A 72,089-nucleotide genomic window follows, 5' to 3' on the forward strand; every position below is an offset into this window, starting at 1 on the left:
TTTTCTCTTTAATACAAATAGGCAGAGTAATAGCGTTAAGGAAGAAAACTCACCACTCTCTTTTGCACGTTTATTTTAGAGGAAGTTTGTGATTGTCTGGTAACTTCTCTTAACGTCTCTTACTTATCTCTCCTACCCGGGTCGGTTCAGTCCACATGGAGCGACCCATGACCCATAATCCAACATCTCCCACTTCTCTCATAGTGGGCTAGACCGATATCTTTGACACATAATTCATACTGGCAAATAGTTGGTGCGACCTGCGAGCACCAAGAGCTGTAACATTCCAAAGCCAATTAAGGTTGTACTAAAGCACTATATAGAAATTCAATCACATACGGAAATAATTCACTACTAGCATGTGGATATTATAACTTGCAATACCCCAAATATCATTCGCTACTCCTATAGCTTGTTATCTGATCCCTCATCCTCAAAAAGAGGTGAACTCAAGTTCATGTATAACTTTATCCACAGATACACTTGTTACCCTATGGTAAGTGTAATGATCGACCTATGAATACAAGTTATATTATTTATTTTAGTTGTCTTCCCTTTCTACTCAAAACTATCCATCCCAGATCAACTGTTTTCCTGAACATGCACTGCATTACCGAGTCACTCATAGTTATTAGTGACATGCTAAACTAGTAACATCAATTGGCACTTCAAAAAATAGTAAAACGTCAAAGGGTATTCCAATAAAAGTAAATATAACTTTTGGGGATCTCACACAATGAATAAGCGGGGATCAATTCTTCCATTATCATATTGGTCGTTAGCACACGTGGTATGAAACACGTGTTACGGTGTTCTCACTATATATTAGTGCACGTGTCTAATTGTTTTACTCATTCAACACCTTACAGATCTTGGTATAGACACCTAACTCTTCGGGGGAAACTTCAAGATCATTATCCCAAATTTTATCACTTTAATAATCTTCAATCCATCTTCTTAGAAAAACTCACATCTGGCGTACAAAAAAAATCTTAATCGAATGGTGGAATTCGTAAGTCTGACTAGTTGACAAGACCGACCTTTACAAGTGAAATATGACATCGCACTATTCAAGGTTCTATAAGGTCCATGATTCTCAATGTAAGAGGCGATTACTCGTGTGAGAGAGACAATCTTGCGACTTGTTCAACACACTTGTCAACAAAATATCATCACATGCATACTAGATATGAACATAAATTCAAGAGTCAAATATTGATGAGAATATTATCATAATTAATTCATTTTACAATACATAAATATGGGCATATCCTTCGCAAACCTATAGCCATAACGTGATTCTCAAACAGGTCTCTAGATATCGACTTTGTAAAAAGATTATCTATCATATTTTGCGTAGAAATGTACTGTAAATTTCTCTCTCAACTTGCTACCATGTCTCTCACAAAGTTATACTTGATGTCAATGTGTTTGGTTTTGTTGTGATACTTAGGATCTTTTGTGTATGCAATAGCCGTTTGACTATCACAATATAGAGTCATGGGACCCTGCAAGTTCTTTGTAATATCCAAATGCTCAAAGAATCTCTTCAACCAAACAACTTCTTGTACTGCTGTCGCACAAGCCACAAACTCAGCTTCCATTGTCGAGAGGGTTGTACAAGTTTGTTTCATACTTTTCCATGAAATAGTACTACCATTAAGTAAGAAAGCATAACTAGATGTTGATTTTCTATCATTCCGGTCACCAGCCCAATCATCATCTATATACCCTCTCAAGTATAAATCATTTCCACTATAACATAGTAAATAATCAATAGTTCTCTTCAGGTATCTGAAAATTCTCTCCACAACTTTCCAATGTCCTCTTCCAAAATTGGATTGATACCTGCTAACCAGACCTACAACATAACAAATTTCCGGACGAGTACACATTATAGCGTATATCAAGCTCCTGATAGCACTTGAATATGAAACTCGAGACATGTCTTCCTTATTATTTTCAGTCTTAGAACACATTTCAGGGCTTAGAGTTTCACCTCTAGCTATAAGAGTGTCCTTTGATTTGCAATTATTCATGTGAAATGCTCCAAAATTTTCTTTATATAAGTTTCTTGAGATAGATTCAATAACATTTTGGAACGGTCTCTTTGGATCTTAAATCCAAGGATATAGTCTTCCTCAACTATATCTTTCATGTCAAATGACTTAAAATTTCATGAATTGATAGTTTTCAAATATTTCAAATTTTTTTCTGTCAATAAAATATCATCCACGTAGAGAGAGAATTACAAACATCTCAATGGACTTCTTTACACAAATGCAATGGTCTTCATTGATCATGGTGAAATCATACGACATCACCTCCTTATGAAACCTCAAGTACCATTGCCTTGAAGATTGTTTCAGGTTATAAATAGATCTTTTCAATTTACAGACCTTCTTTTCTTGACCTTTAACGATGAAGCCTACAAGTTGTTCCATGTAGATTTTTTCGTATAGTTCTTCATTGAGAAAAGTTATCTTCACGTCCATTTGATGTAATTCCAAATTCGAATGTGCAACAATAGCAAAAAGTAAGCGAATTAGGGTAAACTTCACAAATGGTGAAAATATTTCCTCATAATCTATGCCAGCTTTTTGAGTAAAGTCTTTTGCCACCAATCGTGTCTTGTATCTTTCTGTTGACCCATCCGCTTTATGTTTAACTTTGAGAATCCATTTGTTCCCAATGGCTCTACACCTTGGAGAAAGGTTAACTAGATCCCAGACTTTGTTTGTTTTCATGGATTCTAATTCACCTTTCATTACTTTCATCCGCTCATCTTTTCCAGGCTCGATAAATCCTAAGTCACAGACTTTGGCTCATCCATTTATGTGGGAGATACCAAAAAAACGTAATCTTCAAACTCATAGGTACATTGCTACTCTTTCATAGTTGAAATTCAAGTTCGTCATATGGATTTTGGGATTGAGATTTCTCACTCTCCGCTTAGATCAAGAACAAGATCTTGATCGATTTGATTATCAACTATGTCTGAATTCAACATTTCATAAAGAGGCTCCATATTCTTTACCTCGTCCTTCTTTGGAAAATAATTTTTCAGAAATGTGACATCTCGTGATTCAATCTCAGTAACACTACCATCCTCTATTTTACCTATGAACACATACCCTTTAGAGTATTCTGAATATCTTATAAAGATATAGTTTTTGCCTTTTGAACCTAATTTACCAAACTTGCTATAAGAATCCTTTACATAAGTAGCACAACCCCAAAGTCATAAATCATTTAAGTTTGGTTTATGACCAGTCCAAAGCTCATAAGGAGTGAGAGAAACTGATTTAGAAGGCACTTTGTTCAATATGTAGGCTGTCGTCTGTCACTCCCCCTTTTACCCTCCGCGGAGAGAGGTCCAGGTTTCGACATTCATGGGGTGTGATAACTCCTTTCCTTTTTGGTAATTGGGTATTTGAAGAGTCGCCACCTAATGGATTATGGTTCATTAGGGCACCTAGAGCGATTAACTCTTGGATTGGTTTGCATTACCAGAGACTAGGGTAAGGGCTCGAAATGACCTCGAGGGGAAGGTGTTAGTCACCCCTCTTGGTCCACAATTGTGGGTCCCGACCGAACTTATAGTCATGAATTAGTCCAAATAAATACTTGAAACAAATAATTACAAATAAGGCATGTTTGTACAACTCAAATAATAATAAGATAGAAGTTTTTGGATAAGTTTTAAAAACAAAGTCTTAAACAAAAAAGAATTTCGGGAAAAGGGGGAGTCCTAGGTTGGTTAGCCTATAGGATCACCCCACACAATGTCCGGTAAACACTCCTCAATAAGGGGCTACACGTGACACTAATGCGTAGTCATCATATCCCATATCTACCCTTCCCATCCCCTTAGTGGTCATTTAAAGATAGTGTTCGGTCAACGATCTCTATTGCATGCTGTTATCCATCCCTTCTTAACGGTCCTGGAGGGATTTAGGACCTCTACCTATAGGTGGTTCTAGACAGACCCCTAAGGTTTTAAAGGTGAAAATACTAAGGCGGCCGGCAAGAACAATTAGGACTTTAGCACATAAGATAAAAGGGAGCAATTAGAGGCTCAAAGTTACCTCTTCAAACAATACACATAAACAGCACGACTCAAGCACAAATAAGGGACTTTTGTTAAACAGTATCCTAAGGCATGATGTCTAAGTGAATATACAGAAGACAAGCAGTTTATTTTATAAAATCAGAAGTGATGACCCTATAAGTTGCCTACTGATTTTAAAAGCCTGCTAAACCAGAACAACATTAAGTCACAGAAACAGTTTCAGAGTTGCAAGATTTGAAAACGTCTGATAGGCTTGCCTATACACGGAATACTGATGACTACATTTTATATAGTGAAATAAGGCAGGTTTTTAAAACAGACTCTTTAATCCCTATAGGCATGCTGTCTAATAATAGATTAAGGCAGTTTTGAAAGAACTCGTTTCAGGAAAATAAATCATTAATTGAACTGGTTTCAAAGTGAGCCAATCGTTAACCGAATTGATTTATTTAAACTAAACTAAGGTGAGATCTATAGGCAGAATTTCTGGTGTTGTTCACTATAGGCATGATATCTAATTGTTTAATACTGATTTTAGAAACTTGTAGGCATGATGACAAATGAAAAACACATGTGAACACTCATTATAACAGAATTTGGATTGAATTATATCCTATAGGCATGGCATATACTTGTGAAGCAGATTTTAAGACTTATAAACATGATTTCTATTATGGAATCACTTGAAACGTATAGGCATGATTTCTAAAATGGTGGGACAAACGTGACAAGATGTAAAAGTCTTATAGGCATGTTTTCTACTTAGTAAGGTAATCATATCAAATTGTAAAGTACTATACGCATGGTTTCTACCCGTATTACCCCACAAACATGTAGCTACCCACCCTTTTCACTAATTACCCCAATATTCGTTTACAAGTTATTACAGACCATATGAATTACATAAGTAGATAAGAAAATAAGAAGTTATTCTATAGGGAGCCTACAGATAGGCCCAGATTTCCAAAGCCTCCAATAGCCTCAAATGCCCAAATTTCATAGACAATGTCATAGTCTAGGTGCATCAAAGTTCCCTAAGGATCTCAAGGATCCCGGGCAGTGCATACACCTAGACTTAGTAACCAAAATTGAACAAGTGCAGTGTGGAATGGCCAGCCTCAGTATGCCAGAGTTCAGAGGGTTCTTAGGAGGATCCTAAGGCAATAGACATACTGGAGGGGGCAGAACCTAATGACTTAGGAGTAGAGTGAGAGTGCTTGACATAGTTTGAAAGGTTTCAGTAGGAAAACAGTATAAAAAAGAGGTTTGTTTGAAAGAGTTTGTGGATTAAAAGAGGGAGTCATGCAGTAAAAAAATTTTGAAAAAGAGAGAGTTAATCAGCAAATCAAACATGGATCCCAAAACCAACTAAGCAATACTTAAAGAACACAGAACCAAATAGAAGGAACAAACTACACACAGGGGTGCTAGGGATTGGGGATACATAAAGCACATGACTGTGAACACATAACAAGCAGAGGTCTTAGGAATTGGTACAGACATGCTCAGACACAAATGATCAGACATAATCACATAACCAGCAATGCTTAAGGGGGTTTAGTATAGGATCCACATGATTTCAGGTGAATCCTAGAACCATACAAGTTTAGGAGTGCAGACTACTTCATAAAGAGACTCATACCAGAAACCAGATAGAGCAAAATCACATGGAGACAGACTACATAGAGGGGGGTAACATGATTATACTGATACTAAGGACGAGAAGAACATGACATGCTAATCATACAATCAAATTAACTTCAAGTTTCACAGCAAAACTATAAGTAAAAGCAAACTAGAAACAGGAAGAACTGAAATAATAAGAGAACCATATTATTTTTGGAACTTGAATTGAAATTAGAACATACCAGTAAAGAAGATAGTAAACAAAAGTGAAGGAGTAGGAGAGCACAGTAGTTAGCCTTGGCTTGCAGTCGGCTAACTTAGAATAATAGCAATTAGCACAAAAGGGAGAGCAGAAAGTTTAAGTGTGAAAGAGAGAGCTTTTGAACCAAAGTGTTCATGTGTTTGTGTTAATGAGAGAGTGTGTATATATAGTAGTTCGAAAATTAGGTAAAATAAAGCAAGAATCATAGTAGCATAATAATTATGGAACTCAAAACCAATTAGAGCAAAATCATGACAAGTACTCCCTTAAGTTAAGGGAATCAATTCAAACGGTAAGAACAAGTAGCATATAAGGAAAGAAATCAGTGTATGACTAATAAGAAAAGAATCCAATTCAGTAAGTATAGGGTAAACAATTAGGGCTATGTTCAGAGAACTCTAATTAAGGAAATAGTCAGTAAGAATAAAGTACCACAACAGACAAGGTAGGTGAATCATTTAATTTGAACAGAAGAGGTAGAAATTGAGGGTTTAAAGGAAGGTCTTTCAATAAAACCATAAAATAGGGAATCCGGAATCAATCAAGAGGAAGTCAAGATTCAGTATTCAGCATATAAATAAAGTAAGATAAGAATAACCAGTCATAGCAAACATGCAGGTTAAACCGTATAGATAGAAAGAGGCAAGTCTGAACAATCAAGATAAATATAAACATACAGAGGTGATATAAGTTAGGCATAAGAAACTCAGTAGAAACACATTCGAAGTGAAATAGTCACAGAAACTCAAACAAGAACAGGCTAGCCACAAAATCAAACGAAGAAACCTAGAAAAATTAGGGCTTTCAACATAGGCAAGTCGAAGAGGTAGTAAACTCACAAAATCAGTCGAAGTATGCAAGAAAATAGAAGTTCAAACATAAAAATTAGTTTAAATAAAGTTTGAGAAGAAGTTTAGAAAACCCTAATTTTAGAAGAAGATGAAAACTCTTGAAATCATATGGTTTTTGTAAAGAGTTACAAGGATAGTGTAAAACATGAAAGAAGCAAACTCAAATCATTTTAAAATCGTACAGAACTAGGAGATGTAGAGAGTAATTAGGGTTTCAAAAGAAACTCAAATAGAGATGAAAGGACATGTCTAGAATCCCAAGGATCGTAACAAGTACAACATGATTTTGCTCGAAATGATACTGAAGTAGCCAAGAACAGACTAGTGACGAACCCTAGGTGCAAGTCGGCGTGGCCCTTGAAGACCTTAGAGAAGGCAAGCATAGCATTAGAGGAGCCATTGAAGGCTTAGGAGTTGAAGGGAGATCACCAGAGAAGACCAGAGAAGAAGGTCGGCGGCGGAAGGAGCTAGGGTTAGGTTGAGTGATTGAGAGAGGAGAGGAGATGAGAGAATACAGAGGCGGCAGTCTCTGAATAATGAGTTAGGGTTAGGGGTCATTTGGAATTAAAAATGTCAAGGGCTAATATGGGTCGTTGATCTCTTAGATCAACGGCCATGATTCAATTGATCCGAGGTCGGGTAGGCGAGTTTAGGGTTTGGGTCGGGTAGTTTAATATGAAATTGGGCTGGGTTAGGTTTAATTTGGGCTAAAATTGAAATGCAAATCTAGTTATAATTTAAATAGACAATTTTCCCCTATATAATTTATAATAAATAATATATAATTTCTGGAAAATAATTATGTATACTAAAATGATTTAAAATATATATTTAACATTTTAAAAATATAGAAGGTCGATTTTATGCATATAAACGTAATTAAATATGCAATTTAGCTTTAAAAATACATAATGTAATTATTAAAATGCATAAAAAAAATTTAATCATATTTTGGCACAAATATAGAAATTAAATGACTAAATCACCCTAAACATAATTTGAGGGATAATTATTGGGGATTTTATGAATAAAAAGGAAAGAAATAAGTCAATTAAAAATCTTTAATATTATAGAAAAATTATAAAAACCTTATGCATGCTCATATATGCATATATATGTTATTTTGAAGGTATTTATGCATATAAAGAATATAGGAAGAAATTGGGTATCAACAGATGCCTCTATTTACCCGGGAAGGATGAAAGAGTTTTCGGATAAAGAAATGATGGCCAAATTTGACAGGATGGGATGTTTTGAAAGACAAAGGCTGGGCTCTGGTCTTCGAGCTACCTACTGATCCCTAGTTTTACAGGAATCAGGTCATGTGTAGTTGTGGATTCATCTGCGGAATATGCCGATGAAATTATTACAAGAATGGACACGCGATGCGGAAGCGGCTACGGTGAGCGGTTAAAGCTCGGGACGGTTGAAGGGAACTGGAGTGAGATCTCTCCTGCTAGGATAGTTGTTGCTTGTCGGTTACCTTCAGATAAAGGATGCTACAAACATGTGTTTGCGAAAAGTTAAACATGATACAAATTCCCTTTGGACCATGAAGGTTGTCTTCAGATGGTTAAAGATGACGTCCTCAGACCATGACATCCTAGGCCATGAACTATTCGGTGAGGGATTCACAGGCCATGAAATGATATTCTCGGGCCATGAAGATGGTGCCTCCGAACCATGACGCCTTTGAATAATGATATGCAAATTTGAGAGATCCTCAGGCCATGTCATGATGTCTTCCGGCTATGAGGATGATGCCTTTAGACTATGATGCCTTTGGATATATTGGCGATATTTCAGCCCTTGATATGCAATAGTCATGATGTTATCAAGACAATGATTAGTCTTGTGAAATGGAGAGCAGAGCTTAGTGTCGCACCCCCTTTTCTTCCCTTTCATCGGAGAGGAGTCCGGGTTTTGACATTCATGGGGTGTAATGACTCATTTCCTTTTGAGAATTGGGTATTTGAAGAGTCATCACCTAACGATTTTAAGGTGCATTAGGGCACATATATGGTTCAACTACAACTATGTTTGATAACCAGAGATAGGGTAAGGGCTTGAAATTATCCTAAGGGGAAGGTGTTAGGCACCCCTCAGGATCCACTAGTGTCGTCCCGGCCAGATGGTTTCATGTGATTTTGTACAATTAACAAGTAGAAAAGTAGGGCTCAAATAAGAGGGGATTTAAGTTAAACACACAAGTGTTTGAAAACAATTATTGAAAGGCTTTGAAAAGATTATAATCTAAACATGCTTATGAATGTAAAAAAAAGGTCCTACGTTTGTTTGCAATATGGATCACATCAATGCAATACTCGGTATGACACTCCTCGGAAGAGGGGATACATGTGGTATTAGCGCACCGGTCATCATATCCATATCTACCCTTCCCACCCTGTGAAGGTATTAAAGCGAGGATTGGTCTAGACCTTTATTGCATGTTGTTACCCGTCCCTTTCTTATCAGTCCCGGAGGAATTTAGGACTTCTATTCCTATAAGAAGGAGGTTCAAGGATGACTCTTAGGTTTAAAAGTATAATGCTACGGCGAAAAACAAAAACAAGTAGGACTGCATTTAGAGGGGAAACATATAAGCAATTAGAAGGCTCATGTACACCTCCGCAAATAATGCATATAAATAGCATGACTTAAACACAGTTAAGGTCTGAATTTTAAAATCCTAAAGCAGGGTGTTTGAGTCAAAACCAAATTCATTATATAACTCAGAAAAGAAGTCCGAATCAGGCCTACCTATTGGTTGTAGCAGTTGATAATTAACGAAGGCAATTCCAGTTTTTTTATTTAGGTTATTACCTAAGGCTTGCCTAGGTGTAAGCAGTACTCAGTAGTTATTCAGAATTGATTATTATTACCTAAAACATGTTGTTCTAGGTGTTCAGCACATAGAATCATTGCCAATTAGTTGTAAAGACTAAGTAAAATTGTTTTACTCTCTTTGTACGTTCATAGTTAGCCTAAGTGTGCTTAAGAGAATATAAATGAAATCCTAAAGACATGATATCTAATGTACAAAGATGCTGAATGATGTATATGCAGAATCCTAAGCAAGATTTCTATATGCACAAATATTTCAATGCTTAAAACATGATTACCAGAATATGCAGAGATGATATGTTTATTAGTGTTGTTTAGCCTAAAACGGGATCTCTAAGTGTGCATGGCAGTAGGGTCATGATCGCAGAAACACTGGTTATTAACACATTTAGCGCATGAATTTCTAAGTGACATGACAGTGAAATGGACATGCTGAAAACAGTAAGTGTAAGTCCTAAGAAGCATGATTTCTAATGCATGAAATGAGTCCTAAGCATGGATTCCTGTTACGCAAGTAGGAATGTAAACCTAGTAACATGCTTTTTACCCCTTTTGATAGCTAAAACATGCATATTTACCCATTCCCCTTTCACTACCCAACCCCATACTTGTTTACAAATTATTACAGACCAAATGATTGAATTACAAAAGAAGTGCAAAATAAGAAACTACAACCATATGAATCCTGATCTTGACTTCCTCTCTGAGTTATGTAATGAACCACCTTAATACCAATATTATTCCAAAGCCTTTCTCATATCTGGGTATGTCAGAGCTCCCTAAGGACCTCAAGGGATCCCGGGCAGTGCTCACACCCAGATTTGCATAACCAAACAGAATGAGTGCAGTGTGGAAGGGACAACTCTTATGTGTCCAAGTTCAGAGGGAGCTCAAGGGTCCCAAGGCAAGGCTTACACAAAAGGAGCAAAACCTAGATTCTAGGATTAGGTGAGAGTGCTTGACATAGTTTGAAAAGGAGTTTGTTTAAAAACTGGACTGGCAAGTCCATTTTGAAAGTAATCAGTAACAGAGGTGAATGAAAGCAGTTGCAGTAGTAAACAAAACTCAAACTCCCAAGATGGGATTACACACATAATCAGTAGTCATAAAAAGAGGGTCAAGGGATTTTGAGTAGATATTTGTCTGTAAGCACATGACCCCAACAAGGGTCTAGTTTAGACATGCACAATAATAGCTGATACTGGCATAATCACTAACCGCCAAAAGAACACAAACACATAGAGGGAATAGGGGTTTGGGATTCATAAGATAACAAGTACACAATAAGTGACTAACAAAGTATGCCTTGAAACACACATAGGGGAGTGTATTATTCTAAAGGGGGTGGGGACATATTACAGCATGCTAGTAATGCATCTTAACAGAACTACAAGCAGAAGTAGACCAAAATAAAAGAAGCTGAAACAAATAAAGCAGCATGTTGTTGTTAGAGCTTTAAAATTAAACTAGGACATACCAGTCAAAGAAGCAAAGTGCAGAAAGGTAAAGCAAGTAGGATTCCACAGTCTAGCCTTGGCTTTCAGCAGGCTAAATAAAGTAGTAGCACAAGTAGTAGTAAAGAGAGAGAGAGAGAGAGAGAGAGAGAGAGAGTTTTGAGTGTGTGAGTGTGTGTTTCTGAACTCAGTTGTTCATGTCTTTAAGAGAAGAGAGGGTAGGGTATTTATAACTTTGAAAACGAGTAAAAAAAAGGTAACAAATAAAGTTTTAACACAAACATGGAAATAATCACAATTAGAATCAATTAATACAAGTATTTTCCTTTAATTAAGGAATTACTGATTAACGGATACTAACAGGAATACTTAAGGAAAGAAAATCAATTTGAGGAAGATTGATTTTTGACCATACAGGGGATAGTAAAATATAGAGTATATAATTAAGTCTAGGTACAGAATATACTTAATTGGGGAAAGGATTCAGCAGGGTGAAATGTCACAGAAAATAAATGAAGGAATAAATCATTTAAACAAACGAGTAAAATTAGGGTTTATGAGAAAACCTTGCAATTAAACCGTCACTTAAGGAAATTAAGATTAATCAAGAAGTTGTCATGATTCTACACTTCATCATATAAATAGAAAGGAATGAACAGGCGTATTAGACATGCAGGGTCAATCATATTGACAAAAAGGAGCAAACTAGATGAACATAAACACAGGAGTGACATGAATAGGCTAAGGACTATTCAAAGTATGGTAACCAGCAAGGTCAAACAGTCATGGCTCACACATAGAACCAAAGTGAAGAAACCAGTCTAACAGGTAAAGAAAAAAATCAGAAACAAGTAAAGAACTCACAATAATAAGTGAGGAAAACCTTTTAAGAAATTAGGGTTTTAACAATAGTCGAGTTAAAAAATGGTAAGAACTCTGAATCAATCAACAAAGAAGAGGATCCAAACATAAAGAACTTAATCGAAACAAGTATTCATACAAACAAACAAAGACAGCTTCAAAACCAAAAATATGTGGGGTTTTAACACGATGAACCAGGTAGAAGAACATCATGAACAAACCGTTTAAATATAGTGAAATCATAAAACAACATTGAAAATTGAAGGAGAGATCTTTTTTAAAAGAGTTTGAGAAACCCTATTTTGAAACGAAGAGACTTTGAAAGAAAATCGAAGAACCTTTGAGAAAACACCAAGAAGTTCATAACATGCACATATCTAAGATAGATCTGAAATAAAATTGAAAGATCTTAAAGTTAGGGCTTCAGAGAACCCAGAAAAGTGAGAAAAACTTCGAAAAGTTATCGATCTAGCCAGAAAAGTCATGGATCTGACTTGATCGGCCATGGATAGCCGGAAAAAGACCACAGATAGAAGTCGAGAAGGATATGGATTAGATATCTTTGAGATCATTCCATGGAATCACGAAAACAGGCCATAAGGGGACATAGGAGACGAGTACACATCTCAAACAGCCATGTGAGTCGATGGATTGGGTAGGGATTAAAAGGGATTTGGGTGGATTTGGGCGGCGGCGGCTAGGGTTTAGGTTAGGTTGCAGAGAGAATTGGAGAGGAAGGGGATTCAAGGGTGGTGGGTTGGTGGAAATTATTTAGGGTAAGGGGGTCGTTTGTGTTTATTTTAGGTAGGTGAAACGGTAGTCGTTGATCTGAATGATCAATGGCCTAGATTAAAAGGGGTAGGTGGGGATCCGGGTTTGGGTTGGTTTTAAAAGGGTTAGGGTCAGGTTAAAATTAAAATTGGGCTGGGGAATTGTGTTTGATTTGGGATTAGATTTGAAAGCCAATTTGGGTTAAAATTTAAATAGCCACTTCTTAACCTTTTTAATTTATAGAAATAGTAAATAGCTTCTGAAAATAAATTGAAAATACTAAAATGATTTATAACTCATAAATAACAATTTAAAAATACAAGACTCAATTTTATGAATATAAGATACAATTAAACCTTAAATGGCTAATATTGCAATTATGTGCAATTTAGCTTTAAAAATACTAAATGAAATTGTAAAAATATGTAAAAAATTATATTAGCCATATTTTGGTATAAATATAAAAATTCTATAGATGAATTACCAAAATAATAATTTTGGAAATAATTATTGGGGAATTTATGGATGAAAAGGGGAAATAAATAAATTTAAAAACCTTAAAAATTATGGGAAAAATAATAAAACACTTGGACATGCTTACATATGCTTATATATATATATATATATATATATATATATATATATATATATATATATATATATATATATATATATATATATATATATATATATATATATATATATATATATATATATATATATATATATATATATATATATATATATATATATATATATATATATATATATATATATATATATATATAAGAGCTTAGCCCGATTGGAAAGCAAATAGATAGTAAAATAGAGAAATATCTGTGCAAAAAGGAACAGTTCTTAGTCCCATGCGAATGTGGAGGCAAGAATTAGCCTCATGCAGGTATGAAGGCAAGGATTAGCCTCATGCAAGTAGGGAGACAGGGATTAGCCGCATGCAAGTATGGAGTCAAGGATTAGACTCATGCGAGTAGGGAGGCAGGGATTTGCCTCATACAAGTAGGGAGTCAGGGATTAGACTCATGCAAATATGGAGGTGTCACGACCTAAACCGAAGGGCCGCGACGGGCACCCGGTGCCTTACTCAACCGAGTACCAATGTAACATATCTTTCTTATCATGTTATCATGAGTAAATGAGCTAGAAAACTCGTCATGAGATAACAAGAATAAAACATAAGGGAATACTCAACATATGAAGACCCAACATGATATACAAACTAATATATGTGACATACGGGCCTATAAAGCCGACATGACCATTAGTAAACTTGAAACATAGGCCGACAAGGCCATACAATTATTCAAACACCTGACATCTGTCTACAAGCCTCTAAGAGTATATAAAATCATAAAGGTCGGGATAGGGCCCCACCATACCAATCGATACATATCCAAAGCATACTGACCAAATAGGCAACTCCGGAGCAAGTGGAGTGCACCAACACCTTCGCTGAGCTGATAGCCTACTAGGAGGACTGTCAACCTATCAATCGAGACCTGCGGGCATGAAATGCAGCGTCCCCAGGCAAAAGGGACGTCAGTACGAATAAAGTACCGAGTATGTTAGGCAGGAAAGCTTAAACAAGAACAGTAATGTAAAGAGAGAGATAGAGGAGATACAACCTGTAACATCTGAGTGACTTTGGGGGTTACTGATATGAAATGCATAATACATATATATATACATAAACTTTTTAAAATATTCGCCTCTGTGGGAATCATCATCATCATATTGTACCCGGCCTCAAATAGGACTCGGTAAAAGCATACCCGACCATCATAAGGTTCGGTAGAATCGTACCCGGTCACGTGGAGCTCAGTAAAACCCAACTGATCAGTGGTTGCACAATATGTGCCGTACCCGGCCGACTATAGCGCGGCTCGGTAGAGTAAAATAAATACATATACATAATGCATGCTCGACTCATGGAATCACATTCTAAACCTTTTGGAGTGACTTAAGAACATTATGGACATCCATACCCTCAATATGAACCTTAGTAGGATTCAAGGATCATACACACTTGCTTAGAATAATTTTATAAGGAAAGAACAACATGGACAACCTTAGTTGCTAGGAGTAGATCCGTTATGAAGTAGCGTATTCATTTCACTTTAGATCATGCCAAAAGAAAGAAGAAAGTGCCTTAACATACCTTAAACCCGTTGAGTCCTTAATCACTTCCAAGCAACTCTTCAAACAAGTCAACTCAATCTATCATAGTATAAGGAGATTCAAAATCAGTGTTGAGCAAAGGCTAAGTCTATAACTTAAGCTAGTAGCTCGTTTACGTAAATTTTGGCAGCATCTCCCTTGTAACAAGGGCCTCCTCCAATACCATATACAAACAACAATGACCATAGCAATCCATCAATACATAATTATCAATATCAAGACACCATATAACCACAACAAGTCACAACTACATTACGACGAGCGACAAGCTCCGATTGGAATCCATATACCCCTTATCAATCCTTATAGACTTCTTACTTCAACATAAAAGTATCATTAACATGATAATGAAGTCACTAATCAATGATTCCAGCCTTATACCATATATTTATAACAACGAAAATAATCCACAACTTCAACTATCCTCAATTAGCAACTTTATTCACTAGTTCATGTCTAGCCCATCCATTTAACTTAATCAACATCAAGATAACCTTAGGCACAAGCAAGATCACAATATACATACCTTATACAGTAACTTCAAGTCAAAATCCAAGTTATATTCAGTTTACAACAACCCTTAATAGCAATACAACACCATAGAAGTGACTTAAGCTAATCCAAGTATTATCTTGTAGTTTATCATCCTAACAACTTAACCAACATACAAGCAAGCTTAAGCACAATTATTAGGCTGTTATAATCACCTTATACAGCAGCAACAACTTGGAATTTCATCCAAATACAGCCCACAACAATCCTCAATGACAACACAACCTCAAAGAGGTGTTGTTCTTCACTAGAACTAAGTTTTGATGTTGAAATATGGTGTAATCACTTTGGAATCACTTCAAACCCTTGTGGTATATGTTTAGGAGGGTTAGGAGAAGTTTGGAGACGAATATTAGTTGAAAAATGAGCAAAAATAGGCGTCCAAATCGTTTATAAATTGAAGTAGGTCAACCACCGCCTAAGTGGGTCCCATTGGGAGCTGCTTGCGCGGTCTCGCGAAAACAAGAATGTCTCTCTACTCCGATGTAGTATTGATGAAAAGTTTAATGAGCTAGAAACTATACTCGTAGATCTTCAATTTGGTAGGTAGAACACCCCATGATTCCAAGTATATTTGGAGAAATTCTCAGATACATTTGACCTAAATTTCAGCAAATTTATGAATGTAACTTGTGATGACCTTTGCCAACTCTTGTTCCACAACTTGTTTGCCTTCAAAATGTAGAAAATGATTATCATACGACTAAAATAACTCATAGAATAACCTCCTTATCATGTTAAGAACCCTAGTCTCACCCCAAAGTACATGTTATAACATTCCAAACTTATCGACTTTTGACGAAACTTATTTTCTTCAATTGGTTTAGCTTCTAAGATTTCCAACCTTCTTGGTACTCGTTATTCATGATCTTAAATATTTGTAACCTCCAAGGTAACATAATTAACTTACTTTATTTGCTTCCAAATATAATATTATTTCCGACGCTTACATCAATGACTTACGATGTACTCTCACATATGAAAACTTGGGGTGTAACATCTTCCCCCCCTTTGAAACATTCGTCCTCGAATGTTGATTGATGCGCTTATCAGTTTCATAAACTATAGCTCTTACGAATACTTTAATGCTCATCTTTCCATCTAAGGCACTGTTTTATGAATAAATCCAAACGCTTGGGCATTCCCCCCTTTTAGGCCTCTTTGTCACACCATGACATGTGGTTTGAATTCTTCCAACTTCGTAACATTTGATACCTTATGTCATGCAGTATGTACGACTGTGTCCTTGTATGAGCGCCTAGCGACTCGTATTCTCTTTTTCCTCCATCTTTTTGCCAATCTCTAAGCCTCACTTTATGAACATATACAGAATTATGACAAGCCGTCGCTCTAGGCATCTATAGGTGTACTGATGTCTTTCGCTTGGTACTTTATCGAACTTAAGACTATTTCTATCTCTTGTTTCATAGCCTTGTATATCTATCTTTATGGATTTACTACATCTAGGTAGGTTATACTATACCATAAAACTTACTTCGGTTTATTATTACCGAGGTTTGCTACCTAACTCCAGGTTACTCTCTCGCTGCTTATCCTATATGTATAAATCTAAGTCCTTTAGTGCTTCCTCATTATTATTCATCTAAGAATAACAAACAAATCTCATCTCGAACTTTGGAACTTGTACCCATCTATTGTTTATTCACCTTAATGTTGATCTATAATCTATCACTGATAACTTGCAACCTCTTACGTAATACACTGTCACTAGGGCTCACATCTTATCGGGGAACATATGAAGTGATTTTCCTGATCCACCTAGGGATAATACTATACTTCAATAATCGTATTTCATTGCATCCCAACACGATTCATCTTATGGGGGTATTCTAATCGCGTGCAATTAATGAAATCCCTTTCTCGTTAAATCATTACTCAATCAAAGGCCTAAGAATCATCCTCTTATCTATCACAATTACACCCTTATTCTACCGCCAGGGCAGCATTCCATCTCTTCTAAATACACCTAGTCTCAGACGCCTCTGTGTTCATTCAGGCTGTACCGAGATTTTTATTACATATGGAAATCATCAGCTCCCTTGTTTTGATGGGTTTAATCCCGAGGACATACATATTCTCGTCACCTTCTCACCCACCTTTTCATATCCTTACTCCTATCTACCTAAAACCTTGTTGCTCTACAATACTTTACCTTAGGACCTACACCGATCTATTTATACTACTCCCAACCTTCCTTTAACTTGCTAGCACCATAAATTTCCTTTCGTGCCTTCTCAGTTGTCCTTAAATGTATGCAATTACTTTTGCTGGTCGTTCTATCACTTGTTGCATGAATACTTGGCTTGTCTTTTTGCCCACGAATACTATAATTTTTTGTACCTCATATGATCTCAAACATCACCTTTGATAGCTTTTTTTTTACCATTTATTAGCCATGATAGGTGCCACTTTCTTATGGAGTGTATACAATATTGTAGTGAGACTGTTGTTACAGGATCATTTACTCTTTAGCTCACTATGCTTAGGTGGAAACCTTCTTCCTTATTTCCTCAGCTAGTCTTTTATTATAGTACTTACGGAGACCTTCTGGCTCTTGTAAAGTTGCGAGCTTGATATATCATACACCCGAAGGTAATTTTTGTTATTCTTACTCGCCTATAATAATCCTTAGTTGCATAAATTTATGCCTTTGTGCTCGTAGGGTTACTTCTAAACTCAAATTTTTATTGTCTCCTTAGTGGCACTCTCTCTTATTTTTATAAACCTTAAAAATGGTACCTTTAATTGCCTCAACTCCTATCTGAATTTTTTTTCAAATGATTTCGATCTCGTATCTGCGAGACTGAATTCACTATGTTGCGATTCTCTACATTTATCTTGCATGATATATTGATTTATCTGTGACCTCTTGTCTAGCCATAACTGGGCTCTTCCTGAATCAACTACTAATTACTCGTTGGTCCATTCTCATATATATATTCTGCATAATCCCTCTTTGGATATATCCTTTGTCTTAACTTATCTCTCGCCACTAGCTCCTGAGGTATCAAGTGTTCATTCACACTTATTTATCAATAACATCCTGGCCGAAAACTTTTACTGCCTCTCTCCGGTGTCGTGCTTGTATAATATTCTGGAGTCGCAACATATCTGCAGGAACTGAATAAATGCAACATCATCCCTTTCTCCTTTTTACCACATTCTTTCTTTACCATTCCATAGTTAACTGAACCGCTTAACTCCGACTTAATATCATATCACACCATATTCCCCCCTTTTAGGGGAGTACTAAGATTTAGTACTACGACGATCTACCTATAGTTGTTTTACCTTTTCATATTTGGCGTCTTTTCACATTATCAATGAACCCTAATCACCTTATGGTAACCTTCGGTACCAGGGATAACTAAATTTCTTATGCACGAAGGTGACACCTACTGTAACTGGCACACTTAGTCCCTTAAGATTAACTCTGCTCAGAGTGCTTGCTTTAGGTAAGAGACTTCCTAAATGGCCTTTAAAGGTTATTCGTCTGTTGTCTATTCTATTATTGTTGGAGCACGATCTTTGAAATTCTCACGATGTCGACCATTATCAAATCCTCCGGTCCCTAATTCATGTTCAATTTTATCTTATTCACCAGCCCATACTGATTTTTATTACTCTGGGGTCTAACCTTTCCTCCTGGTAATCACGTTGAAGTCACCATCTCATTTCTCGAAATAAGAATATGACTTTATGGCTTATACTCTTTATTGCCTTAAGGCTTGTCACCTCTTGTATTTTCCTTCACTTTGACTATAGACTCTGTCATCGTGTCATATTTTGATTTACTGTTATCACCCCTATATCACATCTTACTCATGATGCTTTATTTATTTTCTTCTTATTCTCTGGATAATATTCTTTTTGTCTATCACTTTATTCTGAAAACTTCAACAAAAAGTTCTTTCCCTATAAGCTCCCCTAGCTTCATCTCACTGGCTCTTGGGAATGCCTAACATTCTTTTTTTTACTCGGGGCTAGAGTCATACTAAGGTAAATATTTGTCCCTTCTAGGATCCCACTGCCTATCTTCTGAATATTCCAGTATTCGTATCTGATTGTACTACTCTAGAGTTCACCATCTGGGTGTCTTAGAAGGAGATTTATTACCACATTTGCACCATCTTTCGGAAACGTTAGTTAATGATAACAACCTATCCACAATTTTTGGGTTACTCTAACTCCAACTGGATCCTGATATCCCATCTTTCTCTTAAATAATATATGTTAGCTCCCATAGAACATAACTGAGATGGGTGTGGCCAATTGTACTTACCTCTGTCATTGATGAAGGTACCAAAATGCTTATATTTCTCTGCCTGATTTGAAAATATTGATAATCTTCATTATCTGGGTACCTCGTACCCCTCTTCACCTTACTTCTTTTACTTGTTAAAACTTGTATCTAGCTTCTGAATTCCTCATAGATTTTCACCATATTTGTGAATAGATATCCATGACTTAAGGCTCCTTATTAAGAAGCATACACATCTTAGTACACACATGATCTGTTGAAGACCTTATATTTACTCATCATAAGCATGATGTGAAATCGAGTTCCTCTGACTCAACTCTTCAACATCAACATGCAATCTCTTCATAACTGTCTTTGTGGATGTAGGTATCATTGTATTACGACTAAAGTCGAATTTAGGAGTTTGAATTCTTACAACTGAGCTCTACTGCACGATCTAGAGTAAGAAGAAAGAGTGACAAACCTAAATGCCCTGTAGCCTCCTGCTTATAAGTGTGGTGCACAACACACCCATAAACAAGACTCTACTAGACACAGCTTGTACACTCCCTAGGACAGAACTGCTCTGATACCACTTCTGTCACGACTTAAACCGAAGAGCCGCGACGGGCACTCGGTGCCTTACTCAACCGAGTACCAACGTAACATATCTTTCTTATCATGTTATCATGAGTAAATGATCCAGAAAACTCATCATGAGATAACAAGAATAAAACATAAGGGAATACTCAACATATGAAGACCCATTATGATATACAAACTAATATATGTGACATACGGGCCTATAAGGCCGACATGACCATTAGTAAACTCGAAACATAGGCCGACAAGGCCATAAAATTATCCATACACCTGACATCTGTCTACAAGCCTCTAAGAGTATATAAAATTGTAAAGGTCGGGACAGGGCCCCACCATACCAATCGATACATATCCAAAGCATACAAACCAAATAGGCAACTTCGGAGCAAGTGGAGTGCACCAACACCTTCGCTGAGCTGATAGCCTACTAAGAGGACTGTCAACATATCAATCGAGACCTGCGGGCATGAAATGCAGTGTCCTCAGGCAAAAGGGACATCAGTACGAATAAATTACCGAGTATGTTAGGCAGGAAAGCTTAAACAAGAACAGTAATGTAAAGAGAGAGATAGAGGAGATACAACGTATAACATCTGAGTGCCTCTGGGGTTACTGATATGAAATGCATAATACATATATATACATAAACTTTTTAAAACATTCGCCTCTGTGGGCATCATCATCATCATATCGTACCCGGCCTCAAAGAGGACTCGGTAAAAGCGTACCCGACCATCATAAGGTTCGGTAGAATCGTACCCAGCCACATGGAGCTCAGTAAAACCCAACTGATCAGTGGTTTCACAATATGTGCGGTACCCGGCCGACTATAGCGCGGCTCGGTAGAGTAAAATAAATACATTTACATAATGCATGCTCGACTCATGGAATCACATTCTAAACCTTTTGGAGTGACTTAAGAACATTATGGACATCCCTACCATCAATATGAACCTTAGTAGGATCCAAGGATCATACACACTTGCTTAGAATAATTTTATAAGGAAAGAACAACATGGACAACCTTAGTTGCTAGGAGTAGATCCGTTATGAAGTAGCATACTCATTTCACTTTAGATCATGCCAAAAGAAAGAAGAAAGTGCCTTAACATACCTTAAACCCTTTAAGTCCTTAATCACTTCCAAGCAACTCTTCAAACAAGTCAACGCAATCTATCATAGTATAAGGAGATTCAAAATCAGTGCTGAGCAAAGGCTAAGTCTATAACTTAAGCTAGTAGCTCGTTTACGTAAATTTTGGTAGCATCTCCCTTGTAACAAGGGCCTCCTCCAACACCATATACAAACAACAATGACCAGAGCAATCCATCAATACATAATTATCAATATCAAGACACCATATAACAACAACAAGTCACAACTACATTACGACGAGCGGCAAGCTCCGATTGGAATCCGTATACCCCTTATCAATCCTTATAGACTTCTTACTTCAACATAAAAGTATCATTAACATGATAATGAAGTCATTAATCAATGATTCCAGCCTTATACCATATATTTATAACAACGAAAATAATCCACAACTTCAACTATCCTCAATTAGCAACTTTATTCACTAGTTCATGTCTAGCCCATCCATTTAACTTAATCAACATCAAGATAACCTTAGGCACAAGCAAGATCACAATATACATACCTTATACAGTAACTTCAAGTCAAAATCCAAGTTATATTCAGTTTACAACAACCCTTAATAGCAATACAACACCATAGAAGTGACTTAAGCTAATCCAAGTATTATCTTGTAGTTTATCATCCTAACAACTTAACCAACATACAAGCAAGCTTAAGCACAATTAGTAGGCTGTTATACTCACCTTAGACAGAAGCAACAACTTGGAATTTCATCCAAATACAGCCCACAACAATCCTCAATGACAACACAACCTCAAAGAGGTGTTGTTCTTCACTAGAACTAAATTTTGATGTTGAAATATGGTATAATCACTTTGAAATCACTTCAAACCCTTGTGGTATATATTTAGGAGGGTTAGGAGAAGTTTGGAGACGAACTTTAGTTGAAAAATGAGCAAAATAGGCGTTCAAATCGTTTATAAACTGAAGTAGGTCAACCACCGCCTTAGTGGGTCCCATTGGGAGCTGCTTGCGCGGTCTCGCGAAAACACGAATATCTCTCTACTCCAATGTCGTATTGATAAACGGTTTAATGCATTAGAAACTAGACTCGTAGATCTTCAATTTTTTAGGTAGAACACCCCATGATTCCAAGTATATTTGGATAAACTCTCAGATACATTTGACCTAAAATTCAGCAAATTTATGAATGTAACTTGTGATGTCCTTTGCCAACTCTTGTTCCACAACTTGTTTGCCTTCAAAATGTAGAAAATGATTATCATACGACTAAAATAACTCATAGAATAACCTCCTTATCATATTAAGAACCCTAGTATCACCCCAAAGTACATGTTATAACATTCCAAACTTGTCGACTTTTGACGAAACTTATTTTCTTCAATTGGTTTAGCTTCTAAGATTTCCAACCCTCTTGGTACTCGTTATTGATGATCTTAAATATTTGTAACCTACAAGGTAACATGATTAACTTACTTTATTTGCTTCCAAATATAATCTCATTTCCGAGCTTACATCAATGACTTACGACGTACTCTCACGTGTGAAAACTTGGGGTGTAACAGGAGGCAAGGATTAGCCTCATGCAAATAGGGAGTCAAGTATTAGCCTCATGCAGATAGGCAGTCAAGGATTAGACTCGTGCAGATATGGAGTCAAGGATTAGGCTCATGCAGTTATGGAGGCAAGGATTAGTCTTATGCAAATATGGAGTTGGGATTAGCCCCATGCGAGTATGGAGGCAAGGATTGGCCTCATGCGAGTATAGAGGCAAGGATTAGCCTAATGTAAGTATGAGAAGGTTTGGATTAGCCTCGTGCATGTAGGAGGTAGGGATTAGCCTCGTGCAAGTAGGGAGGCAGGGATTAGACTCATGCAGATAGGGAGTCAAGGATTAGACTCATGCAGATATGGAGGCAAGGATTAGCCTCATGCAAGCATGGAGTCAGGGATTAGACTCATGCAAGTATGGAGGCAAAGATTAGCCTCATGCAAATATGGAGTCAAGGACTAGACTCATGCAAACATAGAGTTAGGGATTAGACTCATGCAAATAGGGAGTCAGGGATTAGACTCATGCAAATGGGGAGGAAAGGATTAGCCTCATGCAGGATAGAGTCAAGGATTAGACTCATGCAAGTGGGGAGTCAAGGATTAGACTCGTGCAGGTATGGAGGCAAGGATTAGCCTCATGCAAATAGGGATGGAGTCAAGGATTAGACTGATGCAAATAGGGAGGCAAGGATTAGCCTCATACAAATATGGGGGACAGGGATTAGTCCCATGCAAAGAGTGAGCGACAAATAAGAGTAGTATATGTCTTAGCTGGAGATTTATTCAATGTCTGATGGCATGATTGATAGTGAATTATCTTTGTGTATACTTGTTTTGCGAGTGCTATCGTTACGTCAAATGTTCCTGCATTCAAAGAAAAATTGTAAGATTTGTGGGGGGAAGGTTCGTGCTCCTGTTGGATGGCTTTGCTTTTGCTCCGTTCTAAAAGCCTTTCGAGTTCCCCTGGGTGACACCTGATTGTTATGGAAATAGAATTTTCGAAAAATATGCAATTATTGATAAAAATAGAGTTGTTCTGGAAATGTATTGATATATCAAGTAATTTTTGATGAACTAGTGACTGTAACACGTCTCAAAGGCATTGCAGCTCTCTTATGAAATTTTGAGGGTCCTCTTCAAAATTCTGCCCCAGTTTGGTAGGTGATTTTTGACTATTTGCGGATGACGGATCTCATTGGATCTTTCAAAAATTTGAGAATCCTTCTCAAAATTCTGCCCTAGTTTCTTAACTGATTACTGACTTTCTGGCATGCGATGGAGTTGGCTAGACTTGCTCCGGAATTTTGAGGGTCCTCCTCAAAATTCTGCCCCAGTTTTTAATCTTGGGGGGAAATGGAAATTTTATTATGATATGACCGAACCCATAAGGCTGCCTACGTATCCCCTCTTAAATGGGAATCAGGTCAAGCGTAGTTCAATTACATCAGAAAAGAAATGTGAAATAATCTAGGCATAGTATCTTTTGACTACGTCTGAATTGATCGATTTTGGCCAGACTTCTTCGTCCATTTCTGCAAGTGTCACACCTCCTTTTTCCGCCCCCGCGAGGGGCGTAGGAGTTTTTTTCCAATTAAAGGACAATCAAAACGGGATTTGTTTGTTTATTTCAGAGTCTCCACTTGGGAGATTTAGGGTGTCCCAAGTCACCAATTTAATCCCGAATCGAGGAAAAGAATGACTCCATATTACAGTCTGCGCACCAAAAATCCGGATAAGGAATTCTGTTAACCCGGGAGAAGGTGTTAGGCATTCCCGAGTTCCGTGGTTCTAGCACGGTTGCTCAACAGTTATATTTGGCTTGATTATCTGATTTTATACAACTATGAACTTATGTGCAACTTTTATCTTTTTACCGCTTTCATAATAATAATAATTATTTTTTTACAAGGAATTGCAACGTTGTGAAAATGTATCTCAAACTGCGTCACAATCAATGTACCCGTGGTCGTTGACACACTTTGACTCCGTTGAGATTTGGATTTGGGTCACATAAATGTGCACCCGAATTTAAGAAAATTAAATTATTAAAGGCGCGCCTAAAGCGACTAGCGTATCATTTTCTTTGGGTAGGGCCGTGAAATTTTTCTAAATGGTCCATCCCGAAGTCTAAGCAATTTTAAAGCAAGTATTTACTGAGGGTCCCACAATTTTGTATTTTTATTCGGCGAGGCTCATCTCTTTCTTATTTTAAAAAAAAAAGGGAATTGGCAACGTCATGGCCACGCATCTCGAACCACATCACAATCAATGTACCCGTGATTAGAGACGCATTTCGACTCCGCTGAGATTTGGATTTAGGTCACATAAATGTGCACCCGAGTCTAAGAAAGTAATTTAATTAAATCGCGTCTAAAGAGGCTAACGCGTTATTATCTTTGAGGAAGGCAGTGAAGTTCACTAAATAGTACATCCCAAATTCTAAGTATTTATTATGACTAATTATTGAGGGCCCCACAATTTACATTTTTTTTTTATTTTGGCGAGGCTCGTCTCATTATTTTTAAAAGGATAATCTTAGCGTGACTACATTTTCTATTTTTCATTTTCTAAAATAAATGAAGAAAAGGTCCTACTTGATTTAAATACTTTCGAATTATTATAGTCGGCTTCCGAATATGATTTGCAAAATCCGAAACATGAACGCGTATATGGCCGTTGCTTAGATATCATGGGCCCAGGCCCAGCGCACACTGTATGGGCTGGACCTGGGCCATTCCCTTTCCTATAAGGGCCTGTTAGTTCATTCGACTCAGGCCCAATATTTACAAGGTTGAAATGGAAACTGTTATTGTTTTATTCTAATGGTATTGCTGCAAGTTATAGCGAGACGGCCTGCTAAATGGAATAAGATTAACTAGCGATGGACAATTTAACACTTAACATGCGTTAGAAGATATGCTAATCACAAACACAGCTAACATTCCAGATATTGTTCACTACATTCTTACTTCTTTTCTATCTACGAACAGACACACATAAGGTGATACGAAGTAACCATATGCGAGGTTTAATTATACATGATGACTGCCTTTGTTATCCTAAATAGAAGATATGAACTATTATATATACAACTTTAATGTTCAATATACAGACTAAAACAGATTCGAAAAACCCAGTAAAAAAACAGCTTCAACGCTTCATTTTTGTATTCATACTTCAACTTTCAGCTTACATTGATAGTGAATCAGTGGTGTACCTGGTATTTGGGAAAGCGAAAGAAGAAGAGGAATGATCAGTGCAGTAGTAGCACACACACACAACAACACAGCAGAAAAAGCAGCAACTCAAATACAGCAATCAGCAGTAACAAACCGGCAGGCAGACTTTGTTAAACCAAAACAAATCCCAGCAAGCAAACTCAATAATGGCCAGTAAAAGGAACCAGCGATAGATTTAAACCAAACAGGAGACCAGTGAATCTTCAGACCACACAGAAAACCAAGACACTCAGCTGAAGCAGTGTTCAATGAGTAAAGAAACCAGGAAAGCTAGACTGAAATCCAACAGTGTCCCAACACAGCAGACTGGTGCACTAAAAAGCAGTAATTTCTGATTTTTGTCAAACAGCCCAGGAAAACAGCCTCGAACTCCTTGGTGTGGAGTTTCAGTTTTAACACTCTATTTCTCTCTCAATTTCTGATGTCCCACCTCTAAACTTAACTCTCTAGCCCTCAAACTCAACTGCCCAGCCTTAATTTCTGATCTCCAACCCCTTACTCTACCCTAAATGAGCCTATTTATAGGCAAAATATAGGCAAGCCCCAGGCTGCCTCGTTTCCTAGCACTTGACTCTGCCCATACCCCTTTAAAAAAATGCCCAATGCCCATTCCACTGACAGCCCCTTAGCATGTGTTTTCTGCCCAAAGGTATGGGCAGCCTATAATATTTAATCACCCCCAAGCTACCAAGTTTGGTTCCCCACTATTACATTAGTTTAAATCATGTTTTAGTACCCTATCGTCAGCTCACTTAAACTAGTCATTTCTGCTATTTTCAAACCCCCAAATTACCCCTGTTAAACCCTGATTATTACTATATTATCCTACTACAACAGTAGGACATTTTGAACTTCTGAAATTTCAAATTCAAAGCTGCCCTAGACTGAGTTCTAATTATTTGCATTACAGTTACAAACCATTTTCAAACAATGTCAAACATCCAATGAACGACAATGATTCGATCCATCCTATGAGGCTATACGACTCAGAATATTTGAACATTCAATCCTATAAAGCTAATCGACGACGTTTATCTAATCGACTATACTAATCATGACGTAGAATAATCAGTCGATCAAACAAATGACATGAACGGGGCATTAACTGCCTTCAACCATTTTGCACGACATAGGGAATCTATATGACTGACGACATTAATTAACTCGAGCATGTATATCACAAAACATATTCAAACACAAACAAAATAACAATCGACCAAATAAAAGGTCTTATGAGGACGAAACAGAATTAAAGGAAAAATGACGGAAAAATCAAACAAATTAAACTAGCATGTAAACAAACACAAATAGCACACAAACAGAAGGAAAGAAAGGGAAATTTACCTCTGAAACTTAAAAACAAAATGACCCATGCTCGAACTGGACTCGACCCTTTTCTGAGGTCGAACGGACTTTAATCGAAGTGTTCTCGACTGAGAACACCTCGATTAAGGTCTATTAGACCCCAACCTTCTATTGATTTGGACGGACCCCCATGGATTCGATTTTTAGGGTTCTTGATCTTAGATTCGTGGTTCGAAGAGTTCTACCTAGATTCGAATGAAACCAAAGTTGATTAGGGTATGAGGGATGTCAGGGGAGTGACTGGGGTGAATTTGGGACTCATCAGGTGACTTAGGGTTTTGGCTCGAATCTTTGATCGAAGATTCGAGCACCCTGGAGGTGATTCGAAGTTAAGTGACCAGGGATTTGTGTTCAGGGTGGCTTGTAGGTCCAGTAGTGTAGCTATGGTGATCACCGGCGTCCTTGCCGCCGGGTTTACGTTGAAAGGGAGCCAGGACGGCTGCTAGGGTTTCGGGGGGTGTTTGGGATCTTTTCTGAGAGAGACGAAGAAACAAGGTGGGGTTCTTGGATAGGGGGCGGGGTAAAAGGGTTAGGCTTATATACGACTTAGGGGTTTAGATCCTGGTTGTTGGATCGGGTGAGATTGATGGCCAGGATCTATTCACAGGAGGGGGACGACGTCGTTTGGGAGTAGTGGTGGGTGAGACCGGGTATGGGAATGGATCGGGTCAGGTTAATGGGTCTAGGGGAGGGCCTGGATCCGTTGGATCAATGGAGTTGGACGGCTCAGATCAACAAGCCTGAAACAGCGTCGTTGAGGTTAATGAGTGGCCTTATCGGGACCGTTCATTTGAATCAAATCAACGGCTCAAAACGGGGACGCTGATACGACGTCGTTTGGGGCCGTGCCTGGGCAGCCTGGGTTTGGACTGGATCAATGTGGTTGGTTTGGGCCTGAAAGTTTTGGTTCCACCTGGCCCAAACCAGGTTTCCTTGATATTTTACCCATTTTCCTTCTTTTTTTTTTTAATTACCAAAATTAAAAAAAAATCCTAAATAAATTGTAGAATCAACAATAAAATTACATACATATTATTTGACACCCATAATAATTAACACACAATTTAACATTAAATAAAATCACACAATGACAAGAAACACACATGCATATTTTTGTGATTTTCTTTTAACCAAATTATGGTTAATTATTTCCTAAATGTGCCATTAATTCCTAAATGCATGCCCCCATGTATATTTGTGTTTTCAACTATAGTAAGGTGATCATCTACGGACTGAATAATTATCAAAATGTCACCCAAATTCTCAAAATTGTACCCGAAGGTAACTTGCTTTATTTTTGATTTCTGTTGGAGTAGTTTCCATGAATCAAAAATCACGTGCTCACAGCTGCCCCTCTTTGTCCGAAAACACAGAGAGTTTTCGTGCAAAGATAAAGTGAGCGGGTACGAGCGATTTTTGCCCGTTGGAGTACTCCGTGTGAAGCATTTTTGGAAAAATATTTAACCGAACCCTTGCTTCAAACTACATATCCCTGGCTAAAAGGGAATCAGGTTAATGTAGTTCGGGAAATTTTGGTAGCTGGGACTACCATGGGACTGCAATGTTGCTGCTGTTACATGCTATTACCACTGCTTACTGATCTCCTTGTTACACCATGATTAAAAGAAAACAAGAAGCTAGGCTACACTACGGATCATAAGATCACATATATCTTTAACTTGTTCTTGTTGCCTTGCTTTCTTGTCGGCTTGTGCCTCCTCCGGTGCTTTTCTTCCGTGAATTTGGGGATGATACTGGTCTTTTGCCTTTCTGAATACCAGTTTTCATCATTTTGTTCGGTCTGCTGGGGATATGGTTTCCTTCATTAAGCTTTTCGGCGGTTCCTCTGGGGATACGGCTTTCTTCATCAGATTTGTTATGCCGGGCATAATTTGATGTTCACAAGCCACGTCTTTTCTTCCTTTTGACTCATGTGCTTGACTTTGTGCTGGGACCTCTTGTTGTAACCTTCCGCTTTCTGGTGTTGGAGATTTTTATTGTTTCTTGCTGGGGATTCTTGTTGTAACCTTCTAGAACATAAATTGAAAGACAGAAATGTATTCCCGCATTATACTGGTGGGCGACCTAGAACATGAATGTATTCCCGCATTATACTGGTGGGCGACATAGAACAGAAATGAACAGACAGAAATGTATTCCCGCATTATACTGGTGGGAGACCTAGAGCATGAAATGTATTCCCGCATTATACTGGTGGGCGACCTAGAACATGAATGTAAAGACAAAAATATATCCCCGCATTATACTGTTGGGCGACCTAGAACATAAATGTATTCCCGCATTATACTGGTGGGCGACCTAGAACATGAATGAAAAGACAGAAATGTATTCTCGCATTATACTGGTGGGCAACCTAGGACATGAATGTATTCCCGCATTATACTGGTGGGCGACATAGAACAGAAATGTATTCCCGCATTATACTGGTGGGCGACCTAGAACATGAATGTATTCCCGCATTATACTGGTGGGCGACCTAGAACATGAATGTATTCCCGCATTATACTGGTGGGCGACCTAGAACAGAAATGTATTCCCGCATTATACTGGTGGGCGACCTAGAACATGAATGTATTCCCGCATTATACTGGTGGGCGACCTAGAACATGAATGTATTCCCGCATTATACTGGTGGGCGACCTAGAACATAAATGTATTCCCGCATTATACTGGTGGGCGACCTAGAACATGAATGTACTCCCGCATTATACTGGTGGGCGACCTAGAACAGAAATGAAAAGACAGAAATGTTTTCCCGCATTATACTGGTGGGCGACCTAGAACATGAATGTATTCCCGTATTATACTGGTGGGCGACCTAGAACATGAATGTAAAGACAGAAATGTATTCCCGCATTATACTGGTGGGCGACCTAGAGCATGAAATGTATTCCCGCATTATACTGGTGGGCGACCTAGAACAGAAATGTATTCCCGCATTATACTGGTGGGCGACCTAGAACAGAAATGTAAAGACAGAAATGTATTCCCGCATTATACTGGTGGGCGACCTAGAACAGAAATGAACAGACAGAAATGTATTCCCGCATTATACTGGTGGGCGACCTAGAGCATGAAATGTATTGTATATGAATTTGTTTCCTCATTCCTCCGAGAAAATATTTGAACAATGGCAGAAATTTTCCGCCCCGGTTTTGGTGACATTTCTTATGGCGTGTTTTTCCGCCATCATCGGCCTTTATTTTCCTGTAGAAAATCAAAGAGAATCTTGTTAGTTTTAACATGGTGAGTGATCGTGTCGCTCCTGCTGGGGTATGATTGTTCCTTTCCCTTTTCCTTGCTCTACGCTCCCAAAAACTGGTTGGGGGATAAAGTTGCTTGCTGGGGGTGACATGCCTGCTGGGGATGGTTTTTCATTTATCCCTTCCCTGCTTTCTCATTTCAGAACAAGCTGTGGGAGTCCTCTTCAATCCCAAAACCACTCTCCTAAAAGTTTATTTCCTCCCAGAACTGCCAGGCATAGAATGTTATCACCTGGGGATAACCTTATCGGGGATAGGACTGTTAGGGTTATCTTGCAGCGGATTAATTCTCCCTGCCTGTGGTGTCAGACCACATCGGACCTTGGTCCGTGATTTATCGACGTTCTGCGGTGGGATCTTCTTGGAACTTGGTCCATAAGTCCCTCAACCGTCGTTTTTCGTTTTTCTTCACGTCACCCTTAACTTCCTAAACAATTTGTCCTTTGGTTTTGCAACAAACGCCTTTTGTCTTATTGACTCAGCTTTGGCCTGTCCCATTCACATTTTGCTTTGTACCACTTTGGCCCCTGGTAGTAAACTCTGAAAAATCCTTTTCAAAAAAAATTTCTGGAAAGAAATGAAAAAGATAGAAAAAGGAGAAAACTCTTTCTGAACAAACGCTGGGGGGAAAGAAGAAAAGGAAAGAACTTATCTGGATGGTATGACTAGTCCTTGTGATCATGTCGTGCACTATAGATTCCCGACCCAGTCTATTTGTATCAATCAACCTGCCTGATGGCCTTACTTGCTGGGGATAAATAGGTGTCCACCTCTTCGTAAATGCGGATCCTTTTGCCAATCTGTCTTGTCGCCTTACAGTGCCCTTCGAGGGGTTTTCACTAATAAGACTCTCTCTTTTTCTCTCAGCTCCCGGCGCCTTACGGTGCCTGTGAAGGTTTTCACTGATAAGACTCTCTCGTTTTATCTCTCTCATCTTTCGTTGCCTTATGGTGCCTGCGAAGGTTTTCACCGATAAGACTCTCTTATTTTGCCCTTCAACGGGGAATTGGGGTGCTGCCGACATGACTCTTTCTTTCGGAGATTCTTTCTGGCTATCAATTCATTTCTCATTTATGATCCCCTTCTTTGCTGGGGATCAGCGTATTATTCTCAGCTCCCATTGACCTATCTCGGCACTTCTAGGATATTGATCGGGAGGTCTTTTGGGATATCGATGTTGGTTTTGTGTGTAAAAAAATGTAACTTTGATGGGTGAAATGTTACAACTCTTGGAATCAAACCCTTTTCGAAGATTCAAAAACAGAACTCCTGCCCCAGTTCTCTTGCTTGGAGAATTTTATTATTTACACTATGTTGAGCTATGCGAATTATGCACACTATGACCGAGTCGTGAGGCGCCTACGTATCCTCTTTGAGGAATAAGGTCAAACGTAGTTCCTACCGCTTTTGTTTTTCTTGTGATTTTTATCTCTCTCCTTTTTTTCATTTTTCTTTAAATTTTTGCTTTCTTCTTCTTTTTTTCCATATCTTTTTCCCATTAGTGATTCCAAAAGAGGGGTATGAAAGAATAACTTAAGGCTCAAAAGGGGGAAGCAAAGGTTAAAAGTGTTTGGATAGAAGAATGAATTGCCTCCGTCATTTCATTATCCAATAAGTATCCAATACAAACGACCGAACTAATAGCTACCATAATCAAAGAAATCACGCATAATATCTTTTGACTGCATCAGAATTGATAGCCATGTCGACACACCTTCCCTCGATATCTGTTAGACACAAAGCACCGTTGGACAACACTCTGGTCACGATGTAAGGCCCTTGCCAATTTGGGGCGAACTTGCCTTTTGCTTCGACCTGATGTGGGAGGATCCGTTTCAATACTTGCTGCCCTACTTCAAATTTTCTGGGGCGCACCTTCTTATTGTATGCTCTTGCCATTCTTTTCTGATACAGTTGACCATGACACACTGCTGCCAATCTTTTTTCGTCTATCAAGCTCAACTGTTCCAGTCGAGCTTTGACCCATTCATCATCATCAATCTCGGCTTCAGCGACAATCCGGAGGGACAGAATTTCGACCTCCGCTGGTATTACTGCCTCAGTTCCGTATACCAACAAATAAAGAGTTGCACCTATGGAAGTCCAGACTGTAGTGCGATAACCCAACAAAACAAAGGGTAATTTCTCGTGCCATTGTCTAGATCCTTCCACCATCTTCCGCAGTATCTTCTTGATGTTCTTATTGGCTGTTTCGACCGCTCCATTCGCCTTGGGACGATATGGGGTGTAATTGCGGTGTGTAATCTTGAATTGTTGGCATACCTCTCTCATCAGGTTGCTGTTAAGATTTGCACCATTATCCGTGATGATCACTTTCGGGACCCCAAATTTGCAGATGATATGGGAGTGAACAAAATCCACCACTGCCTTTTTAGTTACCGACTTGAAGGTTTTAGCCTCAACCCATTTGGTGAAGTAGTCGATGGTCACCAGGATGAACCTGTGGCCGTTGGCCGCTGCCGGCTCGATAGGCCCAATGATATCCATACCCCATGCGACAAATGGCCAGGGCGCTGACATCGTATGCAACTCTGTCGGCGGAGAATGAATCAGATTTCCATGTATCTGACACTGATGGCATTTCCTCACGAAAGTGATACAGTCATGCTCCATAGTGAGCCAATAGTACCCTGCTCGAAGAATCTTCTTTGCCAATACATATCCGCTCATATGTGGCCCACAGACTCCAGCATGCACTTCTGCCATAACTATCTTGGCTTGACCGGTGTCTATACATCTTAGCAATCCCAAGTCCGGGGTCCTCCTATACAACGTTCCTCCATTGAGGAAGAAACCATTTGGCAAACGCTGAAAGGCTCTTTTTTGGTCCCCAGTGACCCGCTCTGGATATATCCCCATCTTGAGGTACTCCTTTATGTCATAAAACCATGGCTCTCCATCCACTTCCTCTTCCACCATGCTGCAATAAGCATGCTGATCACGAACCTGGATGTGCAAAGGGTCAACATACATTTTGTCGGGGTGGTGTAACATTGATGCTAAGGTGGCCAATGCATCGGTAACCTCGTTATGGACTCTTGGGATATGTTTGAATTCCACTGATCGAAATCGCTTGCTCAGATCGTGCAAACATTGTCGATAGGGTATGAGTTTCAAATCCCATGTTTCCCATTCACCCTGGATCTGATGCACCAGGAGGTCCGAGTCTCCCAGGACCAAAACATCCTGGACATCCATATCTACAGCTAATCACAGACCCAAAATGCATGCTTCATACTCTGCCATGTTGTTGGTACAATAGAAGCGTAGCTGAGCTGTAACAGGGTAGTGACGTCCTGTTTCAGAAATGAGTACTGCTCCTATTCCAACCCCTTTCGCGTTTGTGGCTCCATCAAAGAAAAGCTTCCAGCTTGGTTCCTCGGGTAATTCCAGCTCACCTGTGTACATTACTTCCTCGTTTGGGAAATATGTCCTTAACGGCTCGTATTCTTCATCAACGGGATTCTCAGCCAAGTGATCGGCCAGCACTTGGGCTTTCATGGCCGTCCTTGTTACGTAGACGATATCAAACTCTGTGAGCAAGATTTGCCATTTTGCTAACCTCCCTGTAGGCATGGGTTTCTGGAAAATGTACTTTAATGGGTCCAAACGGGAGATAAGATAAGTAGTATACGAGGACAAGTAGTGCTTCAACTTCTGAGCCACCCAAGTTAGGGCGCAACATGTCCTCTCGAGTTGAGTGTACTTGACCTCATACACTGTGAACTTCTTGCTAAGATAATAAATGGCCTGCTCCTTCCTTCTTGTGACATCGTGTTGCCCCAGTACGCAACCAAACGAATTCTCCAGGACCGTCAGATAAAGAATTAATGGCCTCCCTGGCTCAGGTGGAACCAACACAGGTGGATTGGACAGGTACTTTTTAATCTGGTCGAAAGCCTCTTGACACTCCGCCGTCTAGTCTACCGCAGCGTCTTTCTTCAGCAGCCGAAATATGGGTTCGCAAGTCGTCGTGAGTTGAGCGATGAAACTGCTGATGTAATTGAGTCTCCCCAACAGACTCATCACCTCTGTTTTGTTCTTTGGTGTTGGTAAGTCTTGGATATATTTGATCTTGGATGGATCTAATTCAATACCCCGTCGACTGACGATGAATCCTAACAGCCTTCTTGATGGAACCCCAAAGGCGCATTTGGCTGGGTTGAGCTTGATATCATACCTTCGAAGTCTTTGAAAAAATCTCCTTAGGTCTGCTACATGGTCTCCCTGACGCCAAGACTTTATGATCACGTCATCTACGTACACCTCAATTTCTTTGTGTATCATGTCGTGAAACACAGTAGTCATTGCTCGCATGTACGTTGCCCCAGCATTCTTCAGTCCGAATGGCATGACCCGGTAGTAGTAAGTTCCCCATGGTGTAATGAAAGTTGTCTTTTCCGCATCTTCTTCGTCTATTAAGATCTGATGATATCCTGCATAGCAGTCCACAAAGGATCCGATCTCGCGCCCAGCGCAATTATCGATCAGGATATGGATGTTGGGCAACGAAAAGTTATCCTTAGGGCTTGCTTTGTTGAGATTGCGGTAGTCGACGTACACCTTGATTTTCCCGTCCTTCTTCGGCACTGGTACCACATTGGCCAACCACTCGGGATATCGAGTGACCCAAATGACCTTCGCCTGCAGCTGCTTAATCACCTCTTCTTTGATCTTTACACTCATCTCTGTTTTAAATTTCCTTAGCTTTTGCTTGACCGGAGGGTATGCCGGGTCAGTGGGCAGTTTGTGAACCACTAGATTGGTGCTTAATCCCGGCATATCATCATATGACCATGCAAAAACATCTTTGAATTCCACGAGGGTCTTGATCAATTCTTCCCTGATGTTTGTCTCAATGTGGATGCTGATTTTGGTTTCTCTGACATTATCCGCGTCTCCTAGATTCACAGCCTCCGTGTCATTCAGATTAGGCTTGGGTTTCTCTTCAAATTGGCACAGTTCTCGGTTTATTTCTTCGAAGGCTTCATCCCCGTCATATTCAGACTCATCGTCACAATCGACCTCTTGTATCATTAAGTCGGAGTCGGATTGATTTATTAGACTAGGTCGAAGATCCGCTGTGCATGCCATGTCATTAGAACCAGTAAAAAGAGAACTGTTCAGAAAGAAAAAGAACAAAACAAAATTAAAAAGAGACAAAAGAAAAGAATTTTATTGAAGTTGCGGGATAACAGGGTTCACACTTTTACAAAACAAAATAAGAATTGGATTACATCCTGGAATAATCCAAAACAAAAAGCAAAAATCAAAGCCCACTACCAGGACTCCCCCCGGATAGGAAGAAGAGTAACCGTCCAATTGTTGGTTTTGGCCTCAGGCCCCACAAACTGTATGTCCGCTCTGCTGGAACTCTCTCCCACTTCTACCATATTGACATCAGCGAATAGCCTCTCGAAACTCTGATTCAGGTCCCCGTCCATCCCAATCAATGGTCCGAGAATTTTTGGGACTGGTGACCCCTTGGCACTTGCTCTAACAAAAGATCTTGAGAGACGTGGCATAGGTTTGGGAAGAAACCAAACTTTCTTCTTCATTTTCCGCGCTCGCTTTACATCTGCCGCAGTTGGTTCGAACCCCAACCCGAAGGTTTCCAAATTCTTGAGCAGGGAGACAGGTTGGACAATCCCCTGAAGCTCAACCCCCAGGCCTTTTCCTGGCACAAACCCATTACCCAGCATTTCTGAAACCATCATGATCATTGCGGAAGCTACCCTAGGGTGCTGAATGATCGCACCCTCAGAAATCTTGTTTGCCGACATTGCATCGAAAACCTGGTAAACCCAGGGACCCTTGTCATCATTGGTCTCTATGAAGGGCACAATGGCTCCACCCATGGTGCACGCAGTGTCCTCGCCGTGCAGTACGACCTCTTGTCTATCCCACTCGAACTTGACCATTTGATGCAAGGTGGAAGGCACTGCTTTAGATGCGTAGATCCATGGTCGTCCCAACAGAAGGTTATAAGATACTGAGGCATCTAATACCTGGAACTCCATGGTAAACTGGACTGGACCGATGGTCACTTCGAGTACAATATCCCCCACGGTGGCTGTTATATTTCCGTCAAATCCTCGGACGCAAATGCTATTCTTGTGGATTCTTCCGTGGTCGATCTTTAACTGGTTCAGGGTGGATAATGGACAAATATTGGCACTTGAGCCGTTATCCACCAATGCCCGAGTAACTGCCAAATCTTCACATTTGACGGTTAGGTAGAGAGCTTTATTATGCTCCGTGCCCTCCACTGGAAGATCATCATCTGAGAATGTTACCCTGTTCACCTCGAAAATTTTGTTGGCAATCGTTTCCAGGTGATTTACAGAAATCTCGTTGGGCACATGAGCTTTATTCAGTATCTTCATCAGGGCCCGACGATGTTCATCCGAATGGATTAGTAATGATAGCAGCGAGATCTGGGCCAGGGTTTTCTTCAACTGTTCGACCACGGAGTAGTCCTGGACTTTCATCTTCCTAAAGAATTCCGCAACTTCTTCTTCTGACACAGGTTTCTTTGTTGCGGCTGGGTTGGGTCTTCTTAACTCCACTGGAGCGAAACACCATCCCGATCGAGTCAGTCCCTGCGCCTCACAACTATCTTCTTCCACTTGCTTTCCCTTGTGCATTACCACTGCCTTTTCATACTTCCAAGGCACGGCCTTGCTATCAGTCATCGACAACTGGACTACCGGCTTTATGGTGACCAGCCCTCTGTAGACCCCTTTTACGACAACCACAGGTGTGGGTGGTGTCCCTGATATTACCCATTTGGCTGGCTCCGGTTTCTTTGTTGCGGTGGACGAACTCTTCCCTAATATCACCACTGGTTTGACACCTTCCCCCTGCAACTGTACCCCTGGTCTTCCACTGGTCGACCCTTCTTTCGAAGCGGCTTGAATTGTCATCACTGTCTATGATGGCTTCTTTGGCTCTCCTCTCTCGTATACCAGCTCGATCATGTGAGCTTCGTGGTGTACTGGCAATGGGTTTTGGTTGATGTTAGGCTCCTCCGGCGTCTAGACTTCGATCTTATTGGCATCAATAAGATCTTGTATTGCATGCCTTAACTTCCAACACCTTTCGATATCATGCCCCAGCATTCCTGAGCAGTACTCACAGCTTATTGATCGGTCCAAATTTTGGGGGGAGGCTTTGGTCCTTGAGTCTCGACAGGACTAACCAAACCCAATTGCCTCAATTTGTGGAACAAGGCAGTGTAGGTTTCTCCCAACTCGGTAAAAACTCTACGTCTCTGTAGCCTGTCATTTTTAGCAGCTTGATTTCTCTGAAAGCCTACCCCTGGAGGGTTTCTATATGCCCTTGGTAGAGGATAGGTGTTTTGTGGTGGTGCATATGTGTTCTGGGGAGCCGGCGCGCGCCATTACGGGCGAACCGGAGGCTGAGTGTATGTTTGGGCTTGGTGCACGGAGAAGTGTGGTTCTTGAGGTGGATAGTAGTGTTGTGGTGGGTGGTTTGGCCTGTGGGGTCTGGGCTGGTTGTAGTGTGGTTTGCCGGACCTGGGCAAACTGCTTGCCTCAATCGTGGCAATTTCCTCTTTCTTCCTCCTTCCCAGCGCACCTCCCGTGCCGCTCTGAATAGCCTGGGTCGTTGCTTTGAGCGCTGAATAATTTAGGATTTTGTCAGACCTCAGACCCTCTTCTATCATGACCCCTATCTTCACTACTTCATTGAAGGATTTTCCAACCGTCGTCACCAAGTGACCAAAGTAAGTTGGATCCAGTATTTGCAAGAAGTAGTCCACCATTTCTCCCTCTCTCATGGGAGGATCAACTCTGGCCGCTTGTTCTCTCTAGCGAAAACCAAACTCACGAAAACTTTCCCCAGGCTTCTTTCCGGTCCTCAGCAACGTGAGATGGTCAGGGACTATCTCGAGATTGTATTGAAAGTGACCCGCGAAAGCCTGCGCCAGATCATCCCAAGTGTACCATCTACTGGAATCCTGCCTGGTATACCATTCCAGTGCCGATCCACTCAAGCTTTGGCCGAAATAAGCTATCAGTAGCTCATCTTTGCCACCTGCCCCTCTCATTTTGATACAAAAGCCCCGCAAATGTGCCATGGGATCACCGTGCCCTTCATATAAATCAAACTTAGGCATCTTGAACCCAGCCGAGAGTTGGACATCCGGGAAAGGGCATAGTTCCTTATAGGCCACGCTGACCTGGTTGCCCAATCCGTGCAGGTTCCTGAAGGACTGCTCCAGGCTTTTGAACTTCCTCATTACCTCATCTTGTTTTGGGACCTTAACCGGTTTTTCAATTTCTGCCGGTACCTCCAAGTGTGGATTGTAAGTATGGGGTTCTGGTGCATGGAATGTGGGCTCAAGGGGATAGTATTGCGTATCGTGAGCCTGAAACAATGGCTCGCTGGTTGATCTTTGCAGGGTGGCTGATGTGGGTCCCATAAAAATGGGAGAATTTGGTGTTAGAAGAGGTTGATGGGGTGGTGGAGCTTGGGAATCATGAGGGCTTCTCTCCTGAAGATAACGGTGATTCAGGAGGCTTGTCGAGGGGCCAGAGTGAGGGTATTCCGGCATATGCCCCAGTAGTTCAGGGCTCTTTTGTGCTTTGGCCAGAGCTAACTACATTGCATTCATCTCTAGCCCCATCCTTTCTATCTTCTCCATCGCTTCTTTTAACAACTGGCTCAACGGCCTTTCTTCCTCGGTACTATTTTCTGGAGTAGTCATGCTCGTTGTTACCGGTCCTTTGGATCTGGTTCGGTACGGGTGTGTTGCCAGAATGCTTTAACAACTAACTGTCTGGTATTTGTGGAAAACAACAAACTTGTTAGCGTTAGAGTTTAACAGATTTGATGATAGCACATTGTGGATGCAATGCTCCTAGGCAGTAAACCATTTCTAACATGCTTTGCTTCAAACACATGCGTCATCCCGGCTTGCTTATTTTGCCCCTTTAAAGTACTTTGGGAACCCCTGTATTTTATTATTATTATTATTTTTCTTTCCTTTTTTTTTCTTTTCAATGGCGGCCGAATCCTATGTGGATTGCCTACGTATCACGTACCCGCGTGAATCAGACCGGGCGTAGTTCTGCCACAAGGTAAAGACACACACAAATTCTTTTGGAATCAATTAATTCATCATCAAAATTTGCTATTACAAATTACTTATCCCAAACCAAGAACAGCAATAGTGCAGATTCCAAAGTTCTTAACCTGACTTGACGACAGAAAAAAAAACAACACATAGGAAGACAACAACGCCAATTAAACAAGACTCGAACTAGGGGCTACAATTCCAACTTAAGGGCTTGCGAGGCATCATTCGGCCTTTCCGTGGCCCTTGGTGTAAGGTCTCTCTGCAAACTCTTCAGCTCATTCATGATCCGGTGGACGCAGCCCATGATGGAAACAAGGAGGGTTTTCCGAGGTATTTGCTCATATGCTAGGCATCTCATGTAGATGTAGTGCCCAATCTCATCAATCCTTCCTCGAATGTTGTCCCTTTCAATGAACAATTGCTCTATTCGCCGGTTCTTTAATACCAATGCTTGAGCATTGTCGGCAAGTCGATACTGGAACATCTCCATTTGTCTTTCCATTCTGGTCATTGCATGATAACAGCGTCTTCTGTCGGCTTGGGCATCTCGTGCTTGTTTGAAGATCCGCTCCTGAAGAGTGGAGTTCGTTTTCCTTAATATCCCGATGCTCATTTCATAATCCCTTATGACTTGTTGCAGACGCTGCCTCCGGGCCATTGTACCTTTTGCCCATCTGACTTTTATTCTTGCTATGCAATCTTCCGATTTCTCTAATTCTTCTTGGCTTTTGCTGACTTGATCCCTCAACTCTGCTATCAACCTTTCGTTGGAGCGATGTTTCTGCCGGTCGCTGTTACTCTTGCTGACTTGGTGAATGCGGGCTTTTAGTGTCTGGTTTTATTTGGCTAATTTGTTCTTTTCACCCCGCTCGGAGGCGACTTGCACGTTGTTCTCAAATATAAGCCTTTCAACTTGTTGCTTTAGCTTCTCGATTTCAGCCCGGTAGCCTTCCTCCTTTTTTAACCAGCCCCACTGTGCATGCGATGATTCCACAAAGTCTTGGACGTGAGCTCTCTTAGTTGGTCTCTAGTGCCCAAGCTCTCTTCTGTACCACGTGAGGTATTTTGGCAACACTTCTCCCTTGGCCCAATCTTGTACACAAGTATCTTCTTTCAGGGTTTGACATTCATTCCAGATTCTCCGAACGACTGCTTCAGGGAACTGCCCACCAGGCCCGATTTCGATCACCTGGTTACTGAGATCCTCTTCCTTCGGGATTATTTGACATCGCCCCAACTGCCTCAATACTTTGCTGGGCGCATAAGGCTGGATACTTTGGAGACCCATCAACAATAAATGAGACTCAGTGGTCGACATGTGTATGACCTCATCTATGGGTAGCCACTCAAATGCCCATTCTATCTGGTTTGCCGAAACCGAGCGCAGCAGCGTGACCCATTCGGTGACCCCTTCTGGCAGGTTGAAACCGTCGACCCTAGTGGGAAACTCTTCTATACAAGTCTTTTGTGATGACCCATATCTCAGCAACTGAGGGCGATGACATAGATGTTCTATCATCCACATTTGCAGTAGGATATTACACCCCTCAAAAAAACCTCCTCCGATTTTGCAGACAGTGAGTGCGCGGAAAATGTCTGCTATTATCATTGGTGCCAGAGCGTTGTTGTCTTGCTTAAGCAAAGTGCTGACGACCCCAGCGATTTGTATGGTAATTTTCCCATCCTCCCTAGGGAACACCAGAAAACCCAGAAAGGCTATCATAAAAGCAATACATCTATGCCTCTCCCATTTCAACCGGCTTTCCCCACTGCAAATCTTACTCTCGGGATTGTTGAACCCTCCAAGATGACCGTACCTGTCGTACAGAAATGCCAAACTGCAAAACCCTTTTGATAATTCTGGGTTGTGTACCGTTCTGCGGATCTTTATGGTGTCTAGGAACTTGTGTATGGTCACGGTCCTTGGTGCAATGAGATACTGTTCTTTCATAGGGATTTTAGGACATCCAATGTACCCTACCAACTCCTCCAGCGTCGGGGTGAGCTCAAAGTCCGAGAAGTGAAATACATTGTGTGCCGAGTCCCAAAATGAAATTAAAGCCCTGATAATGTCCCCTCGCGGATCGAGGTCCAGCAATTAAACCAAATTTCCCAAGTATATTTTGACTGTATCTCGCCCTGATTCTTCTAAGTCGTTCCACCACATGTGTAAGCCCAAAGGAACTTTGTTTATAATGGCCTCAGATGAACTCTTACTCGTGCTCATTCTGCACATTTATTAAGGTGATTTTAGACGAAAGCAAAAATCTTTATTTTGACTCCAAAACATTTTTTCGTTTTTTCCTTAATTTGGAGAAAGCAAAACCGACTTTCCCGATACGGCCTTTCAGCTCTTCAGGGGTGAAGATTTTAAGGTCGTGGGACTTTAACCGGCCAAAAGACAAGAAAAATGGCCAAAGGCGGCCGTTTGTGCGAAGACAGCCTTCTGTCGCCCCTTTCGGGAACATTCGGCTATTCTCGCAAAATGGCAAAAAATCTTTATTTTGATTCCAAACAATTTTCGTTTTCCCTTTTTTTTTTCTTTTTTTTTGAAAGAAACAATATATGTATATACATATATGTGTATATATGTACATACATATATCATTATTGGTAAAACAAAAATGGGGAGTTGGACCCGATAAGGGTTGCCTACGTATCCCACATCCGGTGAGAATCAAACCGACGTAGTTCGGGTAAGAAAATTATCTAAATCACGGATCCCATTCTCTTTCTCAAAAATCAAAATTATTCAGACATTGGTCTTTCTCAAAATTATCAAAATTATATCATTTTTTTTCATTTTCCCGTTATCACCCACCGGTCAACATGCAAATTCGAAGCAAATTAAATGCGCTAACAGACAAGATGCCACAAGATGGTCTTTTGTTCCAGGTTGCTATTCCTAGACGGGCCCAACCCCTGTGTTGAGCACCCTAAGTCAGATGCAACGTGATGCAAATAAGCGCTTTCCTACTAGGGATCCGGGATGAAGTTATGTTTTACTAAGTTTCAAACTGGGCTTTGTTCTAGACCTGGCTTACCCGAGCGGACAACTCGAGTCGAGGAGGGGGCTACGTACCGGGGACCCGCGGGGTCGTCCGGCTTTGTAACTTATCTGAGCCTCTTTCTACTTGGGTATGACACTAACAGAATAGGGAGTCTCGACCAGCGAGCTTCTCCCCGAAGGTAAAAAGAGAAGGGTTTCGGCACAATTTATATACAGTTCAGATAATATCAAAGCGGTAAAAGCATCATTTAGCACATTAGGCATATATCATGTAACAGAATCAGATAAAACCAAATATAACAATTTATCTAAGCTCAAATTTCTAACCCTGAACCAGAGATTCTGGGTCTTATCCCCAGCAGAGTCGCTAGAGCTATCACACCTCCTTTTTTCGCCCCCGCGAGGGGCGTAGGAGTTTTTTTCCAATTAAAGGACAATCAAAACGGGATTTGTTTGTTTATTTCAGAGTCGCCACTTGGGAGATTTAGGGTGTCCCAAGACACCAATTTAATCCCGAATCGAGGAAAAGAATGACTCCATATTACAGTCTGCGCACCAGAAATCCGGATAAGAAATTCTGTTAACCCGGGAGAAGGTGTTAGGCATTCCCGAGTTCCGTGGTTCTAGCACGGTCGCTCAACTGTTATATTTGGCTTGATTATCTGATTTTATACAAATATGAACTTATGTGCAACTTTTATCTTTTTACCGCTTTCATAATTATTATTATTATTTTTTACAAGGAATTGCAACGTTGTGAAAATGTATCTCAAACCGCGTCACAATCAATGTACCCGTGGTCGTTGACACACTTTGACTCCGTTGAGATTTGGATTTGGGTCACATAAATGTGCACCCGAATTTAAGAAAATTAAATTATTAAAGGCGCGCCTAAAGCGACTAGCGTATCATTTTCTTTGGGTAGGGCCGTGAAATTTTGCTAAACGGTCCATCCCGAAGTCTAAGCAATTTTAAAGCAAGTATTTACTGAGGGCCCCGCAATTAAGTATTTTTATTCGGCGAGGCTCATCTCTTTCTTATTGTTTTAAAATAAAATGGAATTGGCAACGTCATGGCCACGCATCTCGAACCACGTCACAATCAATGTACCCGTGATTCGAGACGCATTTTGACTCCGCTAAGATTTCGATTTAGGTCACATAAATGTGCACCGGAGTTTAAGAAAGTAATTTAATTAAATCGCGTCTAAAGAGGCTAACGCGTTATTATCTTTGGGGAAGGCAGTGAAATTCACTAAACAGTCCATCCCAAATTCTAAGTATTTATTATGACTAATTATTGAGGGCCCCACAATTTACATTTTTTTTATTTTGGTGAGGCTCGTCTCATTATTTTTAAAAGGATAATCTTAGCGTAACTACATTTTCTATTTTTCGTTTTCTAAAATAGAATAAGATTAACTAGCGATGGACGATTTAACACTTAACATGCGTTAGAAGATATGCTAATCACAAACACAGCTAACATTCCAGATATTGTTCACTACATTCTTACTTCTTTTCTATCTACCAACAGACACACATAAGGTGATACGAAGTAACCATACGCGAGGTTTAATTATGCATGATGACTGCCTTCGTTATCCTAAATAGAAGATATGAACTATTATATATACAACTTTAATGTTCAATATACAGACTAAAACAGATTCGAAAAACCCAGTAAAAAAACAGCTTCAACGCATCATTTTTGTATTCATACTTCAACTTTCAGCTTACATTGACAGTTGTGAGCACGTGATTTTTGCCTCACGAAAACTACTCCAAAATAAATCAAAAATAAAATAAGTTTCTTTAATGTGCAATTTTTAGAATTTATGTGGTATCTGTTAATTATTTGTGTTTTGTACGTAAATGTTTGCTTTGTTATAATTAAACAAAAAAAAACAAAAAAAACACGTGTTGCATGCATAATTAGGATTTAATTATGCATTTAAAAGTTAATTTAAATAATCACAAAGATATGCATTTGCTCTAGTTTTAAGATTTCACTATGTGATTAACGCTTTGTCTATGTGTTAAATAGCTGTTAAAAGGTAATTAATATCTTTGTAAGGGTAATTTTTGTTTTTATAATTTTAATTAAGATTTTAATGATTAAGAATAAAATTAGAAAATAAAAAAAAATAAGTTGTAAAAAAGAAAAATCGGATCTGGACCTAAATCCAGGCCCAAACAAAGTAAGCCCCACAGCCCAATCCAAACAACCCAGGTCCGGTCCAATTCAAACGAACCAAAACGACAACGTTTGGTCGTCCCTCATCAAGGGCTGTTGGATTAAATCCATCCAACGGCTGAGATCCAACGAACCTAACCCGTAATCCTTACCCGATCCAATACCCGGTTCAACCCGTCCCCCCAACTTAAACCAAACGACATCGTTTGGATAAGTGAATAGATCATGGCCTTTCATTCTGCTTGATCTAACGGTCAGCATCAATCCACCCCGTCCTTATATAAGTCCAAACCCCTACCCCGACCCCCTAACTAAACACCCCCCTTCACTATTCATCATCTTCTCCAAAACCCACCCCTAACCCTAGCCACCCTAGCATCCCATTGCCTGAAACCCAGCGGCAACAACGCCGCCGGTCACCACCTTAACACCCCAGACTCCTCACAACCCCCTCTTCACGGATCTGACCTTAGTTTCTTTCGAATCAGACCCCAACTCTTCGAATATTAAATCGAATGTTGGTCTGAAAACTCAACCCTTTCCAATGGCTTCCAAAATAACACCACAGCTTCCCCTATATACCCTAGCTATGGATCTAGTGTTGGTTTGGTTCGAATCCCCTCAGAACTCTTCGAATCTTCTTTTGAAGGTTCGAATCAAAAATGAACTCACTCCGATTCCTTTCAAATTAACACCAAATGACCCCTAGGCTTCCCTCACCCTTGTGTCATCTTTGGTTCCCTTCGAATCTGCCCAGAAGTGTTCGGATTTAAGATCCAAAATCTGAAAGCCTAAAAATTTTCCAATCTTGGAATTTTTTCAATTCAAACGAGGGATTGAGGTTTAATCGACCTTAGTCGAAGTATTTTCAGTTGAAAATACTTCGACTAAGGTCTGTTTGATTTCAAAAAGTCCGAATCCAAGTTGAGTTTGAGTCCGGTTAAATTTAAAGATTCAGAGGTATGTTTTTCTATTTCCTTCTTGTATTCTATATGTTTGTTCCAGTAACCTGTGTAATGTTGCATATTTTTGTTTAATTCTGTGATTCTGCCTCCTACCCATCTACTTGATCCGAATGTGAATTGTTTCTGTTGGTTGTGATTAATTACAATGTGTGTAATCGACTCGATTAAGTTCGTCGATTAGTTGTATTATAAATCTTGTTTCTGAAAATGTTGACTGAAACAACCTGTTTAATTAATACTTGTCAATTAAATCATCTTTGTTTATAGTTCAATAAAATCCATCAAATGGATGTTGTATGAGTGTTAATTTCTGAGCATTGAGTTTCAGGGCATTGTCAGTATATTGACAATGCTCCTGTGTTTGCCTGATTCTAGTTCAATGTTGAAGTTCAGTTTGAATTGTTATAATAAATTCAGTGTAATGTTGTTGTGATGTTAGTTCTGAATTCAAGTTTACAAAGGCTGGGTAAATACAATTGTATTAGGAGGTTAATCATAGGATTGATTATAGTTGCTTAAACAAACTTTAAAATCTGTTTTGTATCAGATTCTGATTTTAGTTTAAGGGCAGTAATTACAGTAGGATTTCTGGGGCATTTCTGGGATAGAACAGTAAGGGTAATATGATAGTATAGTGGGCTGAAAGTGGAAAGTTAATGGCTATTATTTAATGTGATAATGGGAAACAAAGGGTAATGGGGCTGCTGAAAATCAGGATAAGATCACTTAATGGGATTTAAAGTATTTAAAAGCAGATTTTAATGGGACTTTCTGATTTTTAAAAGAAGAAAGGGGTCCAGACAGTAGGCTAAAAAAGAGGGGCAGACCTGTATAAGATAGGGGGGATTGGGACTAATTTAAGGACCGGATTTGGAGAGAGTTTGAAAAAGATTTTAAGGGAGATACACAGAGGGAAAAGATAAATTTGAGAGAGGAAAATCACAAACAGAAACAGAAATCTAAAAGGGAAGATAGAAAGAAAGAAAACAGAAACAGTAAAATAGAATTCTACATCTGAAACTAGTATTGAAGCTGATTCTGTGTTTTGAAATTGAAAGCTTTTTCAGTCTGCCTTCTAAGTCTCAAATCAGAAATATTATTCTTTCACTGAATCTGTCCAGATTTATTTGATCCCATTGTTCAGTTAAAATCTGAAGTTTCTTAAAAAATACTGTTACTGTGCATCTGGGTTCCTCGGGTCTTATTATTGCTCAAATCTGTGGAAATACTGCTATTCTGCTGATTTTGTTACTGCTACAACTGCTGAAATTTACTCCTTCTACTTTCATTTCCCGGTACATATCTTTTAAATTCTATGTTGAGAAGAGATTCAGCATGACAAATCAATGAAGTTTGAATTGCAATTCTATTTTTATTTGTCTAAGTTCATTATTTTAAATTTCAATCTTATTTCATATTGGTTAATATAGTAGTATGCTTGACATGATAATTAGTAGTTGATCATTCTCTTCTGAAACTCATATAAGTGTTGTAATAGTATTATCTATTCCAGAATTTCATTAAGAGTATAGTTATGATTGAATTGTCAAAATAGGGAACATGGCAGAAAGTTAGCCATTATTTAAACTTTATGGTATTGTTAGTTAGGTATAGCATAATATGGAAATATCAAGGAAAAATACGTTATCAGTTTATTTTATTAGTTAAGTTAGTTGTTGTTTAAAGATAGATGATATTGGTTGCAATTTACTCTATATTTTGGCATAACAATGGTCATGTTTATAATCAATAGTTGAAAGATGCATTAGTAAAATCCGCTATGTTCACAATGTCAAAGATATGGCGAATAATGTTGTATGCAATATCATTTTATTAAATCAATAGGTAGACTTGTTCTCTTTCTTAATAACAAATTACTTAGGAATTTATACAATGCGAAAGTTGGTGTTTAGCAATAATTCACATAGATTGAGAACAAAAAATTGGTTTGATTAAGTATATCTTGAATTCAATCAATAGCAATCAATCAAAATAATTAGGCCTATTAGATTAGGAACAAGCAATGTGGAAAGAGATTAGATTTATAATGTGTAACAAGTTTAAGATTGTAAAAAAAATAATATTTGTTGCAAATAAAATAATGAGAATTCTTCAAAATATCATTTCCTTTCAAGAATTGAACTTTTTAAGATTCATGAGCTATTCACCTTTTGAGTATACATATGTTGTATTTACTAAAAATAGTGTTAATCATATGTTTATTCCTTTCTTTGGATTTGAATAGCTTGGAGGAATATAATTCATACGCGAAAAAATATAATTCGCAATAAACATTTAATAAATTGTGAATTCTTTTCAAGAATTTAAGGGTACCTTAAATGGAGATTTATCATGATTTTTACATAAAATGTATAGATATAATAAATAATTTGGGAAAAATCTATACTATCATTAAAAATATTTGGCGTAATTAGGGATGCGTTCGCGTAACCTGATTATATTTCTAAAAACAATTCGAATTATGCGTTCGCACAACTTCGAGTGAACATTTTAATAAAAAAGGATTTCTCCGAGGATGTCAAAATAATTTCATATAACCCGAGATGTGCGGTTCGTTGTCTAAATACAAGGGTGTTGATGTTCTTAATTTTATTTTAAATTTTGAACATATGATTTTTAATAAAAACTATAATATGGTCAATTTTATTGTGTACACGTATGCGTGGCACGATCCTCTGTAATTATAAAAGGTATATAATACGAATATACGTACGCGTAATTCGTTTATATAATTGGAAACAATAAACAGAAGCGGTGACAAAATCCTGCAATAAAAAATGTAAAATCAAGATAAGCCAAGAATAAAAACAGTTAAGCGATCGTGCTAGAACCACAGAATTCGGAAATGCCTAACACCTTCTTCCGGATTAACAGAATTCCTTACTCAGGATTTCTGTTCGCAGAATAACAAACAGAGTCATATTCTCCTCGATTCAGGGATTAAAACTGGTGACTTGGGACGCCTTAAAATTCCCAGGTGGCGACTCTGAAACAAATAAACAAATCCCGTTTCGACTGTCCTTTAATTGGAGAAAACTCCCTAAGCGCCCCGCGGGTGCGGAAAAAGGAGGTGTGACAGCTCTGGCAACTCTGCTGGGGAAAAAAGTGTCACCCAGAACCACTGGTTCAGGGTTTAAAGAATTCGAGCTTAAAATAACTGCGATAATTGGCTTTATTTACTATAAGATTTTCAACTGTTTATATGCTTAATATGCTAAATGTTGCTTTTTCCGCTTTAATATTATTTGAATTGTGAATATATACAACTGCTACGAAACCCCCTTCTTTCTGAGTCTTCTGAATTTATGGTGTACACGTGCGCGTGACCCACCTTTCTGTTAAAGTCATACCAAATAAGACGGAGTTGGGACAAGTAACTAGGCCGGGTAGACTTTCGTGCTCCCAGTACGTTGCCCCCACTTCGGCTCAAACTGTCCGTTTGGGTAAGCCAGGTTTAGAACAATATGCCTCAGGTTTTTACCTAGAATAACTCAGCCATGTACCGGATCCCTAGTAGGAACGTCTATTTGCATCATGTACATCTGACCTTGGAGACTCAACAAAGGGGTTGGGTCTGTCTAGGATAGGTGAACCCGAAATAAAAAGACCATCCTGATGCATCCTACTTGCTACCTGTGCATTCATTTGCCTCGAACATGCTTGTTGACCAGCTTAATTGAAATCATTGTGAGAACCGAGGAATAAAATGGGTTGTTTTAAAATTCCCAAAAATAGTTTTAAATCTTGAAAAAAGTGTTTAATAAATTAAAAAAAAATTGAAAATGATTTTTTTTAGTGTATATTTTCAAAATGAGTCTTGACTTTATTAAATTAAATTTCAGATATAAAATGAGCACCACACAAAACCCCCCATCCACAAATACAGACGAGTTTCTATTTCAGCTTCAAATGTGGTGGTATAAATTAAGCGGAGATGGTCAAAAATGGGTCGTCAAGCATTTGGGAAATCTCACGGATATTATGAAAATTAAACCCCGTGATGATCTGATTGCGGCGTTAGTAACTTTTTGGGACCCTGTTCACAATGTCTTTCGTTTCTCTGATTTCGAGCTTACTCCTACATTAGAGGAGATAGCTGGATATGCTGGTTTTGACGGAAGTCTAAGAAATCAGAACCTGATATTCACAAAGGCTCCCTCGGTACATCGATTCTTCGGTCTTCTGAACATCAGTAATCAAATCAGGAAAAGCAATGTCATCAACGGATGTTGTTCTTTCAAATTTTTATATTCAAGGTTCGAAAAGTCAAATGGATTCGAAATTCATGAGAAAGGCCTTACTAACAAGCAAAACAAAGACACTTGGCAGATTCACCGTCGCTTTGCCTTCATGGTGGCTTTTCTAGGAATCATGGTCTTCCCAAACAAAGAGCGAACAATTGATATTCGCACCGCAAAAGTTGTGCAAATCCTCACTACCAAGGAAAATCACACCCTTGTCCCCATCATTCTCTCAGACATTTATCGGGCGTTGACTTTATGTAAATCAGGAGCAAAAGTCTTCGAAGGATGCAAAATTTTGTTGCAAATGTGGGTGATTGAACATCTCCGACAACAGCCCAAGATCATACAGTATGGTCCAAGCAATGATAATTGCATCGAGAGTTATGAGGAAAGAATAAAAGATTATAAGTCTCCAGAAGGGATAGAAGCATGGGTATCTCATCTAAGGGCTTTAACAGCAAATCAAATTGAGTGGACTTTGGGATGGCTCCCGATGAGGGAAGTGATACACATGTCAACCTCAAATAGTTATCTTCTACTATTGGGATTGAGAAGCATCCAGCCATATGCGCCACTAAGAGTCCTAAGACAACTAGGGAGATATCAAGTAGTTCCTGATGATGAAGATTTGAGTATGCAAGTAATCGAATTACACCCTGAAGCCACTATTCCCGAGGCTTTAATTCAGCAAATGTGGAATGGATGTCGATACTTGAAAAGTGATACTCAAGTCCCAGACACTACAAGGGGTGAAATAAATCCTGGGTATGCAAGGTGGTTCGAGAAACGGTCTCGCGTGGATGATGTACCAGAAACCGAGCTAAGTAGGCCAACAAAAAGACCCCATGTTCAAAGCTTTAATGATAAAATCCAAGAGCGGTTGATTTGGGGAGAAAAGGAAAAAAGGTACAAAGCAACTATCCATGCCCTAAAAGAAAATCTGAGGAGCCTCAGTCTGGAGAAAGATTTGCAAGCACAAGAAGCCGAAGGCGAGAAGAAGAGTCTAGCTTGTGAGAATGAAAATCTTCACGCTCGATTTCAAAAAATGAAAAGAGTTTCTGAAACACCAAAGAGGAGTTAGAAGGATCAAAAAACCATCGCCAATCTTTTTGAAAGAATGCAAGATTATGATTCCATTCTTGCGGAAAACGAAAGGACGTTGAGCAAAGCTAAAGAAAGAATCCAAAAATTAAACGAAGAGGCCAGATCTAATAAGGAACGCCAAGTAAGGCAATCCGAAGAAGACAGGGCACAATTCAAGAAGGAAAAAGACCATTGGATACGATCAGAAGACCAGCTTCGTGCACAACTAGAAGAGGCAAGAAGATGCAACAGAGAACATCAACAAGCAGACATCGACAGGGAAAGAGCGCAGGCAAGATTAGAGCAGGCCAGACTCCGAGCTCTATTAGAGTCAGCTCTAGATCGTGAAAACCGTGTCAGAGATATAGCCACCACTCGCCAGCAGCAATTGCAGAACCAAGACCAACGTCTCCAAGATTTCAGGGCACAAATCCACAACCTGGCGGTCTACACCTCTCAAAGTTATGTAAACTGCCAAGGAATGGATTATGAAAGGTTTACAGAGCATGCACCCATTTTTGCCCGTCATCTAGCAATGGAGTTGGAAAGGATGTATCATACGCTGGGAGGTCATCCAGGTCAAGCCCCACATTGAGAAGATGATCCAATAATTGACAACAAAAGTAGAAAGTGGGGTATGTTGTGAGATGTTAAGAGTTGTATCTTTTATTTTTATTTAAGTGTGTGTGTTTCAAACCATTTTCTTATAAAGTTTTCAAATGTAATTCCATCTTTGTATAATGAATAAAAGTGTTTGCCTTATGTCCGAACTACGCAAGGTCTGATTCATGCAGGGGCATGATACGTAGGCAATCTCTATAAGATTCGACCACCACAATAAAAGATATATATTAAAAGTGAATAACAATAAAATTTCAAGAAAGCTAGGACGATACAAGCAACCGAGCAAATGCATAATAGAAAGGGATTATTTGTTTAGGAGCATTGCATCTCAACGTGTAATTATATATGTGTTAAACTCTCAAAACTAACAAGTTTGTTCATTTCCAGAATTCAAGTAGTTAGTTTCTCTAAAGAGTATACTGGCATATTATCATTATCACACGAGATCAAAAGGACCAATACCCGAAAGTATGTCTATCCCAGATGTTGACACAGGTATTGAGCTGGAGGAGATGGATGTCGGGAAAATGAAAGAAGAGATGTTTAAACTCAAGTAGCAAATGGCTGAGATGTACCAAGCCTGGTCTACAGGACAGTTACCCCCATCTTACCCAACTAACCCTGCTCCATCAATGACCCAAACTCAGGATAATATTACCACTGAATTATCCCCAAATTTCCCCATTTACCAGCACTACTGAGGCACCACCTCTCAGACACCGCAGTCTCCATCTCCGAAACCAGTTCCATACTTTCCTCCACCTGTGACTCCTGTTTTCGTAACACCTCCCCCGACTACATTCCACAAATCTCCTAGTGAGCCTACATTCCAGGCCCAGGACAACCAATATTACCCCCCGGAGCCTACCCTCAAAGCCTCCGAAATCCATTCAACTGCTCCTCGTTTTGATCTCCCAACCGAAATTGACAAGCCAGCCAAAAATGTTGAACAAGAAGAGATGTTCAGGAAGGTCAAAAGTCTAGAACAATCGTTCAGAGACATGCGAGGATTAGGCGGGCAAGTCAGTGTAGCATACAAGGATTTGTGCTTATTCCCAAATGTACAATTACCAGTTGGTTTCAAGATGCCTAAATTTGACCTATACAATGGGCACGGTGACCCAGTAGCCCACTTAAGGGGTTTCTGCAGCAAGATGCGAGGAGCTGGGGGAAAGGACGAATTATTGATGGCTTACTTCAGTCAAAGTTTAAGCGGATCAGCTTTGGAGTGGTATACACGCCAGGACCATGGGAGATGGTACACCTGGGATGACCTGGCACAGGCATTCGCATACCATTTCCAATACAATCTGGAAATCATCCCAGATCGACTATCTTTAACAAAATTTGAGAAGAAATACAATGAAAGTTTCAGAGAGTATGGCTTCCGGTGGAGAGAACAGGCAGCAAGAGTGGATCCTCCTATGAAGGAGAGTGAAATGGTAGACTACTTCCTCCAAGCTTTGGAACCAACTTACTATGCCCATTTGGTTTCAGCGGTAGGGAAATCATTCAACGAAGTAGTGAAGATGGGAGGTATGGTGGAAGAAGGCCTCAAGACAAATAAAATTATGAGCTATTCAGCAATTAAGGCAACTACTCAAGCTATTCAAGGCGGAGTAGGAGGAATCGGAAGAAAGAAGAGGGAGGAATCAGCGGTAGTTGATTCAGGAATTTGGTCGGGACCCAGAATTTCACCGCCTTACTATAATCAACATCTACCTCACCAATCAACTCACCACCACAATTCATCTCAACACTACTATCACCCTTCGGAACCTCATTTTTCCATCAACCATACACAAACATACAATCATCCACCGGCACACGATAACTGGCGTGCTCCTGCCATACCAGGTACTTACCCACGAGCCTATCCCGGACCAGGTTTCAGGCCGAGGCCAGCATTCAAGGGAGAAAGGGAACAGAAAAAGAAAACCTACACTCCATTGGGAGAGTCATACACCAGTCTGTTCCACAGGCTGAGACAGCTGGACATGCTAAGACCAATACAATCCAAGTTATCCAATCCTCCTCCAAAGAATCTAGACTATACCATTAGCTGTGAGTATTGTTCCGGTACACCAGGCCATGATACGGAAAAATGCTGGCATTTGAAAAATGCAATACAAGAGCTGATTGATACTAATAAAATCGAGGTCCAAACCCCCGAAGCTCCCAATATCAATAGAAATCCAATGCCAGCCCATCAGGAGGCCAATATGATAGAAATCATACAAACTGATGAGGAGACAAAGAAGCCGTCACAAACTGTCATGATGATCAGGTCTCATGAAGCCAAGTCAGATAAGTAGTTAACAGAGGAGAAGCTGGTACATAAGCAGAACAGAAATGGTGATGAACCATCTGTGGTAGTCGAGAAGGGGTCTCCAAGCAAAGTTGACACAAAGCAAAAAAGGCCGAAAGTGATAGTACCAGGGGTTGCCAACAAACCCATTGTAGTCGTGGAAGGAGTCCGTATAGATTGGGTTATTATCAAACCTGTAACCCAGCTACCAGTGATCAACAACAAGGCCATTCCATGGAACTATGAACGGGTGACGGTAATGTACAAAGGAAAAGAAGTCAAGGAAGAAGTCTGTGAGGTGCAAGGCTTGACTCGTTCGGGAAGATGTTTTACTCCCGAAGAGTTAAGAAAAACTAAAAATAATCCAACACCAATAAAGAAAGTTGTGACGGAAGAAGAAGCGAAAGAGGTTTTAAGAAAAATGAAGCTCCATGATTATTCTGTTGTGGATCAACTAAAGAAGATGCCCGCTCAAATTTCATTATTGTCATTACTGATCCATTCAGAAGAGCACTGTCTGGCTTTGATGAAAATCCTGAATAAGGCTCATGTTCCTGAAAAAATCTCTGTAAATCATTTGGGAAGAATAGCCAACAGAATCTTTGAGGCAAACGGAATTACATTTTCTGATGATGAATTGCCTGTGGAAGGTACCGAGCATAATAGAGCTCTTTACCTCACCGTGAAATGTGAAAACTCCGTAGTAACCCGGGTATTGGTTGACAACGGGTCAAGTGCAAACATCTGTCCTCTCTCCACTTTAAGCAAATTAAAAATCAAAGAAGAGAGGATCCAGAAGAATAGCATTTGCGTACGGGGATTTGACGGTGGAAGCAGAGATTCATTTGGCGATATAGTGTTGGAACTGACAATAGGACCAGTTGAATTCACAATGGAGTTTCAAGTACTGGACATAACTGTTTCTTATAACTTGTTGTTGGGTCGACCATGGATCCATGCTGCTAAAGCAGTCCCGTCAACACTACACCAGGCGGTCAAGTTTGAATGGGATCATCAAGAAATAGTTGTGCATGGGGAAGAAAGTTTAAATGCTCACAGCAGTACCATTGTACCGGTCGATGGAATAGAAAATGACGAGGGACCATGGGTATACCAAGTGTCCGATACAGTGTCGGTAGAGAAAATTCCAGAGGGGAAGTACCTTCCGAATGCAAAGATGACCTCTGCATCAGTCATGGTAGCTTATGAAATGTTAAAAAATGGTTTTATACCCGGCAAAGGTCTGGGCTCATCTTTGCAAGGAATTATACAACCAGTATCTCTCCCCGAGAACTGGGGAACATTCGGTTTGGGGTTCATACCCACTGTCAACGACGTGAAAAAGGCCAGAAAGTTGAAATAAAAGGCATGGATTCTTCCAAAACCAGTCCCACATCTATCAAAGTCTTTTGTCAAGACCAGTGCTAAAAATCGCCCGATAACAACAATTCCTAAATCCCGGGTCAATCCTGAGAAGGAATTAATTGAAAGATTCGAGAAATTGTTTAATGACGTGAATATGTTGGAAAGCGGGGAAGGGTGTAGCAACGTAGAAGTTCAATTCGTCAAGCCAGAGACAAGGCTCAATAATTGGGAAACCATTCCTCTCCCCGTTCGAAAGGGGTCTTGGTAGTTTATTTTGATTTTCCTTCAGTTTGTTTGGGTTACTTCAGGGTTATAACCCCAATGTCTATCTTACAGTTTGTTTGAAGTGTGCAAACCTTGTTATCTTTCATCATCCAATAAAAATCAGTTTCCCTTTTATTATCATTCCTGATAGTCTTCTTTTCTTTTTCTTCTTTCCTATACAGTTCTTTTTACGCTGGCTCTAGTGATATGGCATACATGAGGAATCCTCAGCCCAGTCTTAAAAATCAATCTGGTTCCGAAATAATAATTCAAGAAATATATTGTGATTATGAATCAGAATATGATGAAGATGAGGTTTTTGAAGAGATTAGTAAAGAGTTAATTCACTTTGAGGAAAAAATCAAACCTAACCTGAGTGATACCGAGGACATCAATATAGGGGACACGAGTAATGTCCGGGAAACTAAAATAAGTGTCCATCTCGAACCAAAGATCCGAGAAGAGTTAATTAAAGCACTCATAGAATTCAAAGATGTTTTTGCATGGTCATATGACGACATGCCGGGCCTGAGCACTGATTTAGTGGTTCGTAAATTTTCCACCGATCCAACGGTGCCTCCTGTCAAGCAGAGGCTGAGAAAATTCAAGCCTGATATGAGTGTGAGAATTAAGGAAGAAATCACCAAACAGTTGGAAGCAAAGTTCATTCGAGTCACTCGATATCCTGTTTGGTTAGCTAATATCGTTCCTGTGCCAAAGAAAGACGGCAAAATTAGAGTATGCGTCGACTACCGCAATCTCAACAAAGCCAGTCCGAAGGATAATTTCCCATTACCCAATATCCATATTTTGATCGATAATTGTGCCAAGCATGATATAGGATCTTTCGTGGATTGTTATGCTGGGTATCATCAAATTCTAATGGATGAAGAAGATGCAGAAAAGACGGCATTCATCACACCATGGGGAACTTATTGCTACCGGGTAATGCCATTCGGTTTGAAGAACGCCGGAGCAACCTACATGAGAGCAATGACCACAGTGTTTCATGATATGATACACAAGGAGATTGAGGAATACGTGGACGATGTGATCATAAAATCAAAGCATCAGGCCGACCACGTTGGGGATTTGAGGAAGTTCTTCTTAAGACTTCGCAGGTACAACCTCAAGCTTAACCCTGCCAAATGCGCATTTGGAGTTCCATCTGGAAAGTTGCTGGGATTCATAGTCAGTCGATGATGCATCGAGCTAGACCCATCAAAAATCAAAGCCATCCAAGAATTGCCACCTCCAAGGAACAAAACTGAAGTAATGAGTTTGTTGGGAAGGTTAAATTACATCAGCAGGTTTATTGTTCAGCTCACAACAACCTGCGAGCCAATTTTCAAATTGTTGAAAAAGGATGATGCAGTCAAATGGACCGATGAGTGTCAAGAAGCGTTCGATAAGATAAAAGGGTACTTGTCGAACCCACCCGTGTTGGTCCCGCCAGAGCCAGGAAGACCTTTGATTCTTTACTTGACGGTCTTGGAAAATTCATTTGGTTGTGTATTGGGGCAACATGACCTCACCGGCAGAAAAGAACAGGCCATCTACTACCTTAGCAAGAAATTCACAGCTTATGAGGTTAAGTATACTCATCTGGAAAAGACATGTTGCGCCCTAACATGGGTAGCTCAGAAGTTGAAACACTATTTGTCGTCCTACACTACTTACCTCATTTCTCGCCTGGATCCGTTGAAATATACTTTTCAAAAGCCTATGCCAACGGGAAGACTTGCAAAGTGGCAGATATTGCTCACAGAATTCGACATCATCTATGTGACTCGGACTGCAATGAAAGCCCAAGTACTGGCGGATCATTTAGCTGAAAACCCGGTCGACGAGGAATATGAGCCGTTGAAAACCTATTTTCCCGATGAAGAAATAATGCATATCGATGAGATCGAGCAAATTGAAAAATCTGGTTGGAAACTTTTCTTCGATGGAGCTGCTAACATGAAAGGAGTCGGGATAGGAGCTGTAATCATCTCTGAAACAGGGCATCACTATCCTGTTACGGCTCAACTGCGATTTTATTGCACCAATAATATAGCTGAATATGAAGCTTGTATTATGGGGTTAAGGCTAGCCGCAGACATGGGTATCCAAGAAATTTTAGTCATGGGAGATTCGGATCTTCTGGTACACCAAATTCAAGGAGAATGGGAAACCCGAGACTTAAAGCTCATACCATACCGACAATGTCTACATGATCTTTGTCAGCGGTTTCAATCGGTGGAATTCTGGCATATTCCAAGGATTCATAATGAGGTTGCCGATGCATTGGCTACTTTGGCATCAATGTTGTACCATCCAGACAAAGCTTATGTGGATCCACTACATATTCGAGTCCACGATCAGCACGCTTATTGCAATATGGTTGAAGAAAAATTTGATGGTGAACCATGGTTCCACGACATCAAGGAGTATATCAGGATGGGGATATATCCCGCACAAGCCACGGGAGATCAAAAGAGGACCATTAGGCGATTGGCAAATGGATTCTTCTTAAGCGGAGGAGTTTTGTATAAAAGAACACCAGACCTTGGATTATTAAGATGCATAGATGCCAGACAAGCTACAGCTGTCATGTCTGAAGTACATTCTGGAGTTTGCGGACCCCACATGAGCGGATATGTATTGGCAAAGAAAATCCTCCGAGCTGGCTACTATTGGCTTACCATGGAGCGAGATTGTATCAGTTTTGTGCGCAAGTGTCATCAATGCCAGATACACGGAGATTTGATTCATTCTCCACCATCCGAGTTGCACATAATGTCGGCACCATGGCCCTTCGTTGCCTGGGGCATGGATGTGATTGGACCAATTGAGCCGGCAGCATCCAATGGGCATAGGTTCATTCTGGTAGCCATTGATTATTTTACCAAATGGGTTGAGGCCAAGACATTCAAATCAGTGACCAAGAAAGCTGTGGTCGATTTTGTCCACTCAAATATCATATGTCGATTCGGAATCCCAAAGGTGATCATCACAGATAACGGTGCTAATCTTAACAGCAACTTAATGAAGGAAGTATGTCAACAGTTTAAGATTACACATCGCAACTCTACCCCATATCGGCCCAAGGCGAATGGAGCAGTCGAGGAAGCCAACAAAAACATAAAGAAGATACTTCAGAAAATGGTAGAAGGTTCAAGACAATGGCATGAAAAATTACCATTTGCATTATTGGGATACCGCACTACTGTTCGCACTTCAGTAGGAGCAACTCCTTATTTGTTGGTATATGGCACTGAAGCAGTAATTCCTGCAGAAGTTGAGATTCCTTCCCTTCGGATCATCGCCGAAGCAAAGATTGATGATGATGAATGGGTCAAAACCCGTCTGGAACAGTTAAACTTGATTGATGAAAAACGATTGGCCGCAGTATGTCATGGTCAATTATATCAAAGAAGAATAGCAAGAGCATACAACAAAAAGGTGCGCCCACGGAAGTTTGAAGTGGGTCAACATGTGCTGAAACGTATTCTTCCACATCAGGTTGAGGCAAAAGGCAAATTTGCCCCGAATTGGCAAGGACCATTCATTGTGACCAGAGTATTATCGAATGGTGCACTATGCTTAACAAATATTGAAGGCAAATGCATAGACATGGCGATCAATTCTGACGCGGTAAAGAGATATTATGCATAATTTTTTGAATGTTTGTATTTAGCATTATTTCGAAGATTGGAATGACAAAGGCAATTTATTCTGCTATCCAAACACTATACCCTTTGCTTCCCCTTTGAGCCATATTTGTTTCTTTCCTACCCTCTCTTGGAATCGATGAAAATCAAATATATATTAAAAAAACCACTATTATTGTAGTGAACTACGTCTGACCTGATTCCTCAAAGAAGGATACGTAGGCGTCTCACGGCTCGGTCATAGGGTGCACAATATACATAATGTGCCCAAAAAGAAACATCAAGAGACCCCAATCAAGAAACTGGGGCAAAGAATTGTATTGGAAATAAGAAAAAGATTCCAAGAGTTGTAATTTTAAACTCATACCAAAACTATTTAGCTTTTGATACCTTTCCATTCCAACCCCATACCAAAAAGACCTTTCGATCAATCCTAGAAAAATGTTGAGTCAAGCAAATGAAGATGGTTCATAACACTCTGGTACAAACAAGAAAAGAAAGTAAAAATGAGAGAGTCTTATAGGTGAAAACCCGCACGGGCACCATGAGACGACAAAAGTTGAGAGAAAGTAAAATGAGAGAGTCTTATTGGTGAAAACCTTCGCAGGCACCATAAGGCGAAAAGGAATAAGGAAGGTTTGTCGGTGAAAACTCTTTGAGATATTGCAAGTCAAACATGTCTGTAAAATGAAAAATGAAGTTGGGTTATGGAAATTTTGGGGAAAACAAAATGAGACAATCAAAAGGAGTTTGAATAAAAGACTGGGTTGATTAATCCAAAATGCATACCATGATCATTGGTGCCAGTGACTCCAATCAGATAAGTCCTTTATTTTTTCTCCCACAGTCATCCAAATTTGGATTTTTCTTTTCATTCTAGATTGTCTAAATCGTCATGTTTTCGTCACTAATAATCTTACTCTTCTAAAGCCTTTGAGATGAGTTTTGTTCCAAACAAATAAGAAAGAATGTCAAGGTATACTACCAAGATTCAAGGTTGCATAAGACAAAAATACGGCCATGATGGGCAGGAGGATGAAAAATTTAAGAAGAAGTCAGGCGTCCACCTGGAAAATAAGGATGAAAAGAAGAAATCGGGCGTCCACCTGGAGAATGAGGATGAAGAATTAAAAAGAAGTCAGGCGTCCACCTGGAGAATGAGGATGAAGAATTTAAGAAGAAGTCAGGCGTCCACCTGGAGAATGAGGATGAAGAATTAAAGAAGAAATCAGGCGTCCACCTGGAGAATGAGGATGAAGAATTAAAGAAGAAATCAGGCGTCCACCTGGAGAATGAGGATGAAGAATTAAAGAAGAAGTCAGGCGTCCACCTGGAGAATGAGGATGAAGAATTGAAGAAATCAGGCGTCCACCTGGAGAATGAGGATGAAGAATTGAAAAAATCAGGCGTCCACCTGGAGAATGAGGATGAAGAATTAAAGAAGAAGTCAGGCGTCCACCTGGAGAATGAGGATGAAGAATTGAAGAAATCAGGCGTCCACCTGGAGAATGAGGACAAAGAATTGAAGAAATCAGGCGTCCACCTGGAGAATGAGGATAAGAATTAAAAGAAGTCAGGCGTCCACCTGGAGAATGAGGATGAAAATTAAAGAAGTCAGGCGTCCACCTGGAGAATGAGGATGAATAATTAAAGAAGAAATCAGGCGTCCACCTGGAGAATGAGGATGAAGAATTAAAGAAGAAGTCAGGCGTCCACCTGGAAAATAAGGATGAAGAATTGAAGAAATCAGGCGTCCACCTGGAGAATGAGGATGAAGAATTAAAGAAATCAGGCGTCCACCTGGAGAATGAGGATGAAAGAATTGAAGAAATCAGGCGTCCACCTGGAGAATGAGGATGAAGAATTGAAGAAATCAGGCGTCCACCTGGAGAATGAGGATGAAGAATTGAAGAAATCAGGCGTCCACCTGGAGAATGAGGATGAAGAATTGAAAAAATCAGGCGTCCACCTGTAGAATGAGGATGAGAATTGAAGAAATCAGACGTCCACCTGGAGAATGAGGATGAAGAATTGAAGAAATCAGGCGTCCACCTGGAGAATGAGGATAAAGAATTTAAGAAGAAATCAGGGGTCCACCTGGAGAATGAGGATGAAGGATTGAAGAAGTCAGGCGTCCACCTGGAGAATAAGGACAAAGAAAAGAAGCAGTCAGGCGCCCACCTGGAGAACAAGGGAATATAATTGAAGTAGCAGAAATCAGACGCCCACCTGGAGAACAAGGGAATACAATTGAAGCAGCAGAAGTCAGGCACCCACCTAGAGAACAAGGGAATACAATTGAAGTATTGAAATCAAAAGCCCGCTCATATGAGAAAGGAGCACACTTAGAGTCAATAAAGCAGAGGAGTCCAACAAAGTCCCCAGCAGGAAACGACAAGAGTCCCAAACAGATAAAGAAAATACGGGACACAATGAAAAGGAATACGGAATAAGCCAAATGCCCAAGAGTCACCAAGATATCAAGACAACAAGGAACGCAAGGGCATGATCTAGATAAGATTTTATAATTTATGTACCATAGTCTAGTTTAGCTTTTTGTATTATCTTTGAGGCAAGGTGTAATAAGGAGTTCAGCAAGCAGTAAAAGCAGCACAAAACAGCAGTAACATCACAGTCCCACGGTAGTCCCAGCTACCCAAAACTTCTCGAACTACATTGACCTGATTCCTTTATAGCCAAGGATATGTAGGAAACCTTTGAAGCAGAGGTTCGGTCAAATCTTTCAAAAAATGCTTCCCACAGAGTATTCGAACGGGAAAAAATCGCTCGTATCCGCTCACTTTATCTTTACATGAAAACTCTTCGAGTTTCCGCACAAAGAGGGGCAGCTGTGAGCACGTGATTTTTGCCTCACGAAAACTACTCCAAAATAAATCAAAAATAAAATAAGTTTCTTTAATGTGCAATTTTTAGAATTTATGTGGTATCTGTTAATTATTTGTGTTTTGTACGTAAATGTTTGCTTTGTTATAATTAAACAAAAAAAACAAAAAAAACACGTGTTGCATGCATAATTAGGATTTAATTATGCATTTAAAAGTTAATTTAAATAATCACAAAGATATGCATTTGCTCTAGTTTTAAGATTTCACTATGTGATTAACGCTTTGTCTAAGTGTTAAATAGCTGTTAAAAGGTAATTTATATCTTTGTAAGGGTAATTTTTGTTTTTATAATTTTAATTAAGATTTTAATGATTAAGAATAAAATTAGAAAATAAAAAAAAATAAGTTGTAAAAAAGAAACATCGGACCTGGACCTAAATCCAGGCCCAAACAAAGTAAGCCCCACAGCCCAATCCAAACAACCCAGGTCCGGTCCAATTCAAACGAACCAAAACGACAACGTTTGGTCGTCCCTCATCAAGGGCCGTTGGATTAAATCCATCCAACGGCTGAGATCCAACGAACCTAACCCGTAATCCTTACCCGATCCAATACCCGGTTCAACCCGTCCCCCCAACTTAAACCAAACGACATCGTTTGGATAAGTGAATAGATCCTGGCCTTTCATTCTGCTTGATCTAACGGTCAGCATCAATCCACCCCGTCCCTATATAAGTCCAAACCCCTACCCCGGCCCCCTAACTAAACACCCCCCTCTTCACTATTCATCATCTTCTCCAAAACCCACCCCTAACCCTAGCCGCCCTAGCATCCCATTGCCTGAAACCCGGCGGCAACAACGCCTCCGGTCACCACCTTAACACCCCAGACTCCTCACAACCCCCTCTTCACGGATCTGACCTTAGTTTCTTTCGAATCAGACCCCAACTCTTCGAATATTAAATCGAAGGTTGGTCTGAAAACTCAACCCTTTCCAATGGCTTCCAAAATAACACCACAGCTTCCCCATATACCCTAGCTATGGATCTAGTGTTGGTTTGGTTCGAATCCCCTCAGAACTCTTCGAATCTTCTTTTGAAGGTTCGAATCAAAAATGAACTCACTCCGATTCCTTTCAAATTAACACCAAATGACCCCTAGGCTTCCCTCACCTTTGTGTCATCTTTGGTTCCCTTCGAATCTGCCCAGAAGTGTTCGGATTTAAGATCCAAAATCTGAAACCCTAAAAAATTTCCAATCTTGGAATTTTTTCAATTCAAACGAGGGACTGAAAATACTTCGACTAAGGTCTGTTTGATTTCAAAAAGTCCGAATCCAAGTTGAGTTTGAGTCCGGTTAAATTTAAAGATTCAGAGGTATGTTTTTCTATTTTCTTGTATTTTATATGTTTGTTCCAGTAACCTGTGTAATGTTGCATATTTTTGTTTAATTCTATGATTCTGCCTCCTACCCATCTACTTGATCCGAATGTGAATTATTTGTGTTGGTTGTGATTAATTACAATGTGTGTAATCGACTCGATTAAGTTCGTCGATTAGTTGTATTATAAATCTTGTTTCTGAAAATGTTGACTGAAACAACCTGTTTGGATGGATTATTTTGTTGTAATCAGTTGTTTCTTATTTGATAATCAGTTTAATTAATACTCGTCAATTAAATCATCTTTGTTTATAGTTCAATAAAATCCATCAAATGGATGCTGTATGAGTGTTGATTTCTGAGCATTGAGTTTCAGGGCATTGTCAGTATATTGACAATGCTCCTGTGTTTGCCTGATTCTAGTTCAATGTTGAAGTTCAGTTTGAATTGTTATAATAAATTCAGTGTAATGTTGTTGTGATGTTAGTTCTGAATTCAAGTTTACAAAGGTTGGGTAAATACAATTGTATTAGGAGGTTAATCGTAGGATTGGTTATAGTTGCTTAAACAGACTTTAAAATTTGTTTTGTATCAGATTCTGATTTTAGTTTAAGGGCAGTAATAACAGTAATTACAGTAGGATTTCTGGGATATTTCTGGGATAAAACAATGAGGGTAATATGACACTAATAGTGGGCTGAAAATGGAAAGTTAATGGCTATTATTTAATGTGATAATGGGAAACAAAGGGTAATGGGGCTGCTGAAAATCAGGATAAGATCACTTAATGTGATTTAAAGTATTTAAAAGCAGATTTTAATGGGACTTTCTGATTTTTAAAAGGAGAAAGGGGTCCAAACCTTAGGCTAAAAAAGAGGGGCAGACCTGTATAAGAGAGGGGGGATTGGGACTGACTCCAATCAGATTTTGAGAGAGATTTTAAGGGAGATACACAGAGGGAAAAGATAAATTTGAGAGAGGAAAATCACAAGCAGAAACAGAAATCTGAAAGGGAAGATAGAAAGAAAGAAAACAGAAACAGTAAAACAGAATTCTACATCGGAAACTAGTATTGAAGTTGATTCTGTGTTTTGAAATCGAAAGCTTTTTCAGTCTGCCTTGTTCTAAGTCTCAAATCAGAAATATTATTCTTTCACTGAATCTGTCCAGATTTATTTGATCCCATTGTTCAGTTAAAATCTGAAGTTTCTTAAAAAATACTGTTACTGTGCATCTGGGTTCCTCGGGTCTTATTATTGCTCAAATCTGTGGAAATACTGCTATTCTGCTGATTTTGTTACTGCTACAACTGCTGAAATTTACTCCTTCTACTTTCATTTCCAGGTACATATCTTTTAAATTCTATGTTGAGAAGAGATTCAGCATGACAAATCAATGAAGTTTGAATTGCAATTCTATTTTTATTTGTCTAAGTTCATTATTTTAAATTTCAATCTTATTTCATGTTGGTTAATATAGTAGTATGCTTGACATGATAATTAGCAGTTGATCATTCTCTTCTGAAACTCATATAAGTGTTGTAATAGTATTATCTATTCCAGAATTTCATTAAAAGTATAGTTATGATTGAATTGTCAAAATAGGGAACATGGCAGAAAGTTAGCCATTATTTAAACTTTATGGTATTGTTAGTTAGGTATAGCATAATATGGAAATATCAAGGAAAAATACGTTATCAGTTTATTTTATTAGTTAAGTTAGTTGTTGTTTAAAGATAGATGATATTGGTTGCAATTTACTCTATATTTTGGCATAACAATGGTCATGTTTATAATCAATAGTTGAAAGATGCATTAGTAAAATCCGCTATGTTCACAATGTCAAAGATATGGCGAATAATGTTGTATGCAATATCATTTTATTAAATCAACAGGTAGACTTGTTCTCTTTCTTAATAACAAATGGCTTAGGAATTTATACAATGCGAAAGTTGGTGTTTAGCAATAATTCACATAGATTGAGAACAAAAAATTGGTTTGATTAAGTATATCTTGAATTCAATCAATAGCAATCAATCAAAATAATTAGGCCTATTAGATTAGGAACAAGCAATGTGGAAAGAGATTAGATTTATAATGTGTAACAAGTTTAAGATTGTAAAAAATAACATTTGTTGCAAATAAAATAATGAGAATTCTTCAAAATATCATTTCCTTTCAAGAATTGAACTTTTTAAGATTCATGAGCTATTCACCTTTTGAGTATACATATGTTGTATTTACAAAAAAAATAGTGTTAATCATATGTTTATTCCTTTCTTTGGATTTGAATAGCTTGGAGGAATATAATTCATACGCGAAAAAATATAATTCGCAATAAACATTTAATAAATTGTGAATTCTTTTCAAGAATTTAAGGGTACCTTAAATGGAGATTTATCATGATTTTTACATAAAATGTATAGATATAATAAATAATTTGGGAAAAATCTATACTATCATTAAAAATATTTGGCGTAATTAGGGATGCGTTCGCGTAACCTGATTATATTTCTAAAAGCAATTCGAATTATGCGTTCGCGCAACTTCGAGTGAACATTTTAATAAAAAAGGATTTCTCCGAGGATGTCAAAATAATTTCATATAACCCAAGATGTGCGGTTCGTTGTCTAAATACAAGGGTGTTGATGTTCTTAATTTTATTTTAAATTTTGAACATATGATTTTTAATAAAAACTATAATATGGTCAATTTTATTGTGTACACGTATGCGTGGCACGATCCTTTGTAATTATAAAAGGTATATAATACGAATATACATACGCGTAATTTGTTTATATAATTGGAAACAATAAACAGAAGCGGTGACAAAATCCTGCAATAAAAAATGTAAAATCAAGATAAGCCAAGAATAAAAACAGTTAAGCGACCGTGCTAGAACCACGGAATTCGGAAATGCCTAACACCTTCTTCCGGATTAACAGAATTCCTTACTCAGGATTTCTGGTTCGCAGAATAACAAACAGAGTCATATTCTCCTCGATTCAGGGATTAAAACTGGTGACTTGGGACGCCTTAAAATTCCCAGGTGGCGACTCTGAAACAAATAAACAAATCCCGTTTCGACTATCCTTTAATTGGAGAAAACTCCCTAAGTGCCCCGCGGGTGCGGAAAAAGGAGGTGTGGCAACAGTGAATCAGTGGTGTACCAGGTATTTGGGAAAGCAAAAGAAGAAGAGGAATGATCAGTGCAGTAGTAGCACACACACACAACAACACAGCAGAAAAAGCAACAACCCAAAGACAGCAATCAGCAGTAACAAACCAGCAGGCAGACTTTGTTAAACCAAAACAAATCCCATCAAGCAAACCCAATAATGGCCAGTAAAAGGAACCAGCGACAGATTTAAACCAAACAGGAGACCAGTGAATCTTCAGACCAAACAGAAAACTAAGACACTCAGTTGAAGCAGTGTTCAACGAGTAAAGAAACCAGGAAAGCTAGACTGAAATCCAACAGTGTCCCAACACAGCAGACTGGTGCACTAAAAAGCAGTAATTTCTGATTTTTGTCAAACAACCCAGGAAAACGGCCTCGAACTCCTTGGTGTGGAGTTTCAGTTTTAACACTCTATTTCTCTCTCAATTTCTGATGTCCCACCTCTAAACTTAACTCTCTAGCCCTCAAACTCAACTGCCCAGCCTTAATTTCTGATCTCCAACCCCTTACTCTACCTTAAATGAGCCTATTTATAGGCAAAATATAGGCAAGCCCCAGGCTGCCTTGTTTCCTAGCACTTGACTCTGCCCATACCCCTTTAAAAAAATGCCCAATGCCCATTCCCCTGACATCCCCTTAGCATGTGTTTTCTGCCCAAAGGTATGGGCAGCCTATAATATTTAATTACCCCCATGCTACCAAGTTTGGTTCCCCACTATTACATTAGTTTAAATCATGTTTCAGTACACTATCGTCAGCTCACTTAAACTAGTCATTTCTGCTCTTTTCAAACCCCCAAATTACCCCTGTTAAACCCTGATTATTACTGTATTATCCTACTGTAACAGTAGGATATTTTGAACTTCTGAAAGTTCAAATTCAAAGCTGCCCTAGACTGAGTTCTAATTATTTGCATTGCAGTTACAAACCATTTTCAAACAATGTCAAACATCCAATGAACGACAATGATTCGATCCATCCTATAAGGCTATACGACTCAGAATATTTGAACATTCAATCCTATAAAGCTAATCGACGACGTTTATCTAATCGACTATACTAATCATGACGTAGAATAATCAGTCGATCAAACAAATGACATGAACGGGGCATTAACTGCCTTCAACCATTTTGCACGACATAGGGAATCTATATGACTGACGACATTAATTAACTCGAGCATGTATATTACAAAACGTATTCAAACACAAACAAAATAACAATCGACCAAATAAAAGGTCTTATGAGGACGGAACAGAATTAAAGGAAAAATGATAAAAAAATCAAACAAATTAAACTAGCATGTAAACAAACACAAATAGCACACAAACAGAAGGAAAGAAAGGGAAATTTACCTCTGAAACTTAAAAACAAAATGACCCATGCTCGAACTGGACTCGACCCTTTTTGAGGTCGAACGGACTTTAATCGAAGTGTTCTTGACTGAGAACACCTCGATTATGGTCTATTAGACCCCAACCTGCTATTGATTTGGACGGACCCCCATGGATTCGATTTTTAGGGTTCGTGAGCTTAGATTCGTGGTTCAAAGAGTTCTACCTAGATTCGAACGAAACCAAAGTTGATTAGGGTATGAGGGATGTCAGGGGAGTGACTGGGGTGAATTTGGGACTCATCAAGTGACTTAGGGTTTTGGCTCGAATCTTTGATCGAAGATTCGAGCACCCTGGAGGTGATTCGAAGTTAAGTGACCAGGGATTTGTGTTCAGGGTGGCTTGTAGGTCCAGTGGTGTAGCTATGGTGATCACCGGCGTCCTTTCCGTCGGGTTTACGTTGAAAGGGAGCCAGGGCGGTTGCTAGGGGTTATATACGACTTAGGGGTTTAGATCCTGGTCGTTGGATCGGGTGAGATTGATGGCCATGATCTATTCATAGGAGGGGGACAACGTCGTTTGGACGTAGTGGTGGGTGAGACCGGGTGTGGGAATGGATCGGGTCAGGTTAATGGGTCTAGGGGAGGGCCTAGATCCGTTGGATCAATGGAGTTGGACGGCTCAGATTAACATGCCTAAAACTGCGTCGTTGAGGTTAATGAGTGGCCTGATCGGGACCGTTCATTTGAATCAAATCAACGGCTCAAGACGGGGACGCTGATACGGCGTCGTTTGAGACCATGCCTGGGCAGCCTGGGTTTCGACTGGATCGATGTGGTTGGTTTGGGCCTGAAAGTTTTGGTTCCACCTGGCCCAAACCAGGTTTCCTTGATATTTTACCCATTTTCCTTCTTTTTTTTTAATTACCAAAATTAAACAAAAATCCTAAATAAATTGTAGAATCAACAATAAAATTACATACATATTATTTGACACCCATAATAATTAACACACAATTTAACATTAAATAAAATCACACAATGACAAGAAACACACATGCATATTTTTGTGATTTTCTTTTAACCAAATTATGGTTAATTATTTCCTAAATGTGCCATTAATTCCTAAATGCATGCCCCCATGTATATTTTGTGTTTTCAACTATAGTAAGGTGATCATCTATGGACAGAACAATTATCAAAATGTCACCCAAATTCTCAAAATTGTACCCGAAGGTAACTTGCTTTATTTTCGATTTCTTTTGGAGTAGTTTCCATGAATCAAAAATCACGTGCTCATAGCAAGTATGAGTGCTCCTCCCATTATTACTTTGTGAACCATGTACGGACCTTGCCAGTTGGGAGAGAATTTCCTTTTGGCTTCATCTTGATGCGGGAAGATTTTCTTCAATATCAGCTGCCCTGGTGTGAACTGTCTTGGTTTGACTCTTTTGTTGAAAGCTCTAGACATTCTATTCTGATAAAGTTGGACATGACACACCGTGTTCATCCTCTTTCCATCGATAAGGGCCAATTGTTCATAGCGACTCCTTATCCACTCTGCATCGCTGAGTTCAGCTTCATGTATGACTCTTAAAGAAGGAATCTCCACCTCGGCTGGGATGACAGCCTTGGTAACATAAACCAACGTGTAAGGAGTTGCCCCGGTCGATGTGTGAACCTTGGTGTGGTACCCTAACAGAGCAAAGGGTAACTTCCCATTCCATTGTTTGTGGTTCTCTACCATTTTCCTTAGTATCTTCTTAATGTTTTTGTTGGTGGCTTCTATGGCTCCATTCATCTGAGGTCTGTAGGCTGTGGAATTCTTATGCTTGATTTTGAAAGCTTCACATATAGCTTTGATCAGATCACTGTTGAGATTGGCGGCGTTATCCCTAATATTGGACTCGAGAACTCCGAATTGGCAGATAATACGATCCTTGACAAAATCTACGATGACTTTCTTGGTTACAGCTTTGTAAGATGTAGCTTCTACCCATTTTGTGAAGTAATCAATGGCTACCAGAATAAACCTGTGTCCATTTGAAGCAGTGGGCTTAATTGGACCAATAATATCCATTCCCTAGGCGGCTAATAGCCATGGTGAGCTTGTTGCATTGAGCTTATTTGGCGGCACTTTTATCATGTCGGCATGCACTTGACATTGAAAGCATTTGCGGACATACTAAATGCAATCTGTCTCCATGGTCATCCAAAAGTAACTTGCCTTGAGTATATTCTTAGCCAAGATGAAACCATTCATGTGCGGACCACAGGTCCTAGCATGCACATCCTCAAGTAGCATAGAAGCTTCCTTTGCATCGACACATCTTAGTAAACCCAGATCAGGAGTTCTTCTATACAAGTTTCCTCCGCTGTGGAAGAAGTGATTTGACAATCTCCGAAGCGTGCGTTTCTGAGTGTGATTTGCATGCTCCGGATATTCTCCTTTTGACAAATACTCCTTGATATCATGGAATCAAGGCTTTCCATCTGCTTCTTCCTTGACATGAGCACAATATACCGGCTTATTATGGATCCTCACCGGAATAGGATCAATGTAGTTCTTATCTAGATGTTGTATCATGGATGACAAAGTGGCCAATGCATAAGCAAACACATTTTGAATTTTGGGTACATGCCGGAATTCTATCTTTGTAAACCTCTTTCTCAATTCCTACACATAGTGTAGATATGACAATATCTTGGAATTCTTGGTGGCCCCCTCTCCTTGTACCTGGTGCACAAGCAAATCTGAATCACCGATCACTAGCAACTCTTGAACGTTCATGTCAACTACCATGTTGAGCCCTAGTATGCAGGATTCATATTTCGTCATGTTGTTGGTGCAAGGAAATCTGAGTTTAGCAGATACCGGATAGTGTTGGCCCATTTCTGATACCAAAACTGCTCCAATGCCCACTCCTTTGAAATTTGCGGCTCCGTCAAAGAACATACTCCAACCATCATATGTTTCGGTAATATCTTCTCCTACAAATGATACTTCTTCATCGGGAAAATATATTTTCAAGGGTTCGTATTCCCCTCCTATCGGATTTTCAGCAAGGTGATCTGCCAATGCTTGTCCCTTGACCGCCTTTTGAGTTACATAGACGATATCGAACTCACTTAGTAGTATCTGCCACTTAGCCAACTTCCCGGTCGGCATGGGTTTCTGGAATATATACTTTAGGGGATCCATCCTAGATATGAGGTAGGTAGTGTAGGCACAGAAGTAATGCCTTAATTTTTGGGTTGTCCAGGTCAAAGCACAGCAAGTGAGTTCAAGCAGCAAATACCGGCTTCATAATGTGTGAACTTCTTGCTCAAGTAATATATGGACTGCTCCTTTATTTCTGTATCATCATGTTGTCCCAAAACACATCTGAAGGCTCCATCTAACATAGATAGATAGAGTAGCAAAGGTTGTCCTGGTTCTGGCAGGACTAGAACTGGCGGTGTGGACAGGTATTCCTTGATCTTGTCAAAAGCGTTCTGACAATCCTCGGTCCAGCTTGTTTCAGCATCCTTTCTTAGCATCTTGAAGATGGGTTCACATATGACTGTGGACTGTGC

This window comes from Nicotiana tabacum, chromosome 18 (assembly GCF_000715075.1).
Source record: "Nicotiana tabacum cultivar K326 chromosome 18, ASM71507v2, whole genome shotgun sequence".
NCBI lineage: Eukaryota > Viridiplantae > Streptophyta > Magnoliopsida > Solanales > Solanaceae > Nicotiana > Nicotiana tabacum.